The sequence below is a fragment of the Nicotiana sylvestris genome, chromosome 5 (genome assembly GCF_000393655.2).
Source record: "Nicotiana sylvestris chromosome 5, ASM39365v2, whole genome shotgun sequence".
In the NCBI taxonomy this organism is placed as follows: Eukaryota; Viridiplantae; Streptophyta; class Magnoliopsida; order Solanales; family Solanaceae; genus Nicotiana; species Nicotiana sylvestris.
This window is the reverse complement of record NC_091061.1, coordinates 383737-455490: the sequence shown is the minus strand read 5'-3', so window position 1 is coordinate 455490 and position 71754 is coordinate 383737. Positions and strand designations below refer to the sequence as shown.

The following is a 71754-nucleotide window of genomic DNA, read 5'->3' as shown; positions in this document are numbered from 1 at the left end:
CTTCCTAAAAATTTGTCTCGAAAAGGATTTTTCAAAGCTTACTACCAGAGACCGAAGGGGAATTCATCCAATGCAGGATAATACAAACAGTCTTAAAGGCCGGCCCCAGGCAATGCAATGATCGTGCCTTGCAGTTTCGGAGGAAGTAAGCTCCTAAAAGGAGTGGTTTCGGGAATAGAAGAAGACTCCCACATCATGTACTTAAAGAGAAAGCAGAAAGGGGGATAAATTGAAAACCAGCCCCCAGCAGGCCGGAAACCCCCAGCAAGCAACTTTGTCCACCAACCAGTTATGGGGGCACAGAGCATGAAAAGGGAAAGATGAGGAAAATCATCCGCCGGAACGGCACCTCCTCCCACCACGATTAAAACTAACTAAATCCTTTTGTCTGCTGCAGGAAAACAAAGGATTGATGATGGCAGCAAGACACAACGCCAGGGAAATCACCAAAAAACCGGGGCAGAAAATTTTCTGCCGATTGTCGAAAATTTTCTCGGAAGAACGGGGAAACAATTTCAATACATTTAAGTTCTAGGTCGCCCACCAGTAAAATGCGGGAATACTTTTAAGTTCTAGGTCGCCCACCAGTAAAATGCGGGAATACATTATGTTCTAGGTCGCCCACCAGTAAAATGCGGGAATACTTTTATGTTCTAGGTCGCCCACCAGTAAAATGCGGGAATACTTTTATGTTCTAGGTCGCCCACCAGTAAAATGCGGGATACTTTTAAGTTCTAGGTCGCCCACCAGTAAAATGCGGGAATACATTTAAGTTCTAGGTCGCCCACCAGTAAAATGCGGGAATACTTTTAAGTTCTAGGTCGCCCACCAGTAAAATGCGGGAATACATTTAAGTTCTAGGTCGCCCACCAGTAAAATGCGGGAATACTTTTAAGTTCTAGGTCGCCCACCAGTAAAATGCGGGAATACTTTTAAGTTCTAGGTCGCCCACCAGTAAAATGCGGGAATACTTTTAAGTTCTAGGTCGCCCACCAGTAAAATGCGGGAATACTTTTAAGTTCTAGGTCGCCCACCAGTAAAATGCGGGAATACTTTTAAGTTCTAGGTCGCCCACCAGTAAAATGCGGGAATACTTCTAAGTTCTAGGTCGCCCACCAGTAAAATGCGGGAATACATCTAAGTTCTAGGTCGCCCACCAGTGAAATGCGGGAATACATCTAAGTTCTAGGTCGCCCACCAGTAAAATGCGGGAATACATCTAAGTTCTAGGTCGCCCACCAGTAAAATGCGGGAATACATTTAAGTTCTAGGTCGCCCACCAGTAAAATGCGGGAATACATTTAAGTTCTAGGTCGCCCACCAGTAAAATGCGGGAATACATTTAAGTTCTAGGTCGCCCACCAGTAAAATGCGGGAATACATTTAAGTTCTAGGTCGCCCACCAGTAAAATGCGGGAATACATTTAAGTTCTAGGTCGCCCACCAGTAAAATGCGGGAATACATTTAAGTTCTAGGTCGCCCACCAGTAAAATGCGGGAATACATTTAAGTTCTAGGTCGCCCACCAGTAAAATGCGGGAATACATTTAAGTTCTAGGTCGCCCACCAGTAAAATGCGGGAATACATTTAAGTTCTAGGTCGCCCACCAGTAAAATGCGGGAATACTTTTCAGCTCTAGATTTTGGAATCATTAACCCCACCTGAAGGCGGAAGGTTACAACAGAGATTCCCAAGCAGGAAATAATAAAACCCCCAGCACCAAGAAGCAGATGGCTGCAAAGGCAAGCGCGCGATTCAAAAGGAAGAAGGAATGCGTCTCGAAGGAAGCAGTTTGGGGAATGTTATAGCATGCCCAACATAACAATTTTGATGAAGAAAGCCATACCACTGAAGAAACCATTGAAAGGCTTAAAGAAGAGGGCCATGTTCCCAGCAGATCAAGCGAAGTGATGAAAACCGGCATTTAGAAAAGGCGAAGGACCAGTATCATCCCCCAAGTTCACAAAATAAAGGCATTGGAGGAAAGCGCTAGCCGATAAGAAAGCAAGGCAACAAGAAACAAGTCGAGGATAGATGAGATCTCATGATCCATAGTCTAACTTAGCTTCTTGTTTTTCCTTTCAGAACAATGTAGCAAGGAGATCGGTGAGCGGTAGCATCCTGCAGCAGCATGCAACAGCGCACAACAGCAGCGAGCACTACAATCACACGGTAGTCCCAGCTACCAAAATTTCCCGAACTACATTGACCTGATTCCTGTTCAGCCCAGGATATGTAGGAAACCTCTGAAGCAAAGGTTCGGTCAAGTCTTTTTCAAAAAATGCTTCACACGGAGTACTCGGACGAGCAAAAATCGCCCGCTTTATCTTTGCGCGAAAACCCTTCGTGTCTCGGGCAAAGAGGGGCAGCTGTAAGCACGTGATTTTTGCTTCACGGACAATCGCTCCAAAAGAAAATAAAAATAGTGACAAATGACACCGCTGTACAATTTTTTCGATTTTTCGTGGCATGTGCTGTTAGTCATTTGTGGTTCGGTCCATGTTGCATTTGATCTTATCAATCAAAATAGAACTTATGTCTGTCATGGTAATCAAACCGTAATTCGGTCGTTGAAAGAAAATTCAAAAAATATATATATGCATCGTTCGTTCTAGATTGTGATTTAACTTACTTAAACATTTTAATTTGGTGTGATAATTGTATTAAAGTGTTACATTGTGTTTATTTTAATTTCATTTTTTATTTTTATTTCATTTTTAAAAAAAATTAGGGAAAACAAAAGAAAAGAAGTGATGAAAATCGGTTTGGGCCCAAGAAATAAAACAAAAATGGGCCCAAACCGTCACACAAGTCCAGTCCAAACATGAGCTGCCCAGGCACCTCCCGAAACGACGCCGCATCAGGCGTCTGATCTAAGCCGTTCAACCACACCCATCCAACGGTCCACATCCGCACCCGTAACCCGACCTGTTTAGCTGGTCCAACCCAACCCCTCACTTAAATCCAAACGACCCTGTTTTAATGCCAAACGACCTCGTCTCACCCCTCACCAATAGATCCAAGCCGTTGAGATCATCTGATCTAACAGCCCGGATCTAATCCTCTACTTCGTATATAAACCTTCCCTCACACCCCCACGCCCCCTATCCGAACCCCCCCTTCACTCATCTTCTTCACCAAATACTGAAACCCCCCAAACCCTAGCAGCCGCCCTGATTTCCCTTTCACCAGAACCCGGCGGCATGAACGCCGATGACCCCCTCCTGAACACCCTAGGACCACCTCACTCTCCTGAACATGGATCTGTAACCCCCTAGCCTCGAATCACCTTCCTTCGTCTCGAATCTTCATTTGAAGATTCGAGTCGAACTCTGACCTATGCCAAACCTCACCATCTTCGTACCAGACACTCCCCTGACCTCCCTCGTGACCAAACCAGGCTTGGTTTGGTCCGAATCCACCCACAACTCCTAAAAAAACCAGATCTGAAGATCCAAACCCTAGAACATGAATAGCCTTGGAAACTGGCCAGTCTTAACAGGGTTTGAGGTCTAATAGACCTTAATCAAGGTGTTCTCGTGTAAGAACACCCTGATTAAAGTTTGTTCGGCCTCAAGGGGTCAAAGTTGAGTCAGATTTGGGTCAATTCTGTTTGGACATTTTTCGGTAAGTTTTTCTTTCCCTTTTTGTTTTATTCAACTGCTAATTAAGTTGTCAGCATGTTTCGTTGTGTTTGTTTGTTATTTTTGTTATTTTTCATTCGGATTTCTTCCATCTCTGTCAAAGACCCTTTATTTGGTCGATTGTTTTCTGTATATGCTTTGAACGTATCCTGTGATAAACATGTTCAATTAGATTAATCGTCAAATAAGTTAACTCATATAGGTTCCCAGTAATTGAACAAAAGATATTTGAAGTCATTCGGGACCCTGTACGTGTTGTTTATATGAGCAACTGATTATTACCTGTTATAATTAGTATAGTCGATTCGATACATGTCGTTAAATAGTTTTAGCTGTTTTAATGGTAACAGCTTGATTTGTCTCGTTGAACATTGCTTGAATCAAAATCGAAGATCGACTATAGCTATTTACAATTGATGTATTTGAATCAGAAATATAAAGGGATTGATTTTGTTTAGTTGCAGTTAGAATTGGAGGGCATGTGCACTTGTGCACAACATGTGCATAGAGCCCTTTCGGATTAAAATAGTCTGACAGCACATGCTGTCAGATTATATTCTTGCTGCCCATGGCCTGTTTTAGTTTAATAAATGTTAAAAGGGGGCTGTCAGGGATCTCATGGGAGTTTGGTTATTTAAAATAACTGAGTGGAAAAACAACAGGGAGGGGGAATTTTGAGTTGTCCAACAGGCTGTAAAGTGCTGAGTTTAGGCTATAAGAAGGGGGATTCTTTTTTTTGAAAGGGAGGTTTTTTTGCTGGAAAAAAAACTGAAAGAAAGAAACATAAATTCAGAGGTTATTGTAACCAAACATTGTCTGTAAACTACATAAGAGTTCACATTGGTCAAGTTGTCTTGGCCAAGTTCTGTTGTTTGCCCTGATTGAGCTGCTTGTGATTGTTGAACTGCTGGTGTTGCTGCATTGAATACTCTGTTATTTCTGTTGGTTCATTACTCTAGTTCTGGGATTGTTTGTTTGTTGCTCGACTGCTCGTGAGCTTCATCATTGTTGGCTGGTTGTTGTTGTTGTGTTGTTGCTGTGTATCTGCTGTTGCTGTGTTTGTTGCATACTACTCAGCTGATCATTCCTTTCTTCTTTTGCTTGGCTATACCAGGTACACGATTAGAACATTGTCAATGTAACTTGAAGGCTGAGCATTAATACAAAAGAGAAGATCTGAAGATTTTTTTGACTGTTATGTTAAACCTCATGTAATGCATGATAGTTTGCAGTGTTGTTTGGATACTGAAGATAGTTTGCATGCCTAGCAGATATCAATTGTAGGGTAATTAAACGTTAGTTTGTATATGCAGGCTAGTAGATAAAAGTATTCCCAATGCAGTAGGTTGAATCTTAGATTTGGTTTAATTGTGTGGTATATTCTGTAATGTATGCCAAGCATGAAAACTGTACATTATTAGCTAAGCTCTTTCTCTTCTGATAAATTGTCTCATATAACTGGTAAACCACACGTTAAGACAAAGAACACAAAGCTTGCAATCTCAACCTCATGAAGGTCGAGCCCAGGTCAAAACAGACCAAGCAGGCCCGCATCGAACAAACAGTGGCCCAGGTCTGGCCCATCCCGCATGAGCTGGATTTGGGCCCGTAATGTTCAATCAGCTGTCCGTGTGCGTAATGACGTTTACTTATTCTGTAAAAGCATTTTGAATCCTGCTATAAATAAGCCTACAAGCATGTAATTAACCAGGACTATTTCTGTTTTCTATTAGTAGAGACAAACGCGACAAGAAACGTAGTTGCTATAGGATATACTTTTAAAATAAGGGCGAGATGAGCCTCGAAAAAAATAAAGAAAAACGCACAAATTGCGGGGCCCTCGTTAAATGTATATATTGAAGCATTCAGTCCCCAAGGTGGGTCGTTTAGCAAATCTCACGACCCTCCCAGAATAATAACGCGATAGCCTCTTTAAGCGCGTATTTAATAATTTTACCTTCTTAAACTCGGGTGCACATTTATGTGACCCAAATCCAAATCTTGACGGATTCGAGATGTGTTTCTAATCACGGGTACATTGATTGTGACGTGGTTCGAGATGCGTGTCCATGACGTCGCAAATTTTTTTAAAAAAATAAGAATGAGACGAGCCTCGACAAACAAAAATGTACAAAGCTGCGGGGCCCTCTAAATGTATGTATATATTAAAGTATTTAGAATTCGGGATGTGCCGTTTAACGAATTTTTACGACCTTCCCCAAAATAACAAGACGCTAGTTGCTTTAGGCGCGCCTTTAACAATTTATTTTCCTTAATTCGGGTGCACATTTATGTGACCCAAATCCAAATCTCAACCGAGTCGAGATATATCGATAACCACGGGTGCATTGATGTAACGTGGTTCGAGATATGTTTTCACGACGTTGCAATTCTTGTAAAATAATAATAACGACAAAAGCGGTAAAAAGTTAAAATTTGCACATAAGTTCATATTTGTATAAAATCAGATAATCAAGCCGAATATAACAGTTGAGCGACCGTGCTAGAACCACGGAACTCGGGAATGCCTAACACCTTCTCCCGGGTTAACAGAATTCCTTATCCGGATTTCTGGTACGCAGACTGTAATATGGAGTCATTCTTTTCCTCGATTTGGGATTAAAATTGGTGACTTGGGACACCCTAAATCTCCCAAGTGGCGACTCTGAAATAAATAAACCAATCCCGTTTCGATTGTCCTTTAATTGGAAAAAACTCCCTTGTACCCTCTCGGGTGCGGAAAAAGGAGGTGTGACAGATACCGGGTGAGAAATAAAAAAAAAAGAATTTTAAAGGGGTATTATCACTTTTAGCCCGCTCCATAAACTATTTACATCTGGTAATCGAAAAAGTGTATAAAATTTATATATTTTTTGTATATATATATATATATATATATATATATATATATATATATATATATATATATATATATATATATAATTTGTACAATTAAGTTATTAAAAAATATGAATTTAAAAATTTGAATTAAAATAAAAAAAATATCTTTTATTACCGTGTTATCATACTTAATTCGGTTAGTGATCATATGCAATTATATTAGGAACTTTTATTATCTTAATTCAAATGATGTAAATACTACTTCGCCTCTGGCAAAAATAAATAAATAATACTCCATATAACTATAAACTCTTTTACATTTAAAATCCTATAATTATAATTCTTTAAAACACTATAGCTAGATTTTAATAAAGCAAATTTCTTTTAAAATAAATATAATATATAAGGTACACGTCTATTCTTATAACAAAAAAAAAGTTTAAAAGTTGATAAAAATTTACTTGCATATATAATGAAGTAAACCTACATGCTGGAGAAAGAAACATTACAAAAATCAATCAATATTCAACACAAGTTGTTATTTTTTTCTTTTTGAAAAATATTTGTTTGAAGAGTCAATTTATATAAATGGACATCAAACAAATAACAAAACTTTGACTATATAATTGATTAATTTCTATTTAACACCTTCTAGGAATTGAAGGATATAAGCCGAAACCTCTTCATTTAGCTGCAGTCAAACCAACATTACAAGGGTGTAGTATTTTTTTCATTGAAAAATATTAGTTTTGAATCATTAAATTATGTGAAAGATTTTTTTCTCGAATTCAAAAGGAGGGATATTGGTTTCTAATTGATAGTTTCTATAGCGATTTTCAAGTGTAATGAAAAGTATATTTAAAAAAAATTGGTATGACGTGAAATAGTTATTTTTAAAATGTAAACAAATTATTTCAAAATGAGATTATTTTTTAAATTATAATGTAATTTTTAAAATAAAAAATAAAATATTTTTAAATTTTAGTAGAGAGTTTTTAAAATAATTATAATAGAAGTCATATCATGGATAAAATCAAGAAACCAAAATCTTATGGATTATTACATAAATATCCAGCCAGATTTAACATTTACTTTTTATAGCTAATATACATAGATGATATACCTATTACACACGATTATACACATGTTACATATGAATTATAAATAAAATACACATCCTCAATTTTTTAGTTTAAGTGGTTGGGTGAACTCCTGTTTAGGTTGAAAAGATAAAGCCAAAAGAAGAATATGACAAAATTTCAACCAAAGATTAAAAATATAAATAGAGTTCTTATATAGACAATTTCTATTAAAACTCATCATTTTGTTACGAAATAACTTAATTTTGTGTAACAAAAGAAAGAAAAACATAAAAAAATAGGATAAAAGAAACTAAATATAGAAAAATGTATGAAAAATCTAAAAATCGGAAATAAGAGACGACAACGAATTTCTTCTTCTGTTTCATCTTTGTTGAGTGTAAAAAATTTGGAAGATGATCTCATCGATTTCAAATATTTTTTTCAACTCAAATACATAGATTATAAGATAAGGATATCTTAGAATATATTTTTTATTTACATTGTGTGTCGTTTTTAAAAAAATCACTATTGCTAACAAAGTGATATGATATCTAAATTTGAATTTAATTATAATTTAAGTAGTTTGCATTGAGTTTAAGCCAAGCATGGTGAAAAAATTGCTTAGTAATTTTAAGACAATATATGCAATGTTATATAATAACAATCAATTAATCTAACATTTAATGATTCAAAGAACAAAAAATCTGTATATGAAAGGGTATTCAAAATTTGAAATTTGTGGCTAGAGATATCTATAAACTCAAAATGGAGTCATACTGAAATAAAATTTACCGACTAAAGAATCATTTAAATTTTTAGCTAGCCGATTAAAGTGAATTTTAAATTAAGGATAATATCTTCACTTGCATCATTATAAAAATAATTATTTTATTGAAATATATGTAATGTTGTAGAAATTAAAAATTTAAAACAGAAATATTTTTTTAAACATAATAACATACCAAATAAGAATTTAAGTAGTAGTAAAAGAGTCATGTCGTAACCAAAGAATTGTTCATATTGTGCCAACCTTTGTGCTTTTCCAGAGCTCATAAATACGAGTTATTATTTCGTGACTATTTTTAGGTTCCAATGACACCAATAAGAATGGTACAAAAATAAAATTATCACTACGAGATTTGAGAAAATGTTAGCCTTTTTCATGTAGTGTTTCATAAACAATATCTAACGATTATCTATAATTATCTAGAACATTTAAATTTTAAGGTTATTTATATATAATTCAAATAACTCACATATTTAACATGGTTAATGTCAAATATCAAAATGGAGTCATACTACAAAGAAAATCACTGGCTAAATAACTTTTTAAATTTTAGATAGCCGACTAAAATGAGTTTTGAATTAAGGATAATATTTTCACTTACATTGTTATAAAAATAATTATTATTGAAAAATAAAATTTTAGAAACGGAAAATTTAAAATAGAAATAATTTTAGAATATATCAACACACCAAATAAGAGTTCAAGCAGTAGTAAAAGAGTCAAGTCGTATCCAAAGAGTCCTTCATAATCTCAATCTTTGATTGTTTTGCCATAAATATGAGTTATTATTTTATTTTCTGACTATTTTTTTTATCCAATGACACCGGCGAGAATGGTATTAAAAAAGAAAAATAGAATTATAACTAGGAGATTTGAGAAATGTTTAATTATTTTCATGTCTTAATTAATATCCAATGATTATCTATATTTATCGAGAAGGTTTAAATTTTAAGATTTTTTATGTATAATTTAAATAACTCAAATATTTAACATGATTAGTGTCCGCGCATCTGCACGGGTGCTAATACCAGTTATTTTTACAGCGGCTATATCGTCTCATTTCCAATTTTAGACGCAACGACATGTTGCTTTCTAAAGTTTGCAGCGAAGCTAAGCTAACTATCTTGTAACTCTTTTACTTTTCTCGTTTTCATAGTACCTTAAAAAACTTTATATTAACAAAAATAAAAAAGATTATGTAACATTGATTGCTTACTAAATTACTTTCATTTCCTCCTTTAAACAAGCACGGTAGCCCAAGCTGTCCCCCTAATATTCCTCTAAACAAGCACGGTAGCCCACACTATGTCCATAATATGTTATAATATCATGGAATTTTTACATGCTATAGCTAAATAATGAACCCTGTTATAAAATAAAAATAATACAGTAAAATGTAAATAAAAAGAGATAGAAAGAAGGGAGAAGAGTTTTCTTCTTTCACTTTGGTGTATTTTTCCATTGCAATTACATGACCTTTTATAGGCATAAAAAGTAAAGATGATGGACATAAAGTAGAAAATTTAATCTTTAAGTTATTCACAACATGGGCATTCAATATAGCATCCAATGTAGTATCCAAAGTAGTATCCAATGTACAAACTATTCATAACACTCCCCTTGGATGTCCATGTAAGATAATGTGCCTCATTAAAAACTTACAAAAAAAATATTGGGATGTACATAGTTATTTATAATATGCATTGCTTGGTTATCACTTGAACGAAACTCAGTGGGGCAAAACCTTGGTTAAGGAAAAGAGTGCAACATGTAGTTACTCCCCCTGATGAAAAATCATTTAATGTCTCGAAGACGACGCATTCCAATCTTATATATCAGCTTTTCAAATATTGATGTTGGTAATGCCTTAGTGAACAGATTAGCCAAATTATCACTTGAACGAACTTGTTGTACATCTATTTCACCATTCTTCTGAAGATCATGAGTGAAAAAGAATTTCGGTGAAATGTGTTTTGTTCTATCTCCTTTGATATATCCTCCTTTCAATTGAGCTATGCATGCAGCATTGTCTTCATACAATATTGTTGGAATATTCTCTTTCGAAGAAAGACCACATGTTTGCTGAATGTGTTGAGTTATAGATCTTAACCAAACGCATTCTCGACTTGCTTCGTGAATGGCTATTATCTCTGCATGATTTGAAGAAGTAGCAACCATAGTTTGTTTTGTCGAACGCCATGATATGGCTGTACCTCCACTTGTAAATAAATAGCCTGTCTGAGATCGACCTTTGTGTGGATCAGACAAATATCCTGCATCTGCATAACCAATCAATGATGGCTTGGATTCATTTGAATAAAATAAACCCATATCAATGGTCCCTTGGAGGTATCTGAATATATGTTTAATACCATTCCAGTGTCTTTGTGTTGGCGAAGTACTAAATCTTGCCAATAAGCTTACTGAGAAAGCTATATCTGGTCGGGAATTATTGGCAAGATACATTAATGCCCCAATTGCACTAAGATATGGTACTTCGGCACCAAGAAGCTCTTCATCATTTTCATGAGGTCGGAATGGATCTTTCTTTATATCAAGTGATCTCACAACCATCGGGGTACTCAATGGATGTGCTTTATCCATATAGAATCGCTTTAAAATCTTTTCGGTGTATGTTGATTGATGGACAAATATTCCATCTTTCATATACTCAATTTGTAGATCAAGACAAAATTTTGTCTTTCCAAGATCTTTCATTTCATATTCTTTCTTCAAACAGTCTACTGTTTTTGGAAGCTCCCCAAGAGTTCCAGTGATATTTAAATCATCAACATATACGGCGATTATAACAAATTCAGATCCAGACTTTTTTATAAAGACACAAGGACAAATTTGATCATTCTTGTACCCTTCTTTCAACAGGTATTCACTCAGGCGATTGTACCACATACGACCTGATTGTTTTAATCCGTATAAAGATTTTTGAAGCTTTATTGAACAAGTTTCTCGAAAACTTTTATATGCTTCTAGAACTTTAAATCCCTCAGGTACTTTCATAAAAATTTCGTTGTCTAATGATCCATACAAATAGGCTGTAACAACATCCATTAGATGCATATCAAGTTTTTCTTGCACTGTCATATTTATGAGATACCTGAAGGTGATAGCATCCACTACAGGAGAATATGTCTCCATATAATCAATTCCAGACCTTTGGAAAAACCCTTGTGCCACAAGTCGTGCTTTATATCTAACGACTTCATTTTTATCATTTCGTTTTCGCACAAAAACCCATTTATACCCTACTGGTTTTATGCCTTCAGGTGTTCGAACTATGGGTCCGAAGACTTCACGTTTTCCAAGTGAAGTTAACTCTGCCTAGATAGCGTCTTTCCATTTTGGCCAATCATTTCTCTGTCTACATTCATTGACAGATTTTGGTTCAAGATCCTCATTTTGTTGCATTATTTCAACACCAACATTATAAGCAAAAATGTTATCGATAACAATATTATTTCGGTTCCATCTTTTCCCGATTGAGACGTAACTTATTGATATTTCTTCATTTTCATTATTTTCAGGTACCTGGACCTCCCCTAAGGTCTTATCATTTGTTACGTCTTGGGGCTCTTCTTGAGACACTACCTCTGTGTTATGTTCACTTTGATCACTTGCTCCTTTTCTTCTTCGAGGATTTTTATCTTTAGAACTGATTGGTCTACCACGTTTCAAGCATGGCTTAGACTCATTTGTTTTAATTAATTGTCCTGCCGGGATATCAACTCGAATTGGAACATTAGCAGCTGGAATATGTGACTTAGTCACCCTTGGTAGGTCAGTGAATGCATCTGGAAATTGATTTGCAATATTTTGTAAATGAATAATCTTTTGAACCTCTTGTTCACATTGATTTGTTCGAGGATCTAAATGAGACAGTGATAATGCATTCCAATCTATCTTCTTTTTCATCTGCTTATTTTCTCCCCCTAATGTTGGATATACTGATTCATTAAAATGGCAATCAAAAATTCTTGCCGTAAATAAATCTCCAGTCATCGGCTCTAGATATTTTGTAATAGAAGGAGATTCATATCCAACATATATCCCCAACCTTCTTTGAGGACCCATCTTTGTGCGTTGTGGTGGAGCAATTAGAACATATATCGCACAACCAAAGATCCTAAGATGGGAAATATTTGGCTCCTGACCAAATGCCAATTGCAATGGGGAGACTTCATGATAACTTGTGGGCCTTATCCGCACAAGTGTTGCTACGTGCAAAATAGCATGACCCCATACTGAAATGGGAAGTTCTGTTCTCATAAGCATTGGTCTAACAATTAATTGGAGGCGTTTGATCAATGATTCTGCTAGACCATTTTGTGTATGAACATGAGCAACCGGATGCTCAATTGTTATTCCAGTTGAAATACAATAATCATTAAAGGCTTGGGATGTAAACTCACTAGCATTATCAAGACGAATTGTCTTAATTGCATAATCTGGAAATTGTGCTCTTAGCTTTATTATTTGAGCCAACAATCTCACAAATGTCATATTGCGAGTTGATAGTAAGCATACATGTGACCATCTTGTAGATGCATCTACCAAAACCATATAATATTTGAATGGTCCACATGGAGGGTGAATGAGCCCACATATATCACCCTGTATACGTTCCAGAAATGCAGGGGATTCCATCCTAACTTTAATAGTTGATGGTCTAATAATTAATTTTCCTTGAGAACATGCAGCACAAAAGAATTTCTTAAATTGAAGAATCTTCTGATTCTTCATTGCATGTCCATGTGAATTCTCAATTATTTTACGCATCATATTAGAACCAGGATGACCCAGCCGGTCATGCCAAATAATAAAATTATCTTGATTAGTAAACTTCTCGTTTACTGCGGCATGTGTTTCAATCCTGCTAATACTTGTGTAGTATAAGCCGGAGGAAAGAGCAGGTAACATTTCAAGCACATATTTCTTACCGGACATTATTGTAGTAATATAAAGATATTCAATCTTTTCATCATTTGTAGTCTCAATATGATAGCCATTTTGGCGAATATCTTTGAAACTTAATAAGTTTCTTTGAGATTTACTACAATATAGTGCTTCATCAATAGCCAAATTTGTTCCTCCTGGTAGTAATAAATTGGCTCTTCCAGAACCTTCAATTAATCTTGTACTACCGGATATTGTATTAACATTCGCTTCTTTCATTACCAAATAAGAGAAATATCTCTTATCTTTTAAAATAGTGTGTGTTGTAGCACTATCTAGAAGACATATATCATCTTTATTAATCTTGAGTCCAACTGAAGACTGGGGAATTTTCATATTCTTAATAAAATATGGCTCAGCTTAACGGGAGTTAAGAATAAAATTAGAGCTTGGAGAAGAGTTTTCTTCTTTCACTTTGGTGTATTTTTCCATTGCAATTACATGGCCTTTTATAGGCATAAAAAGTAAAGATGATGGACATAAAGTAGGAAATTTAATCTTTAAGTTATTCACAACATGGACATCCAATGTAGCATCCAATGTAGTATCCAAAGTAATATCCAATGTACAAACTATTCATAACAAACTCTAATTATTATAAACCAAAACACTTTTAAAACACTATTATTTATAGTCACTTTTTATGTCTTATAGTAAAGTGTAAATATATACAACGGTAATCCATATTTTTTTAAGCGGATTACCTTACTGTACAACATAGTAGCAACGAAATTGTAGATAGCTGCCAGTAAATATGAATATTGTAGCTATAATATGTTAATAGTCACTTAACTATAGTGATTTCTGAAAATTCCTAAAAAAAAAAAAAAAGAGCCAAGAAATCAATTAAAATGGATCGGAGGGTCTTAAATGAATCGCAAAATGTAGCCCTGTAAATCGTGCACATTTGCATATCTTTCACCCGCTTATGAACACATTAATTCCATTTCTCGAAAAGTACACTCTTGCATCAAAACACATGCTGATATCTGATCTAAAGCCTATAAAGTTTACAAACACTAGTAAGTTTCTAGTTCACAAAACTAAGGCAGAGCCTATGTACCACCATTTTCTTGAAGAGAGTTTACTGGAGTAGAGGAACCACTCCTCTTCCTTGCATGGCTGGAGCTGGACTGCCCTGTGAAAGTCCTTCCCATAAACTTTCCAGCTTTGCTTAGTCCACTGCCAACAGCTCCAAGACCACTTCCTACTATTCCTGCGCCTGCACCAATGCCCGTGCCTACCATTCCAACTCCTGAACCAACGATTGATGCTGCCCCGTCAAGGGCGTCCATAGTGCTGCCGATGACCCCTTCTGCCTTTAGCCTCTTTCTTTCTTCTAGGATCTTCTTCTCTGCCTCCAGAGCTTCTAACTGCTCTTCTTTGTTAAACTCATGATACAACACCTACAACCGCAAGTCCGCAATCAATAAGCTTCAATACAACACCTGTAAAACTTCAATAATACAACAATTGACTTTGTCATGTACCTTCACTGTGATAGTTCCTCTATCTTTTTTGTCTTTGACTTTGAGCATGTCAAGTTTTGGCAGTAACCTTAATTCAATTTCTTTCGGGGTCTCCGTTTCCAGCTCATTCAGAGGCAACTTTGTAACACCCATTCGCTGGTCTTGCCCTATGTCTTTATCAAATACCTGTCCAAAGTGATAATGGATGTAAAACCGCAGTGTGTATATCGTAGACAGAGCAGAGTCCAGGCAGAAATGAGAGAAAGGTGCAGAAATCAGACCTCGAGGATAAGAGATTGCGTCTCTTTATCTTCTGCAATTAACTCAAATGTCTGGTCCCAGACCGGATTTAGGTTGTTGTCGATGGTTTTCGTCTTAAGCTTGAATAGTGGGCGAATATATAAGACTACGTATGGATCAGATTTTCCAATCATTTCATGATTCTTTAAGCCATTAGCCCTGACTATGGTCACTATAAGCTTGCCCTGTGGCTTAAGCTCCAAATCACTGCATGGGAAACACAAACAACAATTAAATAAAAATGAAAATATAATAAAGATATGTGACAAGACCATACTTTACATTCCATCCAAAAGACTACGCTGATGGGAGACATGGAACAAATAATGAAAAATATAATATTGGTTTCAAAACAAAGTGGAACAGGATAAAAGGCAGATCTATTATCAATGACTAAAATACTTCAAAATTGAAGATACCTAGTATCCACCGGTATTCCACCAATTGGAACGACAATTCTATGAGGCCATTCTAGCATATCTGTGACAATTGAATTTACAGTATCCTTTCAATGAGAAATAAACCATTGTCAGTCTAGGGAGAAAATTTTGAACAAGAAATGTCCAGCGAGAGAGCACGTTAAACACTTACATCAATCATATCCGAAATTCCAGGAAGAGCTGTTAAACTACCACCAACAGCCTTCAAAGTATAGTCAATTCTTGGCTTTGGCTAAAAGAAATAAACAAGGAGTCAGTAACACAAATATACATCAGAATGTAAGAATCTTGAAAATAAGAGAATTTAATTGGCGGCACATTTTGCATTCTGAAAATAGGAGCACTCAGCAATTCTATCATCATTTATTTTAAACGATCAGTTCTAAGACAATGGGAAAATGATTATCACATGTCATCTAGCCTAGTTGTTTGTTACTGGAATTTCAAATTCAGCTCCCACAAAATTGCATAAGCAAAAGAGAGTAATATATTTGCCACATATAATTCAGAATTCAAACCACTTCAAACATTTATCAAGAAGCATCACATTCAGCGTTTTGCAGACCTAAAAAATGTTTAACAGCTTAGCTGTTGAATCTTACTATAACCTATCGAGAAAAGTATCCATACAATCTTTTCGTGTGCTTTGGCCAAGGAAAAGAATCAGGTGTGTCTATACTCAAGTGTCTCAACCAAGATTGTTTTATCAACACACAGTCTAAAGAAACACTAAAAGCCCGATACAACCAAGATCAAGACAAAGTACCTCCCCCCCCCACCCCTTTCCCCTCCCCTCTCCTCCCCTCTCTTGGAGGACAACGGAGGGAGGGGGGAAGGGCGTAGAACATGATTCCCATTGAAGGATTGCGTATAGGTGTTCGTAACACGCAGCGGAAGACAATAACAATCCTAGGCACATCTTTTTATGTTTAAAATTTATTTACATGTCAATAGATCAGATCTAAGACGAACATGGTGAAGAGAGTCTCGTTTCAAAATTTCTTCGATAGTGCGAAGACTCTATGCGTATCCACACCGAGACTGATCCTTGCTATCAACTCTTTGATCAATGAAACCCGCGAACAAATTGAACGAAATATTGTGTTGAAATTTTTCACAAAAATCTCAACTCTATGTTAGAAGAACAAGAAACACTTTTCTTGCAATTGTATTTTCTCTCTTGACTTTGTATTGCACTCTCACTTTCACAAAGTGGGTTTTCTTCTCAAGAAAAAAAATTGTGCAAATTTTTGTTCTATCACCCTTTATATAACATCACCTATAAACCCTTTTCCTATTTGATTGAGGTAATAATTTATTTAGGGTAAAAATTTATTCCAAAATAAATCACAATCGAATTGTATGGAAATTCGGAAATCACGTTTTAACTAAACGTGACTGCCGAACCAATCCAACTTAATGTTGGAGTTGGTTGGATTCAATTCATACGTCCTTTTATGGACTTTTCCTATCCAATTCCAAATTGGTAAATTAATTAATATTTTATATATATAACTTTTATATAAATCAATATTAATTCATATTATATATATCTCAAATATATTTCAACCAAGAAAAATAATTTATTTTCTATTCTAAATAGAAACTTCAATTTGTTCACAATATTAATTATATCCTTTGTGCTAGCAAAAAATATAATAATATTTCATTTGGACTAATAACTAAATTTATTTGACTAATTAAATTCTTTAATTTAATTAACAAATAATAAAGTAACTAATCCTTTAGCAAAGATCAGAACACTCGTTAGTGTGCGACCCCATAGGTTCAATACTAAACCGGTGGCGTCTAGCAACACTCCTTAACGACCAGATAGAATGAAGTATACAATTTACTCTCACGAACCAGTAGAAGAATAATATAGTAATTCCTCCTGTCCTTATAGCTCTGGATCACCCTAGGATATGGTTCAACTGTCAAATCCTAATAGGCGACCAACTATGTGTTCATGTCAGATATAATCGACCATTGAATGACCTAAGAAACTCATTTCTTCTTTCATTCAATTGCCCTGGTCAAGGTCTTAGTTTGGTCATTTATAATTCATGATAACATGGAGCTTAAACTCATTACCAAGAGTTGACAGATTCCATCTTGATCAATCACGAATTCTACAAGTATTTAATCGTACCCAATATCCTTTCAACTATCGCACTAGGGCCATAGGTATCTGGTATCAAAGCACAATAAATAACTTGTCAATTACTATGACGATCTCAGGTCAAAGGAAACTCTTACATCACATTCTTCAAGAGAATATCCTATTGACAGTTTATGGTAATTCTAACCATTAGGAATTATCCAATGAGTCGGTTCAATGATCATATCTCTATATGCATCATCTATCTATGTGATTTAGTTAATGAGATCAACTAATCTTTATCCAATAAAGACGATCACATAAATATTGATCTAACCGGATTACTAATGTCCAAATTAATAATCCTACGATCAAGAACAAATTTAGATTAAATTGTAAGAGACTTTGCTCTCATTATCATGATCTCTATCACGATGACAAATCTCAAAATTTAATCAAGGACCTTATCAAATTAATCAAATAATTAATAATAACTATGATATAAAAGAATATCAAATGCCATATATTTTTATATAAAATAACATTCACAAAAATATGTTCAAATCATCAAATATGAGATTGGATCTAGGGCATATCTACTATATCCCTAACAATCTCCCACTTGCACTAGAGCCAATCGCTCTTATACTTCATTCCCAATTTTCACTTGTGCTTGTCAAACTCCTTTGTACCATGAGCTTTAGTGAGTGGGTATGGAGCATTCCTTTCCATCAACCTTTTGAATCTAGACGTCTCCACGTTCAATGATTTCTCTTATCAAGTGATCCCTTGGCAGAACGTGTTTGGATTTTTGGTGTGATTTTGGTTCTTTTGCTTGAGCAATGGCTCCAGCGTTGTCACACAACAATGAAATTGTACCTTCTATTGAAGGAACCACACCAAGTTCAGTTAAGAACTTTTTCATCCCTACAGCTTTCTTAGCAACTTCACTAGCTGCTATATATTCTGCTTCAGTCACTGAATCAGCTACTGTAGCTTGTTTGGAACTTTTCCAACTCACTGCACCACCATTTAAGGTGAATACATAACTAGAAATAGATTTGCTATCATCTCTATCTAAAGAGAAACTTGCATCAGTATAACCTTCAAGTTTCAACTCAGAATCCCCATAGACGAGGAATTGGTCTTTAGTCCTTCTTAAGTACTTAAGAATGGTCTTCACCACCTTCCAATGTTCCTCACCAGGATTTTGCCTGATATCGGCTAGTCACTCCAAGTGCATAAGCCACATCAGGACGTGTACATATGGTATACATGATAGCTCCCACTGCACTAGCGTATGGGATCCTACTCATGCGTTCTCTCTCTTCAGGTGTTTTAGGACAATCCTCCCTACTGAGAGAAATTCCAGTGCCTATCGGTAGATAGCCTCTTTTGGAATTATCCATGTTATACCTCTTTAAGATGGTATCAATGTACAAAGACTGGGAAAGTCCAAGCAGCTTCCTAGATCTATCTCTATAGATCTTTATTCCTAATATATAAGTTGTTTCTCCCAAGTCTTTCATGGAAAACTGTTCAGATAGCCAAATCTTGGTACTTTGCAATGCTGGTATGTCATTCCCTATGAGCAAATATATCATCAACATACAATACTAAGAATATAATTGTGCTCCCACTAACCTTTTTGTACACACAAGGTTCTTCTTCGCATCTAACAAAATTGAACTTTTCAATTGTCTTGTTAAAGCGAATATTCCAACTTCGAGAAGCTTGCTTTAGTCCATAAATGGATCTTTCTAGCTTACAAATTTTATTATGATCAGACGAAGATGTGAAATTTTCAGGTTGTGTCATGTACACATCCTCTTCTAGCTCACCATTAAGGAAAGTTATTTTCACATCCATTTGCCATATTTCATAATCATAGTATACTGCTATAGCAAGCAAAATCCGAATAGATTTGAGCATTGCCACGGGAGAGAACGTCTCGTCATAGTCGACTCCTTTCTGACGATATCCCTTGGCAACAAGACGGGCTTTGTAGGTCTCCACCTTTCCGTCTGCTCCAATCTTTTTCTTAAAAACCCATTTACAACCAATAGGTTTTATATCCTTTGAAGGTTCAATAAAGTCCATACTTTATTTTCCTTCATGGATTCCATTTCGGATTCCATGGCCTTTTGTCACTTCTCATAATCAGAACTTTGTATAGCCTCTTCATAGGTCTTAGGGTCATCATCATTATGATCAATCTCATTTGATACATCATCTTGTACCAATAAATTTAATCTAGTTGGTACATGGCGTTCTCATGTAAACCTTTTAAGAGGTACTTGTACAACTTGTTCACCTTGTGTTGGATTTGGTTGTTGTTCAATTTGGTTTGGAACAGGTTCATTAACCTGTTCTTGAACTTCATTTAGTTCTTGAACTTCAACCGTTGAAGATAGCAACTTCCTTGGCAACTTCAAAACATCCAATAAAGGTTCTTCAACTTGGTTCTCATGATTTTTATTTTGTGTTGATTCATTAGTTTCTTGATCTTCATCAAGTTCTATTTCTCCATTATAATTTCCTTCTAAAAGAAATTCCCTTTCCAAAAAGATTGCTCATCTGGCCACAAACACTTTATGGTCAGAAGGGTGATAGAAATAATATCCCATTGTTTCCTTGGGATACCCAATGGACCTACACTTATCAGATCTTGAGTCAAGTTTATCAGACTGTAGTCTCTTAACATAAGCTTGACAACCCCAAACTTTAATATGTTTAAGGTTAGGCTTACATCCTTTCCATATCTCATATGGTGTTGCAGAGTCTGACTTAGTGAGAACTTTATTAAGTAAGTATGTTGCTGCTTCCAAAGCATATCCCCATAGATTTATTGGAAGATCGGTGAACCCCATCATAGATCTCACCATATCTAATAAGGTTCGATTTCTCCTTTCAGACACACCATTGTGTTGTGGTGTTCCTGGAGGTGTCCACTGTGAGAGAATCCCATTCTCTTTGAGATATCTGGTAAAATCTTCACTAAGATATTCTCCACCTCTATCAGACCTTAGTACTTTGATACTTTTACCAGTCTGCTTCTCAACTTCACTACGGAACCTTTTGAACATTTCAAAAGATTCAGACTTGTGTTTCATAAGATACACAAATCCATATCTTGACATATCATCAGTGAAGGTGATGAAGTAAGAATATCCACCTCTAGCTTGAATTTTCATGGGCCCACAAACATCTGTATGAATTAGTCCCAATAATTCAGAAGCTCTTTCTCCACTTCCAGTAAATGGAGATTTGGTCATTTTTCCTTTGAGACAAGATTCACAAGTTGGATATGATTCAAAATCATACTTGTCAAGGTACCCTTCTTTTCTCTCCAATATGACCAAGCCTACAATGCCAAAGGTATGTTTGATTTACATGATCATCTTTTTTCCTCTTAAGACTTGAAACATGCATAATCGAATTAGCATTCACATTAGGTAAGACATAAACGTCATGTTAGAGATAACCATTCACATATAAATTATCACTATAATAAATAGAGCAAATACCATTGCCTATATTTATGCGAAAACCACGTTTGTCTAACATAGAAGCTGAAATTATGTTCGAAACAAATTTAGGAACATAATAACAATCATCCAACATAAGTACTTTGCATGTAGGCATTATTAAAGAAATTGATCCTACAGCTACGGCCGCAACTTTTGCAGCATTTCCAACTTGTAGATTAACTTCTCCTTTCTTTAGCCTCCTACTTACCTTGAACCCTTGCAACATATTACAGATGTTATAACCACTGCCAGTATCTAATACCCACAGTGAAGAATTAGTAGTAGCTAAAGAAACCTTGAAAACATTTTTCATTAATGTCTCACCTTGTTTCTTGTCCTTTAGTGTTGCAAGATACTCCTTGCAGTTTCTCTTCCAATGTCATTTCTTCTTACAGTGAAAACATTCAGCATCATATACTGGCTGCAAGATCAAATCTTCAGAAAGCTCTTTACCAAGCTTGTACCCCAACTTCTCATGTTCTTCAGTAAGAACGGTCATATGATTGACAAGGGGTCCAACTGAAGAGTTTTCAATGTCCAACCGTGTATCAATCATCTTCTTAAGATATTCAATGATTGCAGTTGGATCCATATTCTGATGTTTCCTCTGGAGTTCAGAACTCATAGAAGCGAGAATGATGTGTTTAATAGCAAGGCATTCTTCCAAGTATTTCTGATAAACCTTGGTGCCTTGAACATCATTCTTTGGTGGGATTATCTTTGCAGGCTTATCGATCACATCAATGAGCTTTTCATGCATGAGAACAATTCTCAAATTTCTATACCAGTCATCAAAGTTCGGTCCTACCAACTTGTTGGTCTTAAGTATTTCGCGTAGTGATATAACAGACATATTGAGCAATCTAAAATATAGAAAAGAAAAGGCAATAATATAAGAACATATTTGCATATATCATAAAGACATGGACTTTTATCCAAATAATATTTCCACTAATTATTTTAGACTATTTACCCTCATTATAGTTTACGAAATCTTTATTTCTATTAGTGGAGTAAAGGAATCCTTTAACAATATGTATGAGCCCCTAGGAAGTCAAGTCGTTTCTCACATATATTTTAAAGGTAGGCACTCTTACCAATTGTATCCCCATACAATTTCCTTAAATAGCTCTATGTCAAATAGTCCCCTGGTAGTCAGGTCGATCCTATTGGCATAGTTGAGTTCAACCATCATGATAGCAAAGAACTTATTAAATTTTATACTCTCCCGTGTGGTCCAGGCGTCTAGTGTAAAATTGAATAATTCTTTCAATCCATACATCTAATGCAATAAATAATTTTAACATATTCTCGAACTATAAGTCTCCTGGTAGTCAGGCCGCTCCTTATAAACAAGAAATAAGTAAAATTATTTACCTTGATGGATAGCTCTATAATAAAATATCTTATATTTTATTATTTAAGAACTCAAATTTTAGTAAGAGGGAATTGTTACTAAAACAATTTTTAATAACATGAAGATCAAATCTTTTACAACATGCGAATTTAGTTCAAGTTGTCTACATGCTTAGTCCTGGATTGATTTACATCACATGTAATAAATAATTCAAAATTATGTAACGAATAAGCATGTGACATAAAAACGAAATTCAACATCTTCTAACATGTTTATCTTATATATAACATAAAAATAATTCATGCCAGAAAAGTAGTATTAATTAATATCTCATGAACTAATAACAATTAAAAATAACAATAGAATCATGTAACCTATTATAGATTCCCACCGTATTTAATACAAAATTTCAAATTCAAGTTTTGAACTAGCTCAATAGTTATATGAATACATATTTTATCCACAATAAAATAATATCAACATTCAAACGATTTGACTATTGCACAATACACATGTATTATGATTTGAACTCTTCAAATATAATATTAAAATATTTCTTAAATAAATTTTAGACACAATAAACCACAGCTCTGATACCACTGAAGGATTGCGTATAGGTGTTCGTAACACGCAGCGGAAGACAAACAATCCTAGGCAGATCTTGTTATGTTTAAAATTTATTTACATGTCAATAGATCAGATCTAAGACGTACATGGTGAAGAGAGTCTCGTTTCAAAATTTCTTCGATAGTGCGAAGACTCTATGCGTATCGACACCGAGACTGATCCTTGCTATCAACTCTTTGATCAATGAAACCCGCGAACAAATTGAACGAAATATTGTGTTGAAATTTTTCACAAAAATCTCAACTCAATGTTAGAAGAACAAGAAACACTTTTCTTGCAATTGTATTTTCTCTCTTGACTTTGTATTGCACTCTCACTTTCACAAAGTGGGTTTTCTTCTCAAGAAAAAAAATTGTGCAACTTTTTGTTCTATCACCCTTTATATAACATCACCTATAAACCCTTTTCCTATTTGATTGAGGTAATAATTTATTTAGGGTAAAAATTTATTCCAAAATAAATCACAATCGAATTGTATGGAAATTCGGAAATCACGTTTTAACTAAACGTGACTGCCGAACCAATCCAACTTAATGTTGGAGTTGGTTGGATTCAATTCATACGTCCTTTTATGGACTTTTCCTATCCAATTCCAAATTGGTAAATTAATTAATATTTTATATATATAACTTTTATATAAATCAATATTAATTCATATTATATATATCTCAAATATATTTCAACCAAGAAAAATAATTTATTTTCTATTCTAAATAGAAACTTCAATTTGTTCACAATATTAATTATATCCTCTATGCTAGCAAAAAATATAATAATATTTCATTTGGACTAATAACTAAATTTATTTGACTAATTAAATTCTTTAATTTAATTAACAAATAATAAAGTAACTAATCCTTTAGCAAAGATCAGAACACTCGTTAGTGTGCGACCCCATAGGTTCAATACTAAACCGGTGGCGTCTAGCAACACTCCTTAAAGACCAGATAGAATGAAGTATACAATTTACTCTCACGAACCAGTAGAAGAATAATATAGTAATTCCTCCTGTCCTTATAGCTCTGGATCACCCTAGGATATGGTTCAACTGTCAAATCCTAATAGGCGACCAACTATGTGTTCATGTCAGATATAATCGACCATTGAATGACCTAAGAAACTCATTTCTTCTTTCATTCAATTGCTCTGGCCAAGGTCTTAGTTTGGTCATTTATAATTAATGACAACATGGAGCTTAAACTCATTACCAAGAGTTGACAGATTCCATCTTGATCAATTACGAATTCTACAAGTATTTAATCGTACCCAATATCCTTTCAACTATCGCACTGGGGCCATAGGTGTGTGGTATCAAAGCACAATAAATAACTTGTCAATTACTATGACGATCTCAGGTCAAAGGAAACTCTTACATCACATTCTTCAAGAGAATATCCTATTGACAGTTTATGGTAATTCTAACCATTAGGAATTATCCAATGAGTCGGTTCAATGATCATATCTCTATATGCATCATCTATCTATGTGATTTAGTTAATGAGATCAACTAATCTTTATCCAATAAAGACGATCACATAAATATTGATCTAACCGGATTACTAATGTCCAAATTAATAATCCTACGATCAAGAACAAATTTAGATTAAATTGTAAGAGACTTTGCTCTCATTATCATGATCTCTATCACGATGACAAATCTCAAAATTTAATCAAGGACCTTATCAAATTAATTAAATAATTAATAATAACTATGATATATAAAAGAATATCAAATGCCATATATTTTTATATAAAATAACATTCACAAAAATATGTTCAAATCATCAAATATGAGATTGGATCTAGGGCATATCTACTATATCCCTAACACCCATGTCCACCAACTTCCCTCCACACCCCCTCCCCTGTCTCCCCCAGAAAAAAAATGTCAGAACAAGAATTAAGAACAATTCAATGGGACCAAACCGAAGAGTAGAAGAAACATATTCAATGATAGAATTAGGCTATACCTCTGAAAGTAAAGCAACAACAATAGCAGAGATGCAAGGAATATCCTCAGCTAGTTGGAAGATAACACGAATAACTGTGAAGACTTGAAGATCTTTCAACTGCAACCAATTCAGGCGATGGTTAGTCATCAGAGGAACATTGTCCAGAGCAAAATTGAGAGGTGAAAGATTTGTTTTTCCCTTCGGATCTGTAGACGGGTGAAAGAGTTTAGGCACCTACCTGAATGGGTATAGAAGCAACCATTGCAGCTTGCACACCTAACACGATATTGGGATCACCACCCCATCGAAGGTCAATATCCATGGTAATTTGATCTTTTTTAAGGCTTTGAACACGAATACCTGCATTTCTCCCCCCAAAAAAGAAGCTAAAATGCTGTGTCAACTAATACAAACTCATTAAAGAATCTGACGCATGAAATAGACACCAAAAGTCTTATTGGGATGCAACAATATCATGACGAGAGATAAGCTCAGAGTATTTTGTTTCCATTAAGGGAAATGAAGCAAGATTTAAAATGAAACTAGCTGAGGATATAAAATTTAAAGGGTGCTTTTGTATGTCATACACATCCTTGTACCCAGTCAAGCTATGGAACATAAAATGAAACGGAGGGAGTAGTATATTAAGCTGTAACTATTCAGGTGACTTTTCAAACCATTAACACAACACCGTTGTGTTCTCTACAAAAGTAATGTCTATAGATTTTTCTCCTTTTCTTCAACAATGACATTAAAAATCATATCGAAAACTTGCATGACCACCATCTCATGAAGTTCTTTCGGAATCGAATCATCAGCGTAAATGAACTGAAGAAGATTCAAAACTTCATACTAAAATTCAAATGAATCTCAAAGGTCAAAAACTAGAAAACTAGCACATGCAATCACGATAAGTGTAGCAGCAGAGAACTCCAACTAAGACAAACTGACTTTTCTTTTCCAGATGTAACTAGAGAAAAAATATTGGGAATAATGCAACCCGATCCACTGAGCATTAAAAGACCAAGGTCAGTTATGCAACACTAATTAAATGTACTTATTATCTTGAAAACTTGATAGAAGGAAACAAGGCTGCATAAACTTAGAATTTCTGTCCCTGATCAAGTCATCAAACTGTTATACAGTTAAGAGGCAATTCATATGTAGCACCAAAGTACAAAACAATTAACAATGACGAAATACAATGTTTGAAAGCACCAAGGATGTGCTGGTAGGTAATCCAGTATTAAGTATGATTTAAGCAAATAACTGAACAATGAGCAGTTCTTTTGGTTGATCCGTGAAAATGAATGGTTTATGTTGGTACCTTCAATTTTAGGTGCCACAGTTCCCAAGGACAATTTGCTGAACTTCAATGAAGTTATCCCAGGTGGTCGATAATCTTCCAAAAGAGGTTCAACGGATTCTTTTATAATAGCCTCGGCTGCCTGCATAGCCAATATTCAAGAGGTAAGATTTATGACTTCATAACATGGCATTTGCAAAGGAGAAACCTCGTTCAACCACACTATGAGACAAAATGTTACTGATCTAACTAACATTTCGACATTGATACAAGTGTTTCAACATGAAGAATGTGAACTTTATTGTCTACATTATTCATGCTGTGCAATCACCATATCTGATCCAATATAGGAAAGCAAACTTTCAATTTCATTATTGAGCAGTACACTGAACTACACCCGCAACCAAACCCCCTTCTCAATTATATAAAAAGAATCATCATTCTCCATTGCACTCTCAGCCCATCTTCCAGGCTTAATTTTTCTTTTAATCAAAGCAGCTCGCAAGCATTTAAGCCCTGAAAGGAATTTGATAGTATATAATACTGATCCAGAAAAGGGTGAATCGTTATAGCTGAGGTAAGGATCAGAATGGCAAATGTCCTGTGTTCGTAAGTCTGCTTTCTGAAACCAGATCCACAACTCTGTACTGAACAAATGGCATAGTACGGCATGGCTAAATTTCAGGGAAAAGATTCTCTAAAGAGGATAAAAGGTTTGGGGATCACTATAACAGAAAATTTGGTCATTACACTGACAATAGAAGAAAACTTCCTTTTGTTTATCAGTTAGAAAGGACCTCCAATTTAATTAGCTGTGCGAAGCACAATTTGGATGATAGTAAAGTTACCAGACTAATGAAGAAAAATTGCAATAAGACAAGAGCCAAAAGCTTACCTCGGCAACAAATGGCCACAGTTTGCTCAATTGTTTGTTCAACCATTTGACCTGCCAGCGCGAGACAGCATGAGACAAATATTTTTCGATGAAAAGTATCATTTTATTAAAGTTGTTGGGAAAATACCCTGTAGGTATACCCAAAAGAAAGAGCCACACAAAGATATGGTCTACACATATGACACCTACTCATCTATGCCTACAGGAACTTGGTGGGTGCTCCAAAAGTTTTGAGACAAAATAAAAGACAAGCCCTAAGTTGTACAAAGTCATGTTCCTCCCCTTTTTCAGAAAGCTCTCTCCTGCACCTATCTCTCCAGAGTACCCACATGAGTGGCGGTAAAATGAGAGAAATGTAACACTGACAATGCGCATTATGCTTTATTTCTCTAGATTGCATAAAGGAAACATGTAAATACACCAAATGATGCATAGCTTCCAAGACTCACGAATGTCACTCATAAGATCAGGATATAACTATTATCAGATATTTTTCTGTCTTCTCACTAATTTCACGTATTACAGTAGTCTTGCTTTCCTTTGCAATATGTGACCATCCATTAATGTGTATCAACCCTCCCCCTCTCTGAGACAGAAAACAAAGGAAAAAAGGCCCCTAGCTCCCTATCTAATAAAAGTGTTATCCTCCTGTTCATCACCACTTAGCAGTGTATTTTCTCGTTCTAATTCATCGAGTCACAAAAGTAGAACCCACTTCAGTGACCTCATCTCTAAAGCAACAAGACATCATTGGTGACTATAGCACAAAGAATAAACTTCATTAAAAAAGAAGATTCGACTAAATCTTTCTTAAACTTACAACAGCAAGAACACAAGCATAATCTACTGAGTTGAGAGACAAGACATTCATTTAAATCTTAACAACCCGGTCCAAATATATCTTAACAAACTGATTCTTTGAGTTCTTCCATGGTATTGAAACCATTTATTCGCATTAACATAAACTTCTTATCCTAAATATTCCGTTCTAAAGTTGATAAGCTAAGGAAGTGTTTCAGTCAAAGCCAGTAGGTCGGTTAAGTATTCTATGAAAGACAGAACAGAAATGTCAACCATATGAGGGGAAAAACAAACTATTGAATCCCACCAACCTGTTCATAAACTGGGAACGATATCCATTCAGGAAAATTATCGCCACACATTTTCTTTAGATCATCCCTGTTGAGGGAGCCCATTAGTTTTACCTCTACTGCCTGTCAAAGAAGCAAATACGACGATAAGAAACACCATGTATACTAGTATTGAAACAACCAGTGAATAGTTCCTACTCCTCGTAGCAAATTGAGGAGAAAACTTTCATATCAATATATGTGTAACAAAGTAGAGAACGAAGCAGCAAGACTATCACAGAGGCAGCAAATGTTCAATAGTTCATCTGAGAGATATTTTTACCAATAAAAAATAAATAAACAAAATAGAGCTTCGTTTGCAAATTTAGACAACTATCCATTTCATTTTAAGCAGTTTTATTAAGTATTTGTCCTTCTCTTCCAATGACAACAACAGGTTCATGCGAGCTAGCTGGAGTCGGCTATATGAGACCTTTCCTAACAATTCTTCTAAATATAACCTCAATTAGCCATTGCAAAGTCTGAAATTAGACAAATTACTCAAACAAAAACTAAGAATCAACTTTAACTACTTCACCCGTAATGATGTTCAGCAAAGACCAAAGCCGAGATCATTACAACACAAATCTTCAACACAGTAAGCATACCAAATTAATAAAGAAAAAATGATAATTCAAACACATCAAATTCATGAAATTATACCTTGGAAATTCGCTTGGTGCTTCGATACCTCATCATATGTTTCCAAGCCGCCATTAAACCGACTCCAAATATCATCCCCATCAGAATCCCAGAAATCAACCCCATTTTTAATTTCCTATCACAAAAACAAAGGTTCAGATATAACCAAACCAGCCAAAAGAAGAAAAGAAAAACTAGTACTAAAAAGAAGAATTCAGAAGAATAAAAACATGGAGACTTACGGTAAAATTCAAGAAACAATAAAAAAGATTCCAACTTGACTCAACTCCCTTTCTTCCAAGACATGTGAATTATATTAACTTCAACTTTTTCTTTCTTAGAAGCAAAGTTCTATTACTGATTCCTTTAGCTGATATACTTTGACTCTTTGACCTATCTCCCTATAGCCTTATTATCAGAAGTGGGTGTCAACTAAAATGGTTTAATGTTGGCAGAAAACTTTTGATTTTTTTAAGAATATGTTACAGCTGTGATCAAGGCAGCTATTTCTCTCTCTCTCTCTCTCTGCATTGAATTCTCAGATTTGTGTCAGTTTCTATCGGTATACGGAGTACTAGATTTTTTGATGTTTACCTTTTTGAGTTTTGTCTGACCGTTTCTGTACTGTACATTTTTCTGAAAGTCCAAGGTTTTTCTGTCCGTTTCGATACAGTTACTATCTTTTTAGTCTTGGGGTTATTCAACTAAAGGTTTTACACTTTTATACATTCTCGGCGCACCGAGTAAATTTTTCATTGTCTCAGTCCGGGCCGTACACAAAAAATTTTGTAAGCGGTGTTGAAATTTATAAAAGAATTGGAGTATAACTTTGATTATCATACTTTTAGATAAAAAATAACCTTAGTCTATTGATTTTGTTGAGTCTTAAGTTAGAAAAGATGTTCAATTCTACTGCATCACAATTTTTACTACAAAGGCCCTCTCATCCTACTTATCCGTTTTCGTATAGTATTAATATATATATTTAGTAAAATTTTCGGACGAAGCGGTATCGCGTGACACCGCTTCGGCAGGAATAAATCCGCCTCTGGTGTCTGCAAATCACAAAAAGGATATAACTGAACTAGACAAGTCCTGTGTGACAGACTCGACCTAAAAAATATTGAAGGGGATCGAACTCAGGTCACCTGTATGGGTGATTGCCCTATAGGTGATTGCCCTCTGAAGGGATGATTCCCTTTTTTATTATTGCATCTGAGGTGTTTTTCAATCCAAATATTTTTTTTTCGTTTTAAACGGTACGTGCGCATATTGTATCTTGAGCAATTACTAGAAGATTAATAAAATGCACATGTTCGAGTTCTAATTGTGTAAGATAACATGTCATGAAATGTAAGTTAAATTTGATCGTTATATAAATCTACACGTTACACAATTGACTATCATATCAATGAACTTTCGATAATACAGGAGCAACATATTTAACTTTCTAATTCTAATAAACTCAAACACAATAGCAATATAAGACAAATATCTAGCTTATAAGGTATGGAAATATGGCACATCCTTTTTCCTTTTGAAGTTCATGACTGTATAATCTGTACCCTTAATTAATTAGAGCTTAAAATTTAGCATACCTATTATTTGAAGAAAAAGACAAAAAACAAATAAGATGGTGGTTCTCCTACTTTTTTTTTTTTGGGAGACTATGGTTGAAATTTTAGCAAAACAAACAAATTTCCTCTCATTTGGTTAGTGGCGGATGCACATAAAGAGTTGTGGGTGCTTAAGCACCTATTAACTTTGACCGTATTAATTAATTTATATAGGCAACAATACAAATATTTAGATAAATATTGAGTGAGCACCCACATGTAAATTTATTTTTCCTCTTCTTTTGAAGTTTTTATCGGCGAGCACCCATAACTTTAAAATCCTGGATCCGCCACCAATTTCTACAAAATAGTTAAAATGCATGCAAGTTGGTCGAATACTATCGTTCACAATTAAATAAAAAAAGAGAGAAAAGAAGAGGAGGACTTCCTATTAACACTAACCGTTACGTTAAGACCATTTATTTTGATTAAATACTAGGATTAATATGGGAAGTTATTTCAGCTTATGTTCTTTTCTTTTGGGTGAGCTAGCTTAGAACATTGTTAAAATGAATCCCCACGTTACGTTGCTTGCAAAATTCTTAGCATCTTCTCCAATCATCTGCCAACCGAATACAATATGGAGGACAATTAGTATTATACCAATTTTAGAGCATGGATGTCAACATTTAATCTTATACCGGCTTTAAAATAAATATATAAAATATTTAATTTTATGAAGAGATCACGAGTTCACATGCCCATAAAACTCCATATAAATCCGCCACTGATGTTCTCAATGTATCTATCTAGAGCAAATTATGCTATATACCCATAAAAGATAAAATATTTACCCGTAAAATATTTACCCGTATCTACCCATGTTCATTTCTATTATATTTTATACCTATGCGACACATTTATTTTACCCGCTCTACTCATTCTTATCTTTGCCATTGCTTAGCATGAAAGTTCAATTCTCAGATTCATATGCACCTCTATTGTATCTTTTAAGTGCACCACATTTTCCTAATATAATTTATACCTTATCATAATAATACTAATTAAAAATAATATAATATAATATTTATTAAATAATATATAATATTATAAAAATATATGAACCTGGAGAGCAAAAAAAGATATTATTATTATTATTTTGAAGATTTATTGTTTGATTCGATGTGGGCCCTATAAAATATTGCTTATAGTATCTTCGAGTAAGCTTCGCAAATCCAAATTTTTATGTGTATTTGAATATCCACCATTTTTGGGCTTGAAGCTCAATTTTATTTTTGAAGCTTTTTTGTTTGATTCAAAGTGGGTGCTGTTAAATATTGCTTATAGTACCTTCTGGAAGTTCATACTGAAATTTGATAGCATTTGGAGTTGATTTGAGGTGATTAAGATCAAAATTTTCAGCTGAAAATTGAAGAAGAACACACAACTACCCAATAGTATACCACTACGGTATACAATATATTGTAGGAGTATATAGCTATACTGCAACAGTATACTATTATAGTTTACAATATACTATAGGTATATTATAATAATCGAAGAAGAACACAGTTACCTAACAGTATACCGCTATAGTATACAATATACTATAGGAGTATATAGTATACTGCAACAATATATTATTAAAGTATATAATATATTGTTATAGTATACTATAATAATATGCAATATATTGTAACAGTATGTTGTAACAGTATACAATATACTGCAATAGTATACTTATTACCGTAAATTCACTTGCCTTTTCCTTTTTAATTTGCTTTAAGCTTTTACCCAACGTGAGGGGCAAATTGAAAATGCAAAAAAAAAAATTAAAAAAAATTATAGTATGCTATATAACGTAACGTTATACTCTTACAATTAGACCCTTTTAAAATTTTTTGAAATTTTTATTGACAGTTGATATTATTTTAGTTTAATAATTGAATTAAATTTTTTTTAACTCTTGCGTACAATTGTATACCTCGTTGGTATAACTATATACTATACTGATATCATATGTTAATTTATATTTTTTAATTGTATTAGCTACATTTAATTGATACACAATTTGATTTTTCTTTAGTAATAGTATATATAAAAAAAGAATAATAAAAAATAGTGAAACAGTAAATGAAATTAGATTATGAAGAGAAAAGGAATATAAATAGAAGAAGTTAAATGAAATTAGAAAGGGAAAAAAGAAAAAAATAAGAAGAAAACGAGAAAAAAAGAAAAGGAAAAAAGAAAAGAAGCATAGACATAAAAAAGAATTGGAGAATAAAGAAAAAATTCCTCACAAAAATTACTATGGGTAGGAAATGTAATTAGTTTATGAGTAAAAAAACAAATGGATAGACAAGGGTAAATAATTTTATTTTTTGGGATAACTGTGTCATTCTCCCCTCCACTGAAAAGTTAATGTATCTAGGCCACAAAGCAACCAAACATGTCATCAAAAGTTCCTCTAATTATACATTTCTTGGCTAAAATATGTTGCTAAAAAAATCAGCTAGCGTATATAATATATAAGGAAAGAAAGAAGTATGCTTTTAAAAATACAAGAGAAACATTCACATATGATATAATTAATATTCTGTTGACCAACTAATTAAACCCATATCATAGTACGTAAAACCTAACTATTTTCTTTACCAATTTCAAAAATTAGGACAACCACATTTTACCTCGTATAACCAAATGCAAAACCAATACTAGAAGCACAAAAACCACCAACAATAGACCAGCGTACCACTATAAAGATCGTGGTAACATAGGAGCTTGAGTAGCTATAATTTTATGCTTACTTAGTTAATCTGTATATTAAATTTAGAAAAGCTTCCAAGTTATTTTTTTTGGTCAAAGTACCTTTAACTTGGGTTCTTTCGAGTAAAATTTTTTATTATGATCGATCGATAACATAAAGAGTTAGTAAATCTTACGATTTGAGTAAATCGACTAGAAAAACTAGTTTGGTTCCATAATTGAGGTGTAGGTTCGATTTTTCTTAAATACCACTAGGGATCCTTTAATGATATTGTTAATTATGTGGGTTTAAAAGTGATGAGAATTCTCCATCTATAGGGAATATTTGAGATTTTAAAAAGTTGTAAGGTTCTATTTCAACATTTTAAAGAATAAGAGGACCTATTTGCATTTAATACGGCTCTGCTTCGACGCTGTAAAGAAAAGGATAGTGCTTTAGGGTTTAGCGTATTATTACAGAAAGAACAAAGATGGGAGGGAAAGGGAAAAAGAGAAGAGAGAAGAACTACAGAGCAGCACATGGAGGCACCACTAGGCTCCCTCCCCCACCCACTCCCTCCTCCCTTGATGCTCTTCCCTCTAAGCTCCGTCAAATCATGGCCTTTTCAGGTACACAATACAGTACATTCCATTGTATCTATGTTATTGCTCGTGAAGTTTTTCTAATACATGTATTTGGTGGAAATTAATAGTTTTTTTTAGTTTCTAATATTTAATTCGAAATGGGTTTTTCATATTTATGATTTTAGGTGCAGGGAAAGCTTCATCCAATAATGCAGATAGGAAGAAAGGAGATGGTGGCGGCAGTACTAATGGGAAGGTAAAGTTTGGATCTTTAAGCTTGGGCTCCTCATATTACTTGTCTTCATGGAGATAAATGTTGTACTGTAATTTGGTTGTACAAGTTGGTTTTAATGCTGAGTTTGGAGTTATTTTAGTCTTTTAATTGTAGGCAGTGTTATCTTCAGAGAATCCATAATTTGCCTTAAAAAGACAATCTTGCAAGCAGAGGTTGACCTAGGATTTGAAGGTCGTGGGTGCACTTTTGGATGCAGCCAAAATCTGCTTGGTGCCCGCTACTAATATATCACTATTTTCTAAAGACATATATATATATATATATATATACACACACACATGGATTTTTTGCTGAACTTCACGGGTGCCGGTGACCCATCTCGGTATAGCATCGGTCCGCCTCTGCTTGCAAGTGTAGTTTATTAACATCAATATGCTCGGAAGATTCAGAACTGTTCAGTGATAGGTTTAATAGATTTATGATCAGCTCAAGCATGCAGTCAAGATTCAAAGCATCATGTTCACTCAAGCCCAAGTTAAGTCAAGGCTCGGTCCCTAGCAATTTTGTTTATTCTCTTGCTCTCCTAGTTATTCTGTCTCCAACACTTGTCTTCGTCTATGAGCTAAAGAGCTAAAGAATGCGAGATGGAAAAATAAAAAAGGGTGCTACTTAGTAGCTATAACATGGAAGAGCTTAATATTTACCAAAGCATAGCCAAGTGCATTTGTTTAGATTTTTTTCTGAACAAAATATAACAACAACAACAACCCAGTAATAATCCCACTAATGGGGTCTGGGGAGGGTAGAGTGTACGCAGGCCTTACCCCTACCCCTGAGGGTAGAGAGGCTGTTTTCGGGAGTTTCTGAACAAATACAATCTTTATTTATTTCTGAAATAATCAATTGGATGCTATCATACATTTGTTTAAGATTCGTACTTACCATACATCTTGTTTGGGGGGCCTTTTCTTATTACATCAAAGAATAATTAAATTTATCATCCATACATCTAGATATTTGGTAGACTGTCTGGCTCGAAAGAAACAACAGAATTTTTGAAGGAAAAAAGAGAAACATACACAACCTTAAACAGAGATGTATTTTTCTGTTAGCTTTGTGGTGCAATCTAGTTAAACATGATTTAGAAGGAATGCTAGACACAATAGAGGGATTGAGCAACCTGTGCCTGATGCACTGGCTTAGTGCAGAAATTCATATAATCTCTAGTTACTTATCAAAAAAAAATAAAATAATCAAAACAAATTCAATCTCAACTTATCAAAAAAATAAAAATAAAAGGTATACTTGAAGTGTCAAGTATTTGCTGTTAGTCTCCATTTTGGCCAATGCTAATGCTCATCTGTATGCTAAGTTTGTCGCACATTTCCAATGCGAGTGATCTTTCATTGTCTCTTGTCCCATTTATGGTCTTTCGTCATTATCAATTTGCATATGCGCTCTTTCTTGTCTCGAATAACATAAATGTTCTAGTGAATCATTAGTAAAAGAAACTCCTGAATTCTCTCAGTTTGTTCTTCTAAGACCGTCACTGTTTTTTCTGGCATTTCCCCCCCCCCCCCCATGCAAATGTGCTACTTGTGTTACATTAGGTGTTGAAAATTTGGACTTTTATGTGTCCCTGAACAGAGACTACATTCAGAAGATCGAGATCAAGCTAAAAATGCGGGTAACAAAAGGAAAGATGATGAAAGCAATTTGAGTGGTGTCGGGGATAACGCACATCAGAAGCGAAATAAAAAGAGAAAAAGGAAGGAAGTGAAGGACCTTCGGTTTGAAACGGCTGAACTGGGTGTTACTAGTTCAAAGAGAAAGGAGCGAAAGAAACAGTAAGAACTAATGCCTCAGTGAAAGATCTCTCTTTTACTTTCCTGCCTTAATGATAGTGGCATTTACTTGAGATAAACTTTTCTATTATAACAAAGGTGAGCTGAAGTAGAGGCAGAGCTATTTTTTATTGTTAGTAGAGGCAGAGTCATTGATTTACGTCATCTTAAATATATATGCTGCATATCTTGTTAGCAGAACAACTAAACCAACTCTATTTCATGAGGGGAGAGGGGTATCCATTTTAACCTGGGGTATCGAGGGAGTCAAATCTGTAACTTCATGGTTATGCAGTAAGGTGGTTAATCATGCTAAGGCTGCACATTATTCTATGACAAGTTTGACTCTAGCTCAGATTCAGTATTTCATTAATTGAATTTAGCAGCTAATCTTTTTAGCACCTTTACCTGTTTTCTCTAGTTTAATACTTTAATATATTACTTGCTTGTTTCTTCGTTGTTTTCGATGGTTACTAAGATGCAGCTGAGTTTCTCCAGACAATAACAATTTCCCCCCAAATAACTTACTACTCCTTATTGAGGGCCATCGGACTGGGTAAAACCTGAATTAACCGTGGTGCACTTGCGGGAAACTCCTTGCCGAGGGCCTGTGCACCCCCGGGATTAGTCGGGGCTCATAGAGACTCGGACACCCGGTGCAAATCAAAAAAAAAAAAAGACAATAACAATTTCCCCCCAAATAACTTACTACTCCTTAAGACATAACAATTAGTTGAGCATTGTTTTACTGTTTGTTTATGCTGGCATAATGTATTCCGTTGAATTTCACATTTTATTAGCAATTTGAATTTGGGCCAATGAAGCAACATTCATTTGTAAGCAAAGGAAAAAGGATCCACCCAGAATAGCCTGTTTTCCCTGTAGCAAATGTAATAAGGATTTCGCATATACAAACATTTTGTGATGACATATTTTCATTTTTCACTTTTTTTTTGTGTGTGTGTGTGTTTGTGGGGGGGGGGGGTGTTTGGTTGTTACTGAATTGTTTATATTTGGATCTGTGCAGGCGTTTAGAAGCAAGAAAGAAGAAACATAAGAATGCCAATATGGATGAAAATGTGGATTTCCCTGGCCGTGAAGAAATAAAATTTGGTGAAGTTGTTGAAGCTCCACCCAAGTTGGTTGTTCCAAAGGTACAGTTGGATGATTTTATTTTGTATTATATACACCCGCATTGACATCTGAAGTCCTAAACTGTGCCTATGCTTATGGCATTGACCTTGGTATATACTGCAATTCATATGGTAAAACTTGTTTTCTGCTTATGAAGGCATTCAAGAATGCACAAGATGCTTCAAAAGAAAGACTTCGATTGCAAGCAGTTGAGGCCTACAGGCAGCGGAAAGGATGGTCATCAAGACCGGGGATTCAGCTTCCTCAACCAATCACAGAGTCTCCACTGGTATAGTTATCCCACAAACAAGGTTTTATTTATCTCCTCTGGACATCAAATGTGAGATTGCCGGATGGATACTTGATACCATACAAACGCTCTACATTGTGCACCATATAATATCCAAAGAGTCGAAAGGAAGGACATACTTTGTCACAGAAAAGATTAAAAGGAAAAAAACTGGAAAGGAAGTGGAACGGCTGTTTGAATCATACAGTAGAGGAAACTTTCTTGTAGTTTAGTAGCACTTATGTTGAATGAATGTAAAGGGATGTACTATAGATGCTAATTTACTTTAATCAGTTTAGCATCTGCATGCGTTTATATTAACCCACTTTTAAGCTGGCGTATATTTATTTTGATCTTTTCTTTTGTATTTTTATATGGGTTCCTTTTACTGGATCCAAGAATATTTGGTGGTTGTCGCAGACATCTTCGTTTCGAGAAATTTTGCTTAATGGTGAACAAAAAATAAAAATGAACTAAAGCAGCAAGGAGTACGGAGATAGGTGAAACCAGAGAGGAAAATGTTGAGTTTCTTTAGTTTTGCATTTTGTCAAATATGTTGTTTCAGTTTGCTTGCAATGCATAGGCTACAGGGGTCTTATTTGAGCTGAGAATCTACTAACAGAAGACAAAGTGGATGAGGTTTTGATTGACAACAACAACGACCCAATGAAATCTCACTAGTAGGATCCGGGGAGGGTAGTGTGTACGCAGATTTTACCCCCGAGGGGGTAGAGAGGTTGTTTTTGATAGACCCTTGGCTCAAGAAGACGAAAATGAGGTTTTGAATGAATTTCAAATATTTAAAGGAGGGTTTCTTGAAAAGGTTGGCCCTCATATGCAGCTGCTTATGCACTATATACTGGCCAAGAAGTGGTGAAGTTTCCTCATCAACTGTGTTTGCCTTAACTATGTCAAAACTGATACTAAATGCAAGCATCTTGAGAAAAATATGCGCATATAATTTGAGGTGGACAAAAAGGGAAAGGCAAATCATAATCGACCCTACACTTGGAATGTCCCAATGTGCCTTCTCCGATGTTTCCTTCCTCATCATGCTAGTGGTCCCAAAGATCCGTATAGTTATATACCGGGTAGGGCAGCCCAGTGCATTAAGCTGCTGCTATGCGCAGCGTCCAGGGAAAAGCTGTACCACAAGGATCTATTGTACGCAGTCTTACCCTGCATTTATGAAAGAGACTGTCTTCAAGCATATTATTGAGAAAGTTAAAGCAAAATTTGAACTCAAAGAAATAATTTTTTTTAAAAGAATCAACTAATTTATGTTTTAGAGTCCTTAATGTAGTGTACTTTTATCGATCCATAAAATTAAAGAATTTCTAACGTATTCTCTTTCATATCTTGATGTTGCTCTCAACTCTTATATCGTTTCTAGATGTTATTGATGTCATGTATGATTGACAAGCAAATTGAGTAATTTAATACACCAATACAAGAAATAAATTTGGAGTCAACACAAAGCTTATTCAAACACTCTTAAATAAATTGTCATTCCTAAAACATTACTTTCGAACAAACGTGTCATAAGGAAGCAAAATGAAACCAAATACTCCAACTGTCTCGTATTATGGGTCATATTTCTCTTTTACACGCCCCTTAAGAAATATTAATTAGGAAAGAGATCTGGCTATTCGATCCTTATTTATGTCTTAAAATGTAATCTTTCTTTATTAAGTATTTATTTTATTTATGTGTTTGTCACACCTACTTTTTGCGCGCCCCACCCCGAAGGGTTAAATGCGCGAGGGAGTTTTTCCAATTTAAGTGACAATATTCGAAATGGGATTATTTATTTAATTCAGAGTTGCCACTTGGGAAAGGTTTGGCTTTTAGTGTCCCAAGTCACCGGTTTATCTTGAATCCCAAATCGAGGAAATTTTCGACTTTTCCAAATGAAGTCTGCGAAGAAATTCTAAGTAAGGAATTCTGTTGACCCGAGGGTATGTGTTAGGCACCCTCGAATCCCGTGGTTCTAGCACGGTCGCTTAAATTGCTATAATGGCTAAATATCTGATTTAAATACATGTTGTAACTTAGTGCTTTTATTAAGTTTAAATCGCTTTATTATTATCGTTTTTATTTTTTATAGGATTGCAACGTCGTGAAAATGCATCTCGAACCACGTCACAATCAATGCACCCGTGGTCGTCGACACATTTAGACTCCGTTGAGATTTGGATTTGGGTCACATCAATGTGCACCCGAATTTAAGAATGTAATTTAATTAAGTCGCACCCAGAGCAACTAACGTATTGTTATTTTGGGAAGGCCGTAAAATTCGCTAAACGGCCTGTCCCGAATTCTAAGTATTTTAGTATATACATTTAGAGGGCCCCGCAGCTTGTTCATTTTTGTTAGTCGAGGCTCGTCTCAATTTTATTTAAAGGATAAACCTATAGTGACTACATTTTTCTATTACGTTTGTCTCTAAAAATAAAAGGAAGAGAATACCAAATTTACTTGTTTAAACAACTACATACTAAATCTTTAATATGTTTGCCGAATCCGAATTTTGTTTTATTACGTGATTGGTTGTTTATGAGAGTTACCTCATGACTTGTCTTCAACGAGTGAATACGCTTGTTAATTGGCTAAGGGAGATGGCAAACAAACTAATAACATGTACTAAACTTACATTAAACGACCTTCAAATTTGAATTTTAAAACTAGCTTATTTGGGCTTTGATTAATGGAATCGACTGTTTATTAGGAAAACTACTACTAATTGAACTCAAAATGCCTATTAGTTTTCCTCAAAAGTCATCGTATTATTTCGAAACAGTGAATCTATATCGAAACCCATATCGAACCTATATAGGAACAAGTAATCTAACAAGAGGGTTGGCATACATGACCACCCTGTTAACGTAACACCACATGAGAATTAGCTTGGGGTACATTTATCTTGAAATCAAATGGGACCAAATATAACAGATTTGACAGTTCAGAGGTCTAGACAAAAATACATACAGATGCTTGCCATGATTCTATGTTATACTGTCATAACTAAATCGAAACCTAATGGTTATACACATTGAAAATACGTCTGATCTAACAAACAATACTATCTAATATGTCAATCAGGATGTGTTTAATTCATACAGAGCAATTGCAGTTGGAACTAACTTAAACAAATACAGGCCAACTACCATTCAACCTATTTTGAACACAAGTATTGTGAAGTAAACAAACGTTCATTTCTTTATTTCTGCTTCAAACTTCAAACTTTTAACAAACATGGTTTCGAAAGTGTGTACCTGGAAGTGCTTACAGAAGAAGAAGAGAAGTCAGTAGAGTAACAATGGCAATAGAAACAGCAGCAGTAACAACTGGTAACAGCAGAACAAGCTTGAACGCAAGAATGGCAACTACAGCCGATAGGAAAGGTAGCCAAATGACAGCAGCACACAATGGAGTAGAATCAGAACTCCAGGCAGACCAAAACCAATGATAAACCAATGAAAACACTCAACCAAATAGACTCAATTGGAACTTCAAAGAATCAAAATTGATTGAAAAGGCTGAAAACAAATGAAGCCCAAACAACAATAGGAAGAAACAGTTTATGATTTTTCTGTCTGTTTTTCTCTCTTGTGTGTGTCTGTATATATCTAACAATCAAATCTCCAGAAATCTGAGTTCAGTCTAAAAATCTGTCTGCCTTTTTCTTTTTCAAAATTCAGTCCTCAAAATCAATCTCAGTCCCCTTACTAATGGAAGTTCTTTTTCCTTTTATAGCCTAACATCAGGCTATCTACAGCCTAGTAAAACACATCAGAAACCTTCTCTTTCTTGCTGTTTTTCCATTCAACATTTTAAAATATGAAACATTCCCATGAGATTCCTGACAGCCCTTTTAATTGGCTTATTAAACTAAAAGCAGACATGGGCAGCAGGAATATAACCTGACAGCACATGCTGTCAAGTTATTCTTCATCTTAACAAAGGCCTTTATGCACATGTTGTGCACAAGTGCACATGCCCCCCAATTCAGACTGCAGTTATAGACCAAGACCCTTAAATTTCTGATTCAAGTACAACAACTATAAGTAGTTAAACTCAATTCCTAATTTGATTTAAGTAGGATTTCAACAGAAAACCCAATCAAATTATTATCATTCAAAGCTTTGAACTTATTGACGATGTGTATCGACTCGACTATACTAATTACAACATATACAATCGAAAGCCATGATCAGAACTCTAACAGTATCAACCTACAATTCAAATTGTACTGACTAAGCAAAAGTTGTACTGGTGAAATCAATTAATCAGTCAATTTCAAAGTTCAATTGATTGCACAGCTCATACACATATACACATTATCAGTGAATAGAAGACAGACTCGATCAAACACAGAGGTGGACAACAACAGTTGATAAAATTTAAAAGACACAAATTAAACAAAACATTTGGCCATACGAACAGACCTTTAACAACACATGTACTGAATCGAGGAAAGAAAAACACACCTACCTTAAAGTCCTTGAAAAAAAATCAGAAAACCAGCTCGTGTTTGAAATGAACCTTCTTGGGGTTGAGCGGACTTTAATCGAAGTGTTCTCAAGTGAGAACACTTCGATTAAGGTCCAATAGACCCTAATCACTTTAGCTCAAACGGACACAGACCAGGCTTGGGGTTTCTGGGGTTCATAGATGGTAGATTTGGGATTTGGGTTTCCATGGTTAGATTCGGACCAAACCAAGCATGGTTTGGTCACGAGGGAGGTTCGGGGACTGTCTGGTGTGAAGCTGGGGTACATCGGTGTAAGTCGAGGTTCTGCTCGAATCTTCAAATGAAGATTCGAGACGATGGGGGGAGGTTCGAGATCAATGGTTTGCAGATCTATGTTCAGGGTGTCAAGGTGGTCCTAGGGTGTTAAGGTGGGGGTCACCGGCGTCCATGCCGCCGGGTTTTTGGTGAGGGGAAAGGGGGGCGGCTCTAGGGTTCCGGGGTTGGGTCTGTTGGAAGGGATGAGGACGAAGGAGGGGTATTTGGATATGGGGTGGGGTACGGGTGGAAAGCTTATATATGGGGTGGATGGCCTGATCTCAGCCGTTAGATCAATCGAGATCAACGGCCTGGATCTGGAGGTTTAAGTGAAACGATGTCGTTTGCTTTCATAATGGGGTGGATCAGGCTGGGTTTCATTGGGTCGGGTCTGATAACGGGTAAAGGGGATGGAACGAGGGCTGTTAGATCAGTCCGACTTGAACGGCTGAGATTAGACGGCCTTATACGGCGTCGTTTGGGTAAAAGATTGGTCTGATCTGGGCCGTTCCCCTGAATCAATCAACGGCTCAAAAGGATGACGCCCATACGGCGTCGTTTGGGGCATCTCGCAGAAAGCCTGGTTGGACTGGGTCATTTGTATGAGTTTGGGCCTGATTTCATTTGAAATTATGGCCCAAATCCAATGTTTTCCTTCTTACAACTTAAAAAATAAAATTCCTAATAAAATCATACCAATATTAATTAATACTCAAAACAACAATTATCACTCACATTGACATTTAATTAAAATAAAATCACTTAATGACAAAAAAAAATAGAATAAAAGACGCATATTTTTTACGATTTTCCTTTAAAAACCAATTACGGTTCAACTACACACGACACATTTTTGTATTTTGTTTTCAATAAAAGATGGGCAAAAATCACAAACAATTAACAAAGTACCGCGTAAAAATCCAAAATTGTATAGCAAGACCATTTGCTATTATTTTTATTTCTTTTGGAGTGATTGTCGCGTAAACAAAAATCACGTGCTCACAGTGTTATCTCTACATATTCAAGAATAATTATTACTTATTAAGGGTAAAAAGGAAAAACTATTTTAAACTTCTAAAATGACAAATAATTTGAGACAATTATCTTTAGTAACCACTACTTCTGTTAATATTAGTGGGAGTACTATTTTTTTATGAGATTTTTTCATACCTATATACTATTGAAAACTTTATTACCCTAAATGTTAATGTCAAAATTTGTATCCTACTTCTTTTAATATATCGACGGTAGAGCCAATAAATTCACAAATGACTTTTACGCATTGTAAACGATATTTTTTTTTATTACATGAATGATAAAAAAAAAATTAAAGAGGATCGCCGGCCAAATATATATATTCCACCTTAAAAGGCTCCCAATCCATTATTAGTGTCTTCGATTAAGAGATTTAATTACGCCCTTTACCTTTTTTTTTTCTCTTCTTCACTAGATCACCAAAAATACTAACAACTGCATCACTAAATTCAGACAATAAGGTCATTCCCATCCCTTGCATAGACATGATGAGGTTTTTCTTCGATAACGAAAACCAGATCGACAGGAATAATACCAGGTTCCTGATTTCCCTTTTAGGAAAAGTTACCTTGGTCCCCTTCTTCCACTCAGGCTTTATGTCGATGGTCAATATCTCCGCAGCTTCCTGCAATAGAAGAACAATATACATATCACAACAAAGTAACTAACACTGATGAACATCCTATGAAATTACAGAATGTATCATCAAAAATTCATCACATAACGTCTCTATTAGATCCAAAAAAATACAATATCCATGAAACTACAAATATAACGACAAGATTCATACACACATCTCATGTCCAAAAGCAGAGGATGGTGAATCACAGAACTTATGTTCCAACAGGGGAAGTTCATTTCTCTATGGAGTGACATCATTACTCTACATAGTACACACGAAGAATTTTTATATAGCTACAATATCATACAATTTAAATATAAATTTTATACAAAAATTATACAATATGTCTTTTGTATATTTTGTATCTGATTTATACATAGTAAAAACAAATTTCATACAACTAATTATACATTATACAACTTATCTACAACTTTCACACATTATTTCTACCCAGTTAAATACAACTACAATAACATACAACTTAAATACAAATTTTATACAAAAATTATACAAAAATTATACAATATGTCTTTTGTATATTTTGTATCTGATTTATATATAGTAAAAACAAATTTCATACAACTAATTATATATTATACAACTTATCTACAATTTTCATACATTATTTCTACTCAGTTATATACAACTATAATATCATACAACTTAAATATAATTTTTAGACAATAATGTTCAACTTTCATACAATAATTAAATAATGAAAGAAAAATATATAAACAACAGAATACAGTTTTTCTACAAATTTTTCTACAATTTTGCTACAATTTCGTAAATATAATGTATATTATGTCTTTTTTTTTTCGAGTTTCAATATGAAATTCATGCAAAATAAAGTCTAATCTTCACCAAAACCTCTCAAAGTTGAGATATAAACTCCAAACCATATTCCCAATTGTTTGCAACAACACCCAATCCAAACAAATAATGATTTTTGAAAACCCAAATTCGAATTCAAAGCTTCAAAGCTTTTTAATTGCTGTCAATGGTGGAATTGTTGCTCTCTTATTAGGGGATTGAGAGATTGAGAGAGACGTAGAGAGAATTCCCAATTCTTTGCAATAACATCTAATTCAAACAAATAATATTTTTTGAAAATCCAAATTCGAATTCAAAGTTTCAAAACTTTTTAATGGTTGTCAATAGTTGAATCATGGGTGAGTGCAAGATACGTGGGAGGGGGGGTGAGATGTGGAGAGAGAAACGTGTGGAAGATATGTTAGAGTAATTTTGAGATACTAATTATTATCATTAATTCCCTTAAAATGTACATAAATGGTGATTGGATATATAAAATGTAATTATAGTAAAACTTGAGGGTAATATAGTTTCGTAAGAATGTAAAAATTCCATTATCTCAAATTTCTGGTCCAACAATTTACAAACCTCCTCCAATTAGATCTTCTAAATACGTGTATCTGAACAACTGCCGCAGTAAGATGATGATTTGGCATCACACGATTGGCCACTTGTTGAAGAAAGCACGTAGCAGATCGGACTTTTTTCAGTTGGACTGTGCAGATCTTGGCAGCTTATGTCTTTGTATCAGATCTCCACTCAAAATGCTATAAATTCCAAAACCCCCTATCATCAAAGTTGTGAAAGCAGTTCAGATCTGTCCGAGAAGGAACGGTTTAGTGAGGTAAGCCAATGCTGTTCTTCTTCATACATTGAACCTTATTAGTCTTAACTGTACCATCCTCATTTTGGAATGCCATGTGTATATTGATGGCCTCTCTTGCACGTCTCTTCTTCTTTTTCTTTCGTCGGTGCAAAATTTGCACTTTCAGTAACACGAAAATACCACTTGTATCTATATGTCTACCTTTTCTATGACATAATCTCGTGCATATCCAGAGACCCATTTGGTTTTTTGAATAATTGCAGTGGCAAAGTTGACATTTTTGATGTTTGAATGCAGTGAGAGAGAGAGAGAGAGTTGCTGAGAATTTTTAGATTAAAATGGCTGCAAGGAAGCCTGGTTTAATTGCTCTCTTTGATGTCGATGGAACTCTTACAGCACCTCGCAAGGTATGATCTTTTTTCCTTTTTAAAGTAAATTTACTTAGTGATCTTTATCCAACCCAGCAATGCTACTGAGTTTCTTGCGCATCTGCCTGTATAATTGGTTGCTTGTATTTGTTGGTTATAGTTTGATCATTTTCTACTAATATAGATCTAATACCTGCCCCTCTTGAGTCTTGACTTGAACCTATAACCTATGGTTGGTGGTGGAAATGCTGAACCACTAGAGAAAAAGCCTCACTCTTGAAACTCTTTTCAACACTTCATTTCTTGCTTGCCTCCTAATTATTTTTTTAAAATCTAGTCACTTGTTCAGAAGGGAGCCTTGGCGTAACTGTTAAAGTTGCTGCCATGTGACCAGGAGGTCACGGGTTCGAGACGTGGAAACAGCCTCATGCAGAAATGCAGGGTAAGGTTGCGTATGATAGACCCTTGTGGTCCGGCCCTTCCCCGGACCCGCGCATAGCGGGATCTTAGTGCACCGGGCTGCCCTCTAGTCACTTGTTCTCATTCTTCCTCTCTTTTGTTCCACTCTTTTTCATAAATTTACTTGTAATGACTTTTACTCATCTTTGTACTGCTTACTGACTCTTCTTCGGAATTCTTACCTCAAAATTTCAGGAAGTTACTCCAGAAATGTTGAAATTTATGAAGGAACTTAGAAAGGTGGATGATCCTTTTCTAAACTCCTTTCTCCTCCCTTTTTTCTCTCTTTAATTTCTTTTTCCTTCCTACTTAACTGTTTGTCTTCCTGCAGGTGGTTACTGTCGGAGTTGTTGGGGGTTCTGACCTGGTTAAGATATCAGAACAGCTTGGCAAGACAGGTCAGCTTAACTAGCTTTTATATGTATTAAACGTGGAGTCGTTATGATCAAAAGTTTAGGACATGAAAATTTGTGCGAAGGGTTGTGATCGAGGTGCCAAATGAGCTTATTGTAGCTCATGTTTGTAGCTCAGTATCTAAGATTCATCTTAGTATTAGAGCAAGAGCAGAACTATGGTTTCATTCGCCAAAGAGCACTTAACTGAGTCTTGATTTAAAAAAGGTCTTATACGAAAAGTTTTCAGTAAAATTCAGTTTAGTGCTCTTTTTCGAAGTAAAGACCTTTCAATTAGCGTGTGTAAGTAGTCTTATGGTAATAGCTCCATGTATGCCGATAAACTCTATGTTTTCCCAGTGTTCCTTTTCGAAATCAAGACCTTTCTACTGGCGTGTATAAGTAGTCCTATGTTTATAGCTCCCTGAATGCCGATGAAATGTATGTTTTGGTAATTTTAATGCTAAATGTTCCCTGAGGTCAGGCGTATCCATATGGAGCAGATATGATTATCGCGAGAACTATCGCCAGAAAGGAAGAAGAAAGAAACTTCCAATGACAAGAAAGAACACAAAATAGTTTTTACGTGATCACTCTCATTGTTTTACTTTATCTATCCTTATCTTGAAGTAATAAATTATAAACATTGATGTCCGGTGAACCAAAAGAAAGTCTATGGTCATCAATAATGTCGATCAATGATCATCAATGTGGAAAAAACAAAAACATAAAAAAGAAGTCTATCAATGATCTCCTATGATTCTATTGCGATTCTGTCCATTTATGTGGTCCCAACAGCCAAAAGAAGACAAATCTTTTAGCCACTTAATTCACGTGGGCCACAGTTCTTCCAGTCACACAAAACTGAACTTTACTCCTGAAGCTTGGTTGTTGGTCGTAATGGGAGTGTCATAAATTGTAAAGACCCCTGCCTTTGTGCTCTTTTTCTTCCCCCTTGGCAAATGTTTTTTTTGTTTAACTCCCTCTAGCCCAAAAACGTTACTGGCATTGCTTTTTTACTCGTTCCAATTTGCATAGATAAAAGTCTTTTCTTGTATTCACGCTGAATATTATACAAATTTGAAAAGTAATATGAAGCCCGCTTAGCCTCAGAGAAATCTCAAACCTAGCAAGGCATAACAGTAACCTCGACTTTTGGAGAATTTCTCTGTAAAATGCTTTTACTACTTATCTCAACTTTACTGTTATGCTACTTGTTCAAGCAATCTCTGACAATTGAAATGTCGAAGGAGGGAGTATATTTTTCCTTCAAATGTTTTATAGAATCATCTGTAATAGAGCTTGTCTGACTGATTTAGCTGGAGGTTAGAAACTTCTCAATATGTGGCTATTAACCAATCTTCTAATATTTGTGATGCAGTTACAACGGATTATGATTATTGTTTCTCTGAAAATGGCCTTGTAGCACATAAGGATGGCAAGCTTATTGGCACACAGGTACTGGAAAGATTTGACAACTTTTCTCTGTAATTTTACTCGTGAGGTGCAAGTTTGTTTTGTCACGAAACGAGATATTTAGATGCTGTCTTTATCCTCAAACTTAAACCAACATCTTTGTTGCCAAACATAAGCACCTTGTACCAAGATAGAGCTTTTTAAGATATGCAATAAATGCACATTTTCTATTGTCTAAACATGCTATAGTTAGGTCCTAAGCTCGTAATTCAAATTTAGTGATGATTTACATGGAAATGGAACTTCTCTTACTCACAACCATTTGACTAGAAAATAGTCTCATGATATATGGAACAACTTGGAGAGTTTTTTCTCTGTTTTCAACTTTAAAGTGCATCTCTTCTTTCGTTCTCCTTAGTTGCTAATTAGCAGGGTGATTTCTTTTGAAATGACATGATTCCCTGTATGCAGAGCTTGAAGTCATTTCTTGGAGACGAGAAGCTCAAGGTTAGTCACTGCACTTTTCCTATAATGAGGAAATGCTTTACTTTTTAAGAAGCCCAACGAGGGGAATATACCCAACCAAGTGCAGTTCGAGAAAGGCTTTGCGATCCTTTTGATTATTTGTTGATAAGATAACTTAAGAAAAAGGATCTCGTTGAATCAATAAATTAGTTTGAATGTATACCTCCTACGAATAAGATAAAGCTTCTATGAGTCAATATATGATAGTTAATGGAAGTTTGATAACTAAATTATTGTACAGATTCAAGGTTAATTATTTTATTTCAGTAATTACTTCAAGACCTATTATACTAGAGTGGCATTTTTCGAATGTGTTTCTCCGTACGTGCGTCTGTTTTAACAATTCTTGTGTGAAATTGGCTTGGTATTATTTATTTAAATTTTCTGGTAACAAAACAAAAGGTTTTCTATGACACGAGGAATTGTAACCTTAACAAAGAAATTTGTCCATTAAAAGCCAAGAAAAGAATCGGTTCAAAATATTTTTTGCTTCCCTTCTTCAATAATTGGCAAAAACTTATGATAGAACACATCCAAGAAAGGGTAACAGGTGCTTGTAAATTTCAATATTTCGCTGATAGTCCTTTTTCCCCATAATTAGAAATGTTCAATGAAGAGTTATTTGTGTATGTTTGTTGCATACAGTTGGGTGAGGATTCATGTAATCATGTTCATAGCTTAGGCTCACTCAACTGAATTAGAAATGAGCTTATATGTGGACGGCGAAGACATATCTTGATTGGATGCAAATGATGTGCAGGAATTTATTAACTTTACCCTCCATTACATTGCTGACTTGGACATTCCAATAAAGAGGTGAGCATATGAAAGGTCATAAAAAATGAAAGGTTGAATTGTGTGCTTCTTTGTGGCAAACTTCTTAATTATTCTCCTTTGCAGAGGAACATTCATTGAGTTCAGAAGTGGCATGCTAAATGTCTCACCTATAGGGAGGAATTGTAGTCAGGAAGAAAGGGATGAATTTGAGAAGTATGACAAGGTAGACACAACTGCTCTAATACCACATATATGTGTCGGAGTAACGTACCACTGGCAGATTCTTTCCCTATAAATTAAAGACTTAATGATCTATATTCAGGTACACAAGATACGTCAAACAATGGTATCTGTGCTCAGAGAAAAGTTTGCACACCTTAACCTCACCTTCTCCATTGGAGGCCAAATTAGTTTTGATGTGAGCAACTTTAAGCCTGTGCTTGTGCTCATTGATCCTATAATGTTAAAAGTGTATTCTTTACAGATGATTTTGTAATCTTGCTCATGACAGGTTTTTCCTCAAGGATGGGACAAGACTTATTGTTTGAGATACCTTGAAGAATTTAATGAAATTCACTTTTTTGGTGACAAGACATACAAGGTCAGTCTTTAGTTACTGATGTGCGTGAAGCTTTCTCTTCATGGTTGAGCTGAAGTAAGAATCCTGCTTTTTACTCTAACAGGGAGGAAATGACCATGAGATCTACGAGTCCGAGAGAACTGCGGGCCACACAGGTTTGCATAAAACCTCATTCTTCTGATGTTTGAATAATTATTCGCCTGCATAATTACCCGAAGAATCATATCACCAGTTATTTGTTTGTTTCTTTCACTTTTTTCCAGTTACTAGCCCAGAGGACACAGTAAAGCAGTGTTCTGATCTATTCCTCGGCAAGGATAATGGAAGTTCTTGAGCTTGCTGCAGTTTTCAAATACACGATTGTATGCTTGTAACCTATGCACGACAGAAATGAATAATTCCAATAATTCTTGTATTACTTTTACCATAAAAATTATAATATGAATGTAGTACTTTTTGTTTACATTCAATTCAAAAATATGTTCGATGACTTTCTTTTGGAGGCAAGATACCACAATATTTTTTTCGTTGAGGAATGTGGTTGATCTCAGCGATCTCTATTGACAGACAAGTAATTCCATCGGTCCTAGGTTTTATCTTCATCCTTGTGGTGCATTCAATTGAAGAACCATTGTTGCTCCCAAATGCACATGCAAGTATTTTTGGTCGTACAAGTAGGGGAAAAAGAAGCTGTCACAAGCTATTAGTCTATCACAGTGATAATGCACCCATTCCACTATAGGTCTTGGATTCTGATTTAGAACAACCTTTCTGTTCTGAGACCTTCATAGAGAACCATTAGGGGGTTATGATCTACTCGATTCTAAGAACCGAAGCTAGGTGCCTCCTCTATAACTTAGTATTATCTCTATCCACCAACTGTCTGGGCAGAATCTGATATTCTGATTCAAGTGTACCTGTAAGCTGTAACATAATATTCTATGAAGTTTGCATCTTCCTTCACAGATATTTATGTCAAGGTGAAAGACAGGCTTATGTTCCCTTCCTCCACACTTAGTGATAGGGGCGTATACAAGAATTTTTATAAGTGGTGTCGAAATTTATACAAGAAATAGCCTTAGTGTTGAATGCCAAAACTCCCACATCGGTGGAAGACCAAATTGGTAGGGATTTTTTCCCTATAGAAGGAGGTCTAATGTTTAGGATTTTAACACACCTCTCATTTGCCTTCTTATCTTCTCAAGGCATTTATATCTTCTCTCTTTAGTATTATTTCACTTGTATTTTTGGAGTGAAATAAAATATTGGTTGTGTCCGAGGAGTAGGCAAAATTGGCCGAACCTCGTAAATTTTGGTGTTCCTTTTATTGTTGTTTTATTGTCTTATTTATTATTTGATGGCTGTCATAATTTTTGGTATAATAGTTGTGACTTATTCACACTATATACATTTGGCTTCCGCAACAATTGGTATCAGAGCCAAGGTACTGTCTAAGTATGCTCTGTGGTTGCAGCATAGTCTGATCTTCCACATCAGAAAAGATTTATCTTGGTAACTGAGTCAAGGTTCTGTCTGAGTATGCTCTGTGGTTGCAGCTTAGTCTGATCTTCCACACCAGAAAGGAAATAATCTTGATTTGTGTCGTCAGCTATTAAATAATATTTGTGTCAAAGATGGGAGACAATAAACAAGAAGAATCTACATCAAGTGTCAACAATACGTCATCATTGGCATCTTCGCTTATGACAAGAATTGTGTCAAATGCGAAATTTGCGGTAGAAATATTTGACGGGTCCGGACATTTTGGGATGTGGCAAGGCGAGGTTCTAGATGTCCTTTTTCAACAAGGGCTAGATCTGGCCATTGAAGAAAAGAAACCAGATGTTATTGGAGAAGAAGATTGGAAGATTCTCAACCGTGTTGCTTGCGGTACCATTCGATCCTACCTTGCTAGAGAGCAGAAATATCCATACACAAAGGAAACTTCTGCAAGTAAATTATGGAAAGCACTGGAGGATAAATTTTTGAAGAAAAACAGTCAAAATAAATTGTACATGAAGAAGAGACTGTTTCACTTCACCTATGTTCCTGGTACCACGATGAATGAACATATCACCAGTTTCAATAAGTTGGTCACAGATTTGCAAAATATGGATACAACTTATGATGATGGTGACTTGGCCTTGATGTTGTTGGCGTCACTTCCTGATGAGTACGAGCACCTTGAAACTACTCTACTCCATGGAAATGACGAAGTTTCTCTTAGAGAAGTTTGTTCGGCTTTGTACAGCTATGAACAAAGAAAGCGAGAAAAACAGAAGGGCGGAGAAGGAGAAGCACTATTTGTGAGGGGTCGTCCTCAAAATCAAACGAGGACAAAGAAGGGAAGATCCAAGTCAAGATCCAGACCCAGCAAAGATGAATGTGCCTTTTGTCGAGAAAAAGGGCACTGGAAGAAAGACTGTCCGAAGTTGAAGAATAAGGCCAAACATAACAATGGAAAGGCCATTATGGATTCAAATGTAGCTGATTGTGATGATTCAGACTTCTCATTAGTTACAACAGAGTCATCAACATCATCAGACATATGGTTGATGGACTCGGCTTGTAGCTATCATATGTGTCCCAACAGGGACTGGTTCGTGGAATTTCAAGAAGGAGAATATGGAGTCATCCACACAGCGGATAACAGCCCTCTTACCTCATATGGCATTGGTTCAATACGATTAAGGAACCATGATGGAATGATCAGAACATTGATAGATGTTCGATATGTACCGGATTTGAAGAAGAATCTCATCTCTGTGGGAGCCCTAGAATCAAAAGGGTTCAAAATCATTGCAGAAAATGGAGTGATGAGAGTATGCTCCGGTGCACTAGTGGTAATGAAGGCTAATCGGAAGAATAATAATATGTACCGCTATCGTGGCAGTACAGTTATTGGGACAGCGACAGTGACATCCAGTGACGACAAAGAGGCAGAAGCAACCAAGCTATGGCACATGCGCTTGGGACATGCTGGAGGAAAATCCTTGAAAACTCTATCAGATCAAGGATTGTTAAAAGGAGTAAAGGCTTGCAACTTGGAGTTTTGTGAGCATTGTGTTAAAGGGAAACAGACAAGGGTTAAATTTGGTACAGCGATCCATAATACTAAAGGCATTTTGGATTATGTACACTCTGATGTTTGGGGTCCTTCCAAAACACCTTCATTGGGTGGGAAGCACTATTTTGTAACCTTTGTTGATGATTTTTCTCGAAGAGTGTGGGTGTATACAATGAAAAACAAAGATGAAGTGCTGGGAATTTTTCTCAAATGGAAGACGATGGTGGAGAATCAAACAGGCAGGAGGATCAAGTGTATTCGCACAGACAATGGAGGTGAATACAAAAATGATCATTTCAATAAGGTCTGTGAAAATGATGGCATCGTCCGACACTTCACTGTTAGACATACACCACAACAGAATGGAGTGGCAGAACGTATGAACCGGACCTTGCTGGAGAAGGTACGGTGTATGTTGTCCAATGCTGGCTTGGGCAAAGAATTTTGGGCTGAGGCAATTACATATGCATGCCACCTCATTAATCGTCTACCATCTGCTGCTATTGATGGCAAGACACCATTTGAAAAATGGTATGGAAAGCCTGCTGTAGATTATGACTCTTTGCACGTGTTTGGCTCAACTGCATATTATCATGTGACAGAGTCAAAATTGGATCCAAGGGCAAAGAAGGCTATTTTTATGGGAATTACTTCTGGAGTCAAAGGATATCGCTTATGGTGTCCTATGACAAAGAAAGTAATATTCAGCAGGGATGTTACCTTTGATGAATCTGCTATGGTAAATAAGGTAACAGAAGATACCAAACAAAATGAAGGTGCTTCTAAGCAGGTGGAGTTTGAGGGAAAATTTATTTTTCCTACACAAGAAGCAGAGGAGGAAACAAATGAAGATTACCCTCTGGAAGGAGAGCCAGTAGAGGAGATTCCAACTCAGGAACCTCAACAACAACTTGAATCAATAGCAACCAGCAGGCCAAAAAGAACAATAACGAAACATGTTCGTCTCATAGAGACGGTTGCTTGTGCAACCTCAATTGTAGCTGATGATGTTCCTACCACTTATAAAGACGCAGTCCAAAGTTCAGAAGAAGATAAGTGGAGGATTGCCATGAATGATGAAATACAGTCTCTTCATCAGAATCATACATGGAGATTGGCCAATCTCCCGAAGGGAAAGAAAGCAATTGGGTGCAAATGGGTATTTGCAAAGAAGGAAGGATTTCCTAACCAAGTAGATGTTCGCTACAAAGCAAGATTGGTGGCCAAAGGATATGCTCAAAAGGAGGGAATTGATTACAATGAAGTGTTTTCTCCAGTTGTAAAACATTCCTCCATTAGAATTATGTTGGCTTTGGTAGCACAATTGGATTTGGAACTAGTTCAGATGGATGTAAAAACTGCGTTTTTACATGGAAACTTGGAGGAGGAAATCTACATGACTCAGCCAGAAGGATTCAAAGTTGCTGGAAAAGAAAATATGGTGTGCAAACTTGAAAAATCGTTGTACGGATTGAAACAATCTTCTAGACAATGGTACAAGCGATTTGACGAGTTTATGTTGCGGCAAGGGTACAAGAGAAGCAAATACGATCATTGTGTGTATTTGCACAAGCTTAAAGATGGTTCCTTTGTATATCTTCTCCTATATGTTGATGATATGTTGATAGCTTCCAAGAATTCGGAAGAAATTGATAAGTTGAAGATTCAACTGAAGAAGGAGTTCGAGATGAAGGATTTGGGTGAGGCAAAGAAAATTCTTGGCATGGAGATAATAAGAGATAGACGTTCAAAGAAACTCTGTTTATCTCAGAAAGAATATTTGAAAAGAGTACTACAACGTTTTGGCATAGATGAAAAGACTAAGCCAGTTAGTACTCCACTTGCTCCCCATTTTAAGCTAAGTACTACTATGTCGCCAAAGGATGAAGCTGAACGAGAGTATATGTCAAATGTACCATACGCAAATGCTGTTGGTAGCTTGATGTATGCAATGGTCTGTACGAGACCTGACATTTCACAAGTTGTTGGAGTTATTAGCAGATATATGCACAATCCAGGGAAGGAGCATTGGCAAGCTGTGAAGTGGATTCTACGGTATATTCATAATACTGTAGATGTCGGGTTAGTTTTTGAGCAGGAAGACAATCAGTCTGTAGTTGGATATTGTGACTCAGATTTTGCGGGTGATCTGGACAAACGAAGATCAACTACTGGTTATGTGTTTACTTTTGCAAAGGCACCAGTTAGTTGGAAGTCTACTTTGCAGTCAACAGTTGCTTTGTCTACAACAGAGGCAGAGTATATGGCTATTACAGAGGCTGTGAAGGAGGCAATTTGGCTTCAAGGATTGCTAAAGGAGCTTGGTGTTGAACAAAAAAGTATCACAATCTTTTGTGATAGTCAAAGTGCTATTCAATTGGTGAAGAACCAAGTTTATCATGCAAGGACGAAGCACATTGATGTTCGGTATCATTTCATACGAGAAATTATAGAAGAAGATGGAGTCACAATGAAGAAAATTCATACTACGGAGAATCCTGCTGATATGCTGACAAAAGTGGTGACTGCGGTCAAGTTTCAACATTGTTTGGATTTGATCAACATTGTTGAACACTGAAGATTGAAGATGAAGACACAACCAAAATTTGTTATTGAGAGAAGATTGAAGATGTGGAACTTTGCCAAGGTGGAGATTTGTTGTATGCCAAAACTCCCACATCGGTGGAAGACCAAATTGGTTGGGATTTTTTCCCTATAAAAGGAGGCCTAATGTTTAGGATTTAAACACACCTCTCATTTGCCTTCTTATCTTCTTAAGGCATTTGTATCTTCTCTCTTTAGTATTATTTCACTTGTATTTTTGGAGTGGAATAAAATATTGGTTGTGTCCGAGGAGTAGGCAAAATTGGCCGAACCTCGTAAATTTTGGCGTTCCTTTTATTGTTATTTTATTGTTTTATTTATTATTTGGTGGCTGTCATAATTTTTGGTATAGTAGTTGTGACTTATTCACACTATATACATTTGACTTCCGCAACACTTAGTAGAGGCTTTCTCAAATATTTTCCAAAAATACATGCTATGTGAGATTTGAACCTTTGACCTCTTAGAGCAAAAAGAGTAAAGACAATTTGTGTTGAGTGATGTCATTTTTTTGTACTTGGTCATTTTCACATAGTATTAATACATATTTAGTAAAAAAATCCGACGAAGCGGTATCGTGTGATACACACTTTATTGAACTTGCATCCGCCCCTGCTTAGTGAGATCTATATGTTCCGATTAACCATATCACCCGTTCCTGTTTTACAAACAGTTGGCTGTCCCCACCCGAGAACGTATAGCAATGAGTGACAAGCAGTTGGCTATCCCCATACTTAGTGATGTGTTGTTTTTGAGAGAATACTATAAATATACAAAACTCAGGTGTAGAATGCAGTTTAAGGATAAAACATGATGGAAAGAATAGACAGAAGTCCTTATTATACATGCCATAAGTCGCAAATGCAACAAATGCAATTTATTACGTTAAATTGCACTTGCCTAATGCGATTTATAAGTCACATGCAATAAACTTGTGTTTGCTAATAGAAACGTCTAAGTTTTTCCTATTTTAGATTCCTGTTTGGATTCTTATTCATTACATATAAATTTTCTTATCAAAATTTTAGCTTTCATTTGTGATTCTGCAATAGATAATGAAATTAAAGAAAGTTCCTCCTAATGCAGCGCAAATGAGTTATTCTTCAATGTATCACATATTTATTAACGGTCTAAAAAATCCAACAAGTACTATTGAGTATACATATACAGTATGAATTTTTATATTTATGAAAAGAAAATCGATAATCATTAATCATCCAAGGGGTTAACTTCCAAGGAAAAACCATTTTTCGTAAAGTCAGTCCCTAACGGAGAATTATAAATGAAAAGTTAAATTTTAAAAAAGAAAATTTTATGTAATTACAAGAAGTCTAAAACGGGATATTGAGAATGGAGAAACGGAGACATAAATGGAATTAGACAAATGTGGCTTATAAATCGTATAAATCACGCGCCGACACTCTGGGAAATAAATTCAGAAAAAAGAGAAATGGCCAGTGAGGTTGCTGATCAGACCCTCTCAGCTCCGACATTCTTCGTGGCCGTACACGTCGGCGCGTGTTTTCTCTGTGTTAATGATCTGTTATAAGTCAGCAGAATTAATGCAGTTTTTTTTTTTTTATTTGAAAGGACAACTCTATATTCTTTTTATATGTTGAGGTGCATGGTATAAAATGGTCTGTAATATTCTTATTAATTGTGTACTTAAAAATTCTTGCTAATTGTGAAATAATTGAAAAGCTCAATAATTATGAAAACTTCTTTATTTCATGTAATGTGGATACTTATATAATTAGCTCTTTTCACTGGAAATCTGAGATCCTAGATCTTGGTGAACGGCTTAATAAGTTTTTGTCTAGCAGAGAGCAACCTTTACACCACATGGCCAACCATAATTTTTTTTTTTTTTGTTGTTGTAGTTTTAACTACTCCTTTGTTCCATCTATGTCAGGTAATTGACTAATCATGGAGTTAGGATGTCCGCTTTTTTGATAACGGAAAATCCTCGAGGGCCAGTTGGAACGTGGTTCGAAACTCGGTGGAGAATGGGGCAACCCCTTAAACTTTCTCACTTAAATACTAGATTTTTGTGTGTGGTAAGGTTCGAATCGTGCCGTGCACCTAAACCACATCATGAATTGCGCTCTTATCATTGAACCAAGCCCAAGGGCTATGGAGTTAATATGTTAGATTTGACTTAAATGTTAGTGTATTAGTTATAATAAAAGAAATATCATGGTTGGAAAATTAGGTTGATAGAGAAACATCACATCGAAGTTTAAACTTCGATGTTAGAAGTGTACCCATATTGGTAGGGAAGTGGGTTGTCGCCTCATGAGTTAGCTTGTGGAGTTGAGTTAGGGCAAGGTCCATTTTCTTAACATGGTATCAGAGCCAAATCCCATTCTTCTTGTTGTATTTTCCAATGTGCACAGGTTGGACCCCGATATTATGTTGTCAAAGCTCTAATTGTCCAGGTCTTGGCTTGTCCGCGAGGGGGGCGGGGGTCGTTTTTGTTGTTGAGTCAGGTCCATTGTTTATTTTCTTAAGAGAGTAGTTTAATGAATCTGAATTCCGGAAATTTTTTAAAGTTGTATAGAAATGGATTGGTGTTGAACTTTTTGGGGCGTCCTATAATCGAAAGATGTCATATAAATTACGATGAAGGGAGCATTTATGTCTATTTTTGGTGGCACCACATCTCTTTACGGGTTTGTCTCTGGTGTTTAACCTTTTCCACCCAATTCTAACATCAGGAGTTTCTCCTCTTTAGGAGGAATTAAACAATCTTCATCACATGTGCAGCCAGAATGCTGGATGATGTATGTACCACACATGTTTCACATTATATTAGTCGTTTTGTATGGATGTCATCAGTTATTGTCAGATGGTGTGTCAAGTCAGAAATTGCTTCTGTCCAGTTACTGCTATGTCAATAGTGAATGACACCCACCACCCATTCAGCATCATGTCATAATCAAAAGCAACAAGTTTCCACTATTCACATTAACTATTTGTGGAGCTAATTGGTTATCCACCACATTCCACTTTCCTTCTTTCTTTTTTATCTATATTTTTAATCTTAATTGCCTCCTACTATGTTTTAGTTTTTCATGGTTAAAATTTTTCTTCAAATTTCAACTTCTAGGTTAAGGATAATTTCATTTTTAGGGTAAAATTGTTAATACACATTCTTCTGCTGTTGCTCCAAAATCGAGGTTGTCGATAACACTTTTTACCAGTGGGGAGACTCTATATCATTAGAGGGGAAGTGCTTAGCATTCTCTAAGCTATAAGGGAGGTCTCTTGAATTTTAATCACTTAAATGGGAGGTCTATGTGCTTAATCTAAATATTCATTTTTCCTGAACTTGATTTGAAGTGTACTATTTATTTGTCATATGGAAACAGTGGCTTGTGACTGGGAAGGCAAGTACCCAGTGGAAAAGATACAAAGCAATGCTTCATGATGCCAAAGTTGGTAATGATGCTCTTGACTTAAAGATGACACATCTTAAAGAGACTAATGCAATATCTGGTAAGTTGTAGCATATTGTTGTCCAAAATCTTTTGACTTTGATATGGCTACTTATTCTCTATGTTTTAGATTTTCCTTGGATTTCCTTAATACGTCTAATTATCGTGATGTGTGAAGGGTTAGTGAGTGGATAAAAATTACTATTTCGAGTTCTCATGAACGGACATTACATATTATGAGGTCTCAAGTATCCCATTTTTGCATTTACTTAACATTAGACGTATCGTAAACCCCTCTAATAAGTTGTATCCTTAGTTGTTACTTTGTAGTATGTGCCCATAAAAGTTGTATATTCCAGTATATGAAACATTCCCTTGCTATACAATCTGTAGAGTCTAAAGCTTATGGGATCATCGAAGTATTGTGCTTTAGGCTGCTAGATGACTATACAATTTATATTCTCAAGTTGACTGAATTGACTGGAGACACTTGTCCTCTGATTGAGTATTTTTGTCATCAGAAGTGACACTGATCTTCTGCAGGCTACATAGATACTACAGGAGCATAATATATATGCATTTTAATGTAGTAGACAATTGCATAGTTACAAGGTATGACCAAATTCAATGCTCCCATATAATCACTATTTCCTTGTTGGCATATTCTACTTGGCCGGACCATCTTGTTTTCCAGTAATTTTTCATGTCATGAAATATTTTGTTTTTTTGGTTGATTCCCTCTCCCTCTCTGCCTCTCTCTGTGTGTGTGTGTGTGTGTCTATCTCATATATGTTTGCATTCTTTTTCACAAGTAGAGGGCCAACCATGTGATCAGTTGTGGGGAAATGGAGTTGGTGATGCGTTAGATGAAGACTTGATTTCGGACACAGTTGGCGTTATCTGTCTCGATTCAGAAGGACATATAGCTTGTGGAGCCTCTAGTGGTGGTATAGCATTGAAGGTGATGCTTCTAGAAATGACATGAACTTGTAGCTTTTGCAGTAATTGTTTTTCTGCCCAACTTCTGCATTTTCCTGGTATACTGATACGCTGTATGAGCATGTTTGAATTTATGCACTTCAAGGTTTCACGGTAGAAGGATTGTGACTGGTGCAGCTTCATCTGGGTGTTAGATACTTCAGTTGGGGTGTGTGTGTGTGTGTTTGGGGGGGGGGGTGTGTTCTGAATTTAGGCTTTAATTTTTATGTGATAGCCTTTGTGAATTTAAGATTATCTTAAGTTATTAGAGCCTTCATAATGCCGACTGTTGTTCAAACTGGAAAATAGAAAGTTCTCATTCTGTCGCACTATAAGTGGAAGGTCTTAATTGAACACAACCACAGTACTTGAACAAGGGAGTGTATTGGTCAATGTATATGCCTTTTGGGAAAGAACCAGTTATCCAAATTGATTTTCTTGGTAATTCTGTCTTATTTGTTGGTCAATATTTCAGGCAGTCTTCTCCTTCTGCTTCGCTTTAACGGGTCTCGTCTCTCTATAGTCATTATCGGAATTTCTGACGATTTTCATCAAAAGAAACCAATAAAATATTTGGTCAAATAATAACAATAGCATCTACTACGCCCCGACCTCAAACTAATTGGGGACGCACTATATGAATCTTCTATATCTATTCCGCTTTATTTGGGGAAATCTTGATCCGCAAAAGGTAAAACAATGAAGGAAGAAGAATACAACTTGCATTTGTTAATGGATAAGAGTTCATAGTGGTGGGTAGTGAGCACAGGGCCGTAAAGCTAAGTGATAACAACTCTGAGATCCTTGAGACCATTATGGGCTTTATGAGTGGTTAGTTATGCCTTTTGGCTTGACTAATGCACCCAGCAATTTTATGAGATTGATTAATCATGTTTTTAAGGATTTTCATGGAAAATTTGTGGTGGTTTATTTCGATGGTATCTTGATTTATTCTAAAAATTTTGATGAGCATGCGGAACACCTAAAGCAAGTTTTTGAAGTTTTTAGAAACCAACACCTGTTTGCTAATCTTAAAACTTTTGTGCTGTTGGAACAAATATACATGTATTTGCCTATCTTCTGCTGCTTCTATTTAACTTCTCAGTATATCCTTTTTCTGCACTTTACTCTCCGGTCATACCTGACTGCTTGAAAGGCTTATTTTGTACTTTGACTTTATACAAGCACCATGTACAACAACCACAACAACGGCCCAGTATAATCCCACAAGTGGGGTGTGGGGAGGGTAATATGTACGCAGACCTTACCACTACCCCGAAGGGTAGAGAGGCTGTTTCCAGGAGACCCTCGGCTCAAAAAAAACAACAGGAGCCAAATGAAATAAGACTTCGACATGCTTAATTAGTCAACTCAAACTTCTTTTCCATTTTTTCTTTTCCCCATTTTTATCGTAGGTGGAGAGGAAGGTGCAAAGACTCCTGACAAATGTATTAAGGGGTGCTCCCTTAATACGTATACGATTGCAGAAGAACAGAATAAAATTTTGCCATTTCACATTAAAGAAAAAACTAACCATCTTTTTTCATCTCACGAAGCAACCCAGATGCATATCTTCTCACAATTTGCAAGTAGTACTCAACAAGCACCATGTACGTGAAGATTAAAAACCATGAGATTATTGAAGTAATTAAAAGTTGTATCATGGTTTTGGTTTCTTCGAAGATGTCTGCTTCTGGTTGGCTTTGAATTTCTGTTTTTGTAGCAGTATCCGTACAATCTACTCGGAGTGTAAAGTTTTCTTGATTTCAATGTCTATTATTTCCTTTAGCAAACTTAATTGCTGTGAAACTTTTCCTAGCTCTGATTTATTGTATTTGAAAGAGAAGAGGCCCTTTTCCATTATTTTCTTTATATTGAGCTGGTAAATTTTTTGGGTTGCTTATTTATTCAGCCGTTAAACTTCTAACAGGTAAGTGGGCGTGTGGGTCTAGCAGCAATGTATGGTTCCGGTTGTTGGGCATCGTCAATAGGGCCTTTTGGAGCTCCATTTATTGTGGGATGCTGTGTCAGTGGTGCTGGAGAGCATCTAATGAAAGGATTTGCTGCTCGGGAATGTTGTATTTCATCATCACTGTATGTTTGCCATGCATCTAAGATATTTTCTTTCCCACTTGTCCCCATTATTAGCTATGGCCAATATGATTGTTGAACTCCTTTAGCATTGAAGAAAATTTTGCCTGCAAGATTCGATGTATTTTACTGAACATTAGTGGTCATTGTTGAACTTGAACATGCACATATTAGGTTTCATCTCGCTTTTCGCGCTTGAATTTGATACTGGCCTGTTTCTTTCTGCAGGTCACAAGCTGGTCCATCTTCTGCCTGTAAAAAGGTTTTGCGAACTGTTCAAGAAAACAGCCAATGTGGTGCTGAAAGTAGTGCTGGATTCCTTCTAGTTCAAGCAGAGCCTTCAAGATTAGTAAGATCGTTCCTGTGTTTCTTTATCTTTCTAGTTTCCCCTGCTTCAATCTAAAGGAAAAAAAGATAAAGGAACTACACATTGGCTGGCGATCTGTTGTCCATAGGTTGCAGGTACTTTGGCTAAGCTGGAAACTGTTGAGATTGCAGCTGTTTACTCTTCCTCATCTTTTGGAATAGGTTATTTTGGCAGCTCTATGGATAGGCCTAAGGTATCATACATCTGCGTATTCTCACTTTTTATGCAAACATACACCATTTTTTTTGTGTTTAAAACCGATGGCCCGTAGTTAAATAATTGTTTCTAGGGAGAAAGGTAGGAGTAGCTAGTTTTGATGATATAGGCATAAAGATCGATTATATTGCTTTGATGACAATATGATAAATTTGGAGCTAGTTTTGATTATGGTCCAAGTTGATCACTGAAAATGATAATAGTTGTTTTGGATTTTTCTTTTTTTACTGTTTAATTGCTTTTATCTTATTTCTTATGGACAATACCGCTCGTTAGACAGATATCTGCTTGATTTTTGGAAACCACGAGGGATTAATTATTCATACGTAATGTTTTATTTCTACATTACTTTTGACTTTTGTTAAAATTCATTACTACCAGGAACAGCAGCCAACCGTCGAGCTTAATCAATTTGAACCCAGAAAACTCAGGCTCGAGCTTTAGACTTGGTGATGAGGTTCAAAGATGATATTCCTATCCTGCTCATGAAACACTATATCATACAGTGATCCTCTATAAAAAATCATTACTATTGGTTAACTAAAAGGAACCATCATCATATGAAGAAATAAAAGAAACTAAAAAGAATCATAGACATTGTTAAAATATAGCTTTGCTTTGCTATGTTGAGGAGAAGCTTTTCAAGTTTGCAGATCTTAGTCGTCTTCCCCTTTTTCTGTTCTATAATATACTATTTACGACCATTGTTGCTGCAAAAATGTCACTGATACATGTTTGTATTCAGCATGAGCTTCTACAATTAGTGTACTTCTAATTGTGATCTCCTACAGGTTTCAGTACTTAGGAGTAAAAAGCAGCAAAGTAAAACTGGAATCAATGAGTTTGCAGCAAGAGTTAATCTTGTGACCAAGAAATGATAGTGTTGCAGCAGGAGTGCTGGAGCGGCAATTGGAGAAATTACTTGCCATTTCAACGGTGTCATCATTTAAACTAGTTATATAATCAGCCAAATGCTGAAGATGGAGCAGAACACTCTATTTAAGTCTCAAGATATGGCTGACAACTAAACTGGTAGTTGAGGATTGTTATAGACGTAGTTGAACCAAAAGGAATCAGTGATTCAAATGAAACTAGTGCTAAGAGATTGCTGCAGACATGATGTAGTAGAACTGATTTTTGAATTATGGGAGAAAATGTATTGCTATTTCATAGGAATGTATGAATTATTATTTTTCATATGGAACCTATATATAATAGAGAATACCGTTACCTAATGTGAAGCAAAGAGTGGTATATTGTTTACTTGTATCATTACAGTTCTGTAAAATTAGTAATATAGTGATATAGCTTTTGAAGAAAGTTACAGAAACAGAAATATTCAAACGAGATTGATAACACATTGGAGTACAAACAAGAAGTTTAATTAGCCTATTCATCAGACCAAGTTATATCCAACTCCCCCCATTCGTTCATAGGCACATGTAAATCTCTCCAAACTGCTTGTGAAGCTATAACAAGGTTATTAGGACAAGGTGGTTGATAATCATGTTTCTCATCACAACCCATGGTTGAGTCACACTCATCCACAACCATGGCTTTTACACTTATTCCATTATTAGCATTTATTGTAATGTTACTAAGGCACCTTCCTCCTCCATTGTACCAACCAGTGGAAAGAGCTACAACATGTGTATGATCAGAATGATACTTGTTATCACATTTTGATGGTCCATATCCATCTCCACCCTTTTCAAAACTATCCAATGTGAGAACTGCCTTGGTACTCTTCTTAGAAACTGGGGGTGAACATTTGTAAGTAGTATAGACTTTGCCTTTGATGCAACATATGTCATCATCTTCAATGTTACAGTGCCCCGTCGGCGGCTTTTTCGCCTTTATCTTGCTGCTAGGATTGCAGGTTGGCAATCTTGCATCTGTGGGACAAGAAAGAGTAGCTAGAACGAGTAACACAATAAGAGATGTAGTACCAAATCTAAAGTTCTTCATGATCTCTCTCTCTATTCTTAGTTATAAAATCTTTGGTTTCTGAATAATGGAGAGCTAGCTGGTTAGTCTATATAATTAATGTTTGGTCAGATAAAACTCCAAGGTTGTGTTCATCAAATTCCAATATCCTCTAAGTTTTTCGTACGTTAAAAAAATGGCCCGTCTAGATTGTAACTTCTCTTGAGCTGCCGTACACAGATTCCTATAGGCATGTATTTTCTCATGACAAAAAGACAACATATAATTTGATTCGAAAACAAATTAGGAACCAAAAATGGTCTCCATCAGCTTAACGAAGATGTCATGGCATTTAGCGACTGTTGTCTTCTGCCGTCCGCCATAGGACTTGTACATTGAACGCCTACTCTATCACAATGCTCTCTTGAAACAAAATTATTTCTAAAACTTGGAATCTCAATCCTAGGTCCTTTAATTTGGTTATATTTTACAGTTCCTAGACGTGTGTAATATAAAGGGGAAAAGGAGAAAGGGAGAGAATAGAGTGAAAAAGGACAGTCGCCACCAATAATATTGTTGTAGGTTGCCGTCCCTAAGTAGCGACCTGCATAAGATCTATTTTGTGGCCGTATTTATTTACTTTTTATGGCAAGCTTAGTCGCTAAACTCTAATAATAACAATGCGACGGGGAGGATGCACATTTCCAAGCCTTGCAGAAATTTTTTACAAAAATTATATGTAAAATAAAAAAAAAGGTCTCCATTAGCCAACGTATTTTCTATGATAAAATTAACACTGTAGTAAAATGACAACGGGGAAATTACAATAATACTGCTATAATATTATTTGTAAGCAAATACGCGAATTGACTTGAGTCGTGTTGAGCACTATCCTAAGAAACTATTTAAGCAGTGTGAAATGTCTCTCCAAGATTAAAAAAACTTACCTCTATTTTAGAAGATACATGAATCAACAAAATATTAAATTACAAGCCCAACTATTTAAAAAAGAGGAACAAAAGAAAATAGACTACTGAATTTTGAGAAAGAAAGACAACAAAATAAGCTAGTGAAGAATGAAAAACCAAGGAAAGTTGCTGATGATTTTGCCTAAGTTGATTGCGTATTTATAGGCTTTAAAAGAGATTTGAAGCATGATAAGTGTATGACACTTGTCTTGAATTTTCCATGCAATTGCCACTTTTCATACTTTTTTTGTCACTTATCATAGGCTTCTAGAATGGCTAAGACATTTGTCATTTAGGCTTTGAAATATAGCCACAAATACTTCATAGAATAATCTGCTTTCAACAACTCACTTTAGCATTTGTTATTGCTAGAGAACTTTAGGAAATCAGGTTTTTCGGTGTTTCTATGGCGACTAAAGCAGTCGCCACCAATAGTAGTGCCATATAGCCGCATTTCCGATTAGCGACGTACACAAAATCTATTTTGTCGCGCACTTTTCACCTTTTGTGGCGATTTTAATCTCCACAAAAGCTAATAAAAGCCTTGGCACAATTTTCCAATCCTAACGGAACTGCTAAATTTCGTCCGAATGTCACAACATACCATTCGGATAACACACCGGTGGTTGCACTCTCAACGGGTTGGTTCAGTGGCGAAAAGAGGTGTATGAAGAATATTACAATCTTTGGCAACAGAAAGCAAACGGATGCTATGGTTGTCAGATCTTCTTTTTACACCCTGAAGGGGATATAAAAGAGTTTTTCCAATTTAAGTGATATTATTTGAAATGAAATTATTTTATTTAATTTCTCAGAGTCGCAACTTGAAATATTTTAATTGGTGTCCCAAGTTACCAGTTTATTTTAAATCCCAAATCGAGGAAAATTTCGACTTTCCTTTTGAAGTCTGCGAACTAGAAATTCTGAATAAGGAATTCTGTTAACCCGGGGAAGGTGTTAGGCTTCTCCGGATTCCGTGGTTCTAGCACGGTCGCTTAAACTATTATAATTGGCCTATTATCTGATTTCAATACATGTTTTAACCTATGATGTATTCTCAAACTATTAAACCGCTTTTAATTATTTTTAGGAAGATTCAACGTTATTTAAAACACGCCTTGAACCACGCCACATGAAATGCACCCGCGATCCACGACATGTTTTATTTAACGTTGTTGAGAATTGGAGTTGAGTCACATGAAATGCACACCCGAGTTTAAGGAAATTAATTTAAATAGCGTCCCTAAAGGAACTACACACTTTCAAGTTAATGACAAGGTTTGAGAGGGCCATGGAAAATTCAACTAATGACACACCTCGATTTCTAAAGGGTTAAACTTAATTAAGTGAGGGCCATGATTTTTTGGGATTTTATTCGGCATGGCACACCTCGAATTATTCTATTAAAAGGGTTTCTAAATTTAGTTTCGAGAGCCATAAATTATATATTGGGCTAATATGGCACACCTCAAACTAATTAATTAAAGACTAAGAGCATATGAATTTTACTTTTAAGTGAATGGTTTAAACTAACTTAATCATTAACAAACTAGCATTAAAAGAAGTCGGGTATTCAATTATTTGGAAAGCCTAAACCTGCGGTAGGCCCAAGTGCCATTTGTGAAATTACATGGCAAAACCAAAAGAGAGCCCAAATCGAGAGCAGAATTGACAAGAGCATTTTGGTCTAAATGGGCTAAGACAATGGCCTAGCTGTGAGGCTTTTTGCAAGAGTCTGCACTGAAACAGTCACAAAAATCTCTGAAGATTCATCTAATTTTCAATAAAATCACGCAGGGAAATGAAATAAACACGCTTAAACTGAAACGCCTAGCCTAAGCCATGGGCTATTCTTCTTAGGCCTATGTTTGGCCTCATTCGAGGCCCATCGGCCACATTACCTCATACCAACCCAAATTTGCTTTACACATTTTAACACAAACTGAAACCCAATATGAATACCATGCTGCAATGTTCAGCCTTATTACAACTCAACATAATTGATCTCTACTATCAAAACGTAATGGAGTTCAGTTTTTATTCAAAAAACACTTAACATGATTTCAAAAGATATGCACATACTTAATGATATAGATTCAACTGAAAGTTTTCAACAACGACCCATAGCCTTTAAGTTCATTCATCTTTAAAGGAGAAAACTCGAAACAGACTAAATCATTTGTGAAGAATAACCTGAAATTGAATATCACTAAGAATGCAACATCTTACTCAAAAGAAAACCTAAAATGGTATTAACTATCTCACATTGAGCTCATGCATGACAATACAACTATCCAAAATTCAGGAGAAAGGATTCAAAACAAGCTGATATTACAAGCACAAATAAGAGTCCAAATACAACCCTCAACATAAGTCTCAAATGTTCATGGCATAACATCACTTTTTAGCATGCTAAAACAGAAGAAATGAATTAACAAGTTGAATGAAAAAACAAGAGAAAGCATTGAGTTCGAGTAAATGTGGAGATCTTCATTTCTTCAAGCCAAACGAGTCATTCTTACATGTTCAGAATCAGAGATATGTACCTGAGTACAACAAATAAACAACACAACAGCCTGAGTTTATGAAGAAACAGTAGTAGTAACTCAACAAGAGGGGAAGCAACAACAGTAACTCCAGCAAAACCAAACAGCAACAAACCAAACTTTTAAACCATTTTGAACCCAGAATAAACAACCATTATTGAGGAAAGTTCGACTATGGAAATTTGAGAAAGAAATAGGAAACCAGAACCAGATTCTTCACCAAAATTGTAAGGAATTTTCATAACTTTGGACTCAGCCGTTTCTAATAATTTTCAGTGTTCTTAGTCTCCAAAATCTGAATTGATTAAGAAGTAAGAGCCTTTTATAGATATCAACTAGGGCAGCAGAAATGAGTCAAGTTATTTTTCACTTACCCTTTTCAAATTTTTATTTTTGCTATTGAATCCTTAATTAAAAAATCTGGTTTCTAAAACAGTCCCAAACCCACCTTCCTAGAAATTTCCTAAGTCAGCTATTGAAGATTCTCCTACTTAAAATCCCCAAACTAACCTTGTAAACCCTGTTAATTACCCTTAAGACCTCATGGGTCAAATTGACCCAACCAAACAAAACAGACCTAGGCTTGCAAAGACCCAGGCCAATCCCTTCTTTTGGGCCTTTGATTCACAGAGCCTCAATTCAATCAAAAGCCAAGCTCATAAAATTAATGAGCTAACCGGAATTGCCCAAAAGAAAATCAGAAAACCTTTGAAATGAAACCAAAACAAAAAAAAGGAAAAGGAACTAATTAAGAACCAAAACAGAACAACTAAACTTGCTATTAATCTAATCATGCAACAAAACACCGATTAAAAATGAAAACATAATAAATACAAAGAAAAGAAGAGACAGAAAGAGATGAAGATGAGAACTAAAAATGAAAAAATGAAGAAAAGAAAAGCAAACATAAAAAGAAAAAGTACCTAAGAGGACGTTTGGACAGTGGAGGTCGAAAATCTCTTCAACACCTTCAATTTTAGCCGATATTGACATTAATGGGAACACACGAATAACATCAATTTCCACCCTAATCCTTCAGTGAAATTTGACGATTTGGGAGTTTTGGGAATTTAGGGTTTCAAACTTTGATTCAAGATTTGAAGGGCTCTGTGATGATTTTAAGGAAAAAGGTATTGGTTTTGGTATGAGGGGTCAAAGGGGATGCTAGGGTGTGAATTTTGGAACGGATTGGAGTGGTGTAGGGCTGCACCGCCACCAGAGAAGGTGAAGCATTTTGGGGCAGCGCTCTAGGGTTCTTGAGGGAGATGAGAGACAGGAGTAGTACGATATACTAGGTTAATGGGGGGTTTCAGACACTCTTAAAGGGAATGGGGAAATAACTTGGGGCCGTTGGATCAGATGGAATGGAGGGCACAGATTGGATCTAGATAATTGCCCCTCTTTTCTCGGAGACACGAAGGATTTTCGGGCAAAGATAAAATGAGCAATTATGAGGGATTTTTGCCCATTTGAAACCCCATGATAAGCATTTTGAAAAAGTGTGACCGAACCTTACTTCAGAGGTTGCCTACATATCCTTGGCTATAAAGGAATCAGGTTAGTGTAGTTCTGGAAGTTTCGGTAGCTGGGACTACCTGGAAGCTGTGATTTCACTGTTGTTGCTGCTGCTACTGCTTGCTGAACTCCTTATTACACCAAAAATGGAATAAAAAAGAAAAGCTAAACTATCTAAGCCTATCAATTACGAGTTACAAGATTCCTATCTATAAATCTCTTGAAGCTTGATCTTGAGTCTTGGCTGGTTCTTGCTGCAGACTCCGATCTGAATCTTGATGCTCATCAGCTGTAGGTGCTGGTTCCTTCTTCAGATTTTCGGATCAAGGCGAGACATGCGAAGCTTGTGACTCAATCATATCTTGAGCAGTACACATCCTTCTCCACTTCAGCACTTTGAGTTCATTTCTTTTTGCTCTTTTTCTTCTTTTCTTTATTTTGGATTGAGACTCATTCTTTTGGTCGTCTCGAACTCTGTGCCTCGAGGTCAAACCTGCACAGACACCAAAGCAAGAAAACAAACAAAATTTTCTACCCCAATTTTCACTAGGAAAATTTCGTGAGTTATTGTAACCAAAACCCTACACTATCACTCTACTGAAAGCAATAAAGTAAGGATCATGTGTCTCTAGGAGAAAGAGATTAGGAAGTGGAGCCTTATATCTATAAAAATTCAACTAGGGAGTGGATACCCTATGTTGGCGAAAAGCGACTAGGGGATGGAGACGCTATGTCTAAAAATAATCTCAACTAGAGATTGGAGACCCTATATTGGGAAAAGGCGCTAGGGTATGGAGACCCTATGTCTAAAAATAATCTCAACTAGGGATTGGAGACCCTATGTTGGCAAAACGTGACTAGGGGATGGAGACCCTATGTCTAAAAAATCTCAACTAGGGGTTGGAGGCCCTATGTTGGCAAAAGGCGACTAGGGGATGGAGACCCTATGTTTAAAAAATCTCAACTAGGGGTTGGAGACCCTATGTTGGCAAAAGTCAACTAGGATATGGAGACCCTATGTCTAAAAATCTCAACTAGGGGTTGGAGACCCTATGTTGGCAAAAAGGCGACTAGGGGGTGAAGATCTTATGTCTAAAAATCTCAACTAGGGATTGGAGACCCTATGTTGGCAAAAGGCGACTAGGGGATGGAGACCCTATGTTGACAAAAGGCGACTAGGGGATGGAGATCCTATGTCTAAAAAATCTCAACTAGGGGTTGGAGACCCTATGTTGGCAAAAGACGACTAGGGGGTGGAGACCCTATGTCTAAAAATTTCAACTAGGGGTTGGAGACCCTATGTTGGCAAAAGGCGACTAGGGGATGGAGACCCTATGTCTAAAAATCTCAACTAGGGGTTGGAGATCCTATGTTGGCAAAAGGCGACTAGGGGATGGAGACCCTATGTCCAAAAAATCTCAATATGTTGGCAAAAGGCGACTAGGGGATGGAGACCCTATGTCTAAAAAATCTCAACTAGGGGTTGGAGACCCTATGTTGGCAAAAGGTGACTAGGGCAAAAGACGACTAGGGGATGGAGACCTTATGTCTAAAAATCTCAACTAGGGGTTGGAGACCCTATGTTGGAAAAAGACGACTACAGGATGGAGACCCTATGTCTAAAAAATCTCAACTACGGGATGAAGACCCTATGCCTAAAAAATCTCAACTAGGGGTTGGAGACCCTATGTTGGCAAAGGCGACTAGGTCATGGAGATCCTATGTCTAAAAATCTCAACTAGGGGTTGGAGACCCTATGTTGGCAAAATGCGACTAGGGGATGGAGATCCTATGTTTAAAAATAATCTCAACTAGGGGTTGGAGACCCTATGTTGGAAAAGCGTAAAAGATTGAGATTGGGGATTCTAAACTACCATTTTTGTTTGAATTTTATTCTTATTTCTTTTTTTCATCTTGTTTTCCTTTTTTTTATTTCATGGAATGAGTAAATACGGGAAAAAAAACTTGGAGAGG

The 71754-nt window shown here is 35.8% G+C and overlaps 5 protein-coding genes across 8 annotated transcripts; 3 read left to right on the top strand and 2 right to left on the bottom strand.

Annotated features, from left to right (window-relative positions):
* Window positions 1–14211: 14211 nt before the first annotated feature.
* LOC104235634 (calcium-dependent lipid-binding protein-like) lies at window positions 14212–29738 on the bottom strand. 2 transcript variants are annotated; one of them, XM_070145748.1, is made up of 12 exons: window positions 29670–29738; window positions 29097–29211; window positions 28416–28517; window positions 27304–27354; window positions 26430–26550; window positions 25341–25462; window positions 25121–25219; window positions 15687–15767; window positions 15515–15600; window positions 15077–15302; window positions 14817–14981; window positions 14212–14732 (listed from the first exon to the last, which is right to left on the bottom strand). In XM_070145748.1, the coding sequence occupies exons 1-12, from the start codon at window positions 29705–29707 to the stop codon at window positions 14382–14384; spliced, it is 1557 nt and encodes a 518-aa protein (XP_070001849.1). In that variant the 5' UTR covers window positions 29708–29738; the 3' UTR covers window positions 14212–14381. The 2 variants fall into 2 exon arrangements, with proteins under 2 accessions (XP_070001849.1, XP_070001850.1); XM_070145749.1 differs by lacking the exon at window positions 29670–29738 and adding an exon at window positions 29318–29647.
* A 4107-nt stretch (window positions 29739–33845) lies between these two features.
* Window positions 33846–37816, top strand: LOC104235635 (uncharacterized). Its single transcript, XM_009789444.2, has 5 exons — window positions 33846–34006; window positions 34147–34217; window positions 35844–36043; window positions 37068–37194; window positions 37332–37816. Exons 1-5 carry the CDS (start codon window positions 33868–33870, stop codon window positions 37467–37469), a joined length of 675 nt encoding a protein of 224 aa, XP_009787746.1. The 5' UTR covers window positions 33846–33867; the 3' UTR covers window positions 37470–37816.
* A 7462-nt stretch (window positions 37817–45278) lies between these two features.
* Window positions 45279–50555, top strand: LOC104235636 (phosphomannomutase). Of its 2 annotated transcripts, none has more exons than XM_070174147.1 (12): window positions 45279–45556; window positions 45846–45955; window positions 46571–46615; window positions 46707–46773; window positions 48149–48225; window positions 48655–48690; window positions 49469–49524; window positions 49609–49708; window positions 49808–49903; window positions 49997–50086; window positions 50169–50220; window positions 50329–50555. In XM_070174147.1, exons 2-12 carry the CDS (start codon window positions 45887–45889, stop codon window positions 50397–50399), a joined length of 759 nt encoding a protein of 252 aa, XP_070030248.1. In that variant the 5' UTR covers window positions 45279–45556; window positions 45846–45886; the 3' UTR covers window positions 50400–50555. The 2 variants fall into 2 exon arrangements, with proteins under 2 accessions (XP_070030248.1, XP_009787747.1); XM_009789445.2 differs by having other exon boundaries at window positions 45446–45566.
* A 7172-nt stretch (window positions 50556–57727) lies between these two features.
* Window positions 57728–64060, top strand: LOC104235637 (putative threonine aspartase). 2 transcript variants are annotated; one of them, XM_070174145.1, is made up of 7 exons: window positions 58422–58519; window positions 59108–59234; window positions 59986–60134; window positions 62082–62245; window positions 62471–62591; window positions 62698–62802; window positions 63617–64060. In XM_070174145.1, exons 1-7 carry the CDS (start codon window positions 58508–58510, stop codon window positions 63701–63703), a joined length of 765 nt encoding a protein of 254 aa, XP_070030246.1. In that variant the 5' UTR covers window positions 58422–58507; the 3' UTR covers window positions 63704–64060. The 2 variants fall into 2 exon arrangements, with proteins under 2 accessions (XP_070030247.1, XP_070030246.1); XM_070174146.1 differs by lacking the exons at window positions 58422–58519; window positions 63617–64060 and adding an exon at window positions 57728–57793 and having other exon boundaries at window positions 62471–62802.
* Window positions 64061–64193: 133 nt separating this feature from the next.
* Window positions 64194–64793, bottom strand: LOC104235641 (kiwellin-1-like). The gene has a single exon (XM_009789450.2). The coding sequence runs from the start codon at window positions 64791–64793 to the stop codon at window positions 64215–64217; it is 579 nt and encodes a 192-aa protein (XP_009787752.1). The 3' UTR covers window positions 64194–64214.
* Between the last annotated feature and the right edge of the window lie 6961 nt (window positions 64794–71754).

What these genes read in the sequence shown, in the direction of transcription:
- LOC104235636 (XM_070174147.1), top strand. Translation starts at nt 45,887, where the DNA reads ATGGCTGCAAGGAAGCCTGGTTTAATTGCTCTCTTTGATGTCGATGGA. An exon ending in TTATGAAGGAACTTAGAAAG is followed by an intron (nt 46,616 to 46,706) that starts GTGGATGATCCT and finishes GTCTTCCTGCAG; the next exon opens with GTGGTTACTGTCGGAGTTGT. An exon ending in TTGGACATTCCAATAAAGAG is followed by an intron (nt 49,525 to 49,608) that starts GTGAGCATATGA and finishes TCTCCTTTGCAG; the next exon opens with AGGAACATTCATTGAGTTCA.
- LOC104235634 (XM_070145748.1), bottom strand. Translation starts at nt 29,707, where the DNA reads ATGTACAGTACAGAAACGGTCAGACAAAACTCAAAAAG. An exon ending in GCACCAAGCGAATTTCCAAG is followed by an intron (nt 28,518 to 29,096) that starts GTATAATTTCAT and finishes CTTCTTTGACAG; the next exon opens with GCAGTAGAGGTAAAACTAAT. An exon ending in CGTTCCCAGTTTATGAACAG is followed by an intron (nt 27,355 to 28,415) that starts GTTGGTGGGATT and finishes TCGCGCTGGCAG; the next exon opens with GTCAAATGGTTGAACAAACA.
- LOC104235635 (XM_009789444.2), top strand. Translation starts at nt 33,868, where the DNA reads ATGGGAGGGAAAGGGAAAAAGAGAAGAGAGAAGAACTACAGAGCAGCA. An exon ending in TCAAATCATGGCCTTTTCAG is followed by an intron (nt 34,007 to 34,146) that starts GTACACAATACA and finishes TTATGATTTTAG; the next exon opens with GTGCAGGGAAAGCTTCATCC. An exon ending in GCGGCAGTACTAATGGGAAG is followed by an intron (nt 34,218 to 35,843) that starts GTAAAGTTTGGA and finishes GTCCCTGAACAG; the next exon opens with AGACTACATTCAGAAGATCG.
- LOC104235637 (XM_070174145.1), top strand. An exon ending in AGAGACTAATGCAATATCTG is followed by an intron (nt 59,235 to 59,985) that starts GTAAGTTGTAGC and finishes CTTTTTCACAAG; the next exon opens with TAGAGGGCCAACCATGTGAT. An exon ending in GTGGTGGTATAGCATTGAAG is followed by an intron (nt 60,135 to 62,081) that starts GTGATGCTTCTA and finishes AACTTCTAACAG; the next exon opens with GTAAGTGGGCGTGTGGGTCT.
- LOC104235641 (XM_009789450.2), bottom strand. Translation starts at nt 64,793, where the DNA reads ATGAAGAACTTTAGATTTGGTACTACATCTCTTATTGTGTTACTCGTT.